This window comes from Jaculus jaculus, chromosome 8, assembly GCF_020740685.1.
Source record: "Jaculus jaculus isolate mJacJac1 chromosome 8, mJacJac1.mat.Y.cur, whole genome shotgun sequence".
NCBI classification, from domain to species: Eukaryota; Metazoa; Chordata; class Mammalia; order Rodentia; family Dipodidae; genus Jaculus; species Jaculus jaculus.
The window spans coordinates 110,422,647-110,492,834 of record NC_059109.1 but is presented as its reverse complement, the minus strand read 5'-3'; the positions used below and the strand labels follow the sequence as shown (position 1 = coordinate 110,492,834).

The 70,188-nt window shown below is 49.8% G+C and overlaps 2 protein-coding genes and 1 long non-coding RNA gene across 5 annotated transcripts; 1 reads left to right on the top strand and 2 right to left on the bottom strand.

Moving 5' to 3' along the window:
* Positions 1-20,843: 20,843 nt before the first annotated feature.
* On the bottom strand, positions 20,844-69,684 carry Hm13 (histocompatibility minor 13). Of its 3 annotated transcripts, none has more exons than XM_004668063.3 (13): positions 69,394-69,684; positions 55,629-55,727; positions 49,621-49,703; positions 44,076-44,164; positions 41,170-41,255; positions 40,950-41,075; positions 39,743-39,800; positions 37,429-37,512; positions 33,395-33,431; positions 29,695-29,797; positions 25,282-25,367; positions 22,117-22,277; positions 20,844-21,288 (listed from the first exon to the last, which is right to left on the bottom strand). In XM_004668063.3, exons 1-12 carry the CDS (start codon positions 69,574-69,576, stop codon positions 22,127-22,129), a joined length of 1,185 nt encoding a protein of 394 aa, XP_004668120.1. In that variant the 5' UTR covers positions 69,577-69,684; the 3' UTR covers positions 20,844-21,288; positions 22,117-22,126. The 3 variants fall into 3 exon arrangements, with proteins under 3 accessions (XP_004668120.1, XP_004668119.1, XP_004668121.1); XM_004668062.3 differs by having other exon boundaries at positions 22,131-22,277; XM_004668064.3 differs by lacking the exon at positions 22,117-22,277.
* On the bottom strand, positions 42,161-42,946 carry LOC101597446 (malignant T-cell-amplified sequence 2-like). Its single transcript, XM_004668061.2, has one exon. The coding sequence runs from the start codon at positions 42,858-42,860 to the stop codon at positions 42,315-42,317; it is 546 nt and encodes a 181-aa protein (XP_004668118.1). The 5' UTR covers positions 42,861-42,946; the 3' UTR covers positions 42,161-42,314.
* On the top strand, positions 43,039-56,633 carry LOC123462859. Its single transcript, XR_006638552.1, has 3 exons — positions 43,039-43,316; positions 44,094-44,262; positions 56,573-56,633. It is a non-coding gene; the product is annotated as an uncharacterized LOC123462859 (long non-coding RNA).
* Positions 69,685-70,188: the final 504 nt, after the last annotated feature.

Here is a 70,188-nt window from a genome sequence, read left to right as displayed (position 1 = left end):
ATCGCCGTGAGTTTGAGGCCACTCTGAGATTACATAGTGAATTCCAGGCCGGGCTAGAGTGAAACCCTATCTCGGAAAAAAATAAATAAAAGTAAGCAGCCTCACAAAAACCCCCATGCTTCCACCCACCACTCCAATCCTTTTAGGTGAACTCAGTCCCTTGACCCTCAACATGTCCATACAATTCTGAAACTTGCAAAGCCCCACAGACACACAGCCACACCTCCCACACCCACGCAGGCCCTGCCAGGGCTGAGGTGTAGGAGAATCTGTTGCTACCAGCCATGCTCTGTGCAGTCTCAGCCTAGGCAAAGCTCAAAACCTCTGCAGCCCCTGCTGGATCCCTGGAGGGAGACCAGGGAGAATGCAAGAGATCTGTGAGTGGGGCCTCAGTGGCTCCCCCATACGCCCACTGGAGATGGACAGGACAGGAGGCTGCTGAGGTCCCATCTTTGAAACAGCTCCCTCTTCTTCCCTGGCCCACAGCCTGGCTCTCCTTTGACTCACCCACCTCCCATACACCTGGCTCCCCCCTCCCACTGCCCCAGGGCCAGGGCTGGAACCAGGGGATCAGCTGAGGTACAGGCTCTCACAGGACCCCACCCAGCTCCATGCCCAGCCTTCTAATCCCAGGGTAACCCCTCCCTGACCCAGCCCTGAGTACCCTGTAACTAAGGGGGTAGTACCTCCAGCTACCTCCTCACCTCAGGCCCCAGCACAGCTGTAATCAGGTACTGTGCATGACTTACCACAAGGTCTTTCCCACATGTTTTATAAAAAGTCTTGTTATTTTGCTGAGGCAAAAGCAGTGATGATGTGCTGTTTGTAAAGGAAGTTAAGACATCCAGGAAGCAGGGCATGATGGTTCATGCCTAAAATCCTAGTAACTTGGGTGCTAGAGGAAGGAAGATTATTTCAAATTTAAGGCCAGTCAGGACTACACAGTGGAAGTTCCAGGCCAGTCTGAGCTACAGTGTGAGACTGTCTCAAAACACAAACAAACAACAAACATGGGCCAACAATGGCATAGGAGAACCATCAAGGAAGAAAGGAACCTTTTTTTTCCCCCCAGGTGCTCAGAGCCTTGTGTTCATTTGGCTCCACCACTTACAAGCTGTGGGTCTGAGTCACTTCGCTTCTTCCAGTCCCAGCGTTATCACTGGTGACTGTGGGGACAGCAGGTGCTCTCCCGCCTCTGGCTCAGAACAGCCCCTGGCCAAAGTCAACCTTCACTTGTTATTACTGTTCAGTGACTATTCCATCTCAATGCTCCATCAAACTTACAGAGCTTTAGGACTGGGGACGTAGCTCGGGTGATAAATTGCTTGTTTATGATGCACCAATCCTTGCCTTTGGCCCCCAGCATTGCTAGAGGAGGATATAGAGGCGCACACACCTGCAATCCTAGTACTTGTGAGATGCAGGCAGGAAGATGGACGTTCAAGGTCATCCTCGGAAGCCTGGCATGGAGGCGCATGCCTTTAATCCCAGCACTCAGGAGGCAGAGGTAGGAGGATCACTGTGAGTTTGAGAGGCCAGTTTGAGACTACATAGTGAATTCCAGGTTAGCCTGAGCTAGAGAGAGACTCTACCTTGAAACCCTACCCTGGTCAAAAAAAATTAATCCTTGGAGATATGAGACTTTGAGGCCAGCTTGGGTTACATGAGACTTTATCTCAAAAAAGGTGTGGGGTGGGGTGGGGTGGGTAGAGGCTGGAGAGATGGATCTGCAGTTCAGGCACTTACCTGCGAAGCCTAGGGACCCTACTTCTGTTCCCTAGTACCCAGTAAAGCCAGATGCACAAGATGGTGCCTGTGTCTAGAGTTTGTTTCCAGTGGCTACGGGCCCATTTTCTCTCTCCCTCCCTCTTTCTTTCACTCTGTAATAAATAAATAAAAGCTATTTTCAAAAAGTTACGGAACTTTAGAGCGTTAGCTGCCATCCATTCACGGGGTGGCTCTCCCCTCAGCTATGCAGGCTCGCTTGCCATTGGCCATCTGACACAGCAAAGAGTTCCTTAGGTTCGTGATTTTTGGGACAGCCCTGTTTATTTGAGTATAACCAAACAGAAACAAACACCTGTGGTTCCTGGATGCTGTATCCACATGCCAGGGACACACATGCTGTCAGTAGCTGGCCACTGCCACCCAGTAAGAACTGAAATGAGAAGACCCTGACTCTCCGTAGAGGAAGCCTTTCCACCAGAACACGTCGTAGCTCCTTTGCCATCTTCACAATTTGTTCAGTGGTCCTCGCCTGGGGAGCTGACAGTTCAGGAGGAGAGACAGACGGTGATGAGGCCATCACCTCCCAAGTTCCGAAGGCTGTCATGGAGAAGCACAAGGGACTATGGCAGGGTGGCCCACAAAAGAATGCCTGTCAACTAAGAGAAGTCAGGGGTCTTCTTGTAGCAGGAGGCCATAGCCCAGTAGAGGCAGATGTTTCTGGGCCCCAACATTTGCAGACCTAGGATGTCTGAAGGAGACAACAGCCAAATCACACTGCACTTGTTTTTACTGTGTGATAATGTAAAATGTTGGTGTTGGACATGGTGGCTCACACCTGTCATTCCAGAACTTGAGAAACTGAGGTTAGAGGATCATGTGAGTTCAAGGCAACACTGGGCTACCAGAGTGAGTTCCAGGTCAGCCTAGGCTAGCGTGAGACCCTGCCTTGGAAAAAAAAAAAAAAAAATTGGTGACGATATGGGAAAAGAAAACTTCTCATCCACAGCTGGTGGGCGTGTAAACTGGTATGATCACTTGGGAACTCCATGTGGCAACACGGAGTAAAAGTGAACATTGAAATACCCTATGACCCAGCCGCGGCTTGCTCTCACTCCCACGGACATACCCAGAGCATCTTGCACACCAGACGCTGCAGATGTGGGCTGGAGCCCGCAGGGCTTGCCCAGCAGCAGCAACTGGAAAACGCTTGCTGTCCGCTCCAGAACAGAAATCATGTGACAATGGCCAACTGTGCAGCATTTCATAGGAATGACCAGAGAGAGAGAGAGAGAGATGGGGGTATTCAGTTAAATAGATGCACCAAACTCTTGCTTAGATAAATGCAGAATGACTTTAATAAAACAACTCACTGGCTGGGCGTGGTGGCACACGTCTTAATCCCAGCACTCAGGAGACAGAGGTAGGAGGACTGCTGTGAGTTCAAGGTAAGGTCTTACTCTAGCCCAGGCTGACCTGGAATTTACTATGTAGTCTCCAGCCCAGGATTTTTTTTTTTTTTTCGAGGTAGGGTTTCACTCTATCTCAGGCTGACCTGGAATTCACTCTATATTCTCAGAGTGGCCTCAAACTCATGGGGATCATCCTACTTCTGCCTACTGAGTGCTGGGATTAAAGGTGTGCGTCACCACGTCCCGCTTTGTTTTGTTTTTTCAAGGTAGGGTCTCACTCTAGCCCACTCTAACCTAGGTGAATTCACTATGTATTCTCAGGGCAGCCTTGAATTAACAGTGCTTCTCTTACCTCTGCCTCCCGAGTTCTGGGATTAAAGGATTTCGCCACCATGCCAGGTTAAGGTTTGTGTTTTTAGAGACAGAGAGAAAGACAGAGAGAGAATTGGTATGCTAGGGCCTCAGCCTTTGCAATTGAACTCCAGACACTTGCACCACCTAATGGGCATGTGAGACCTTGTGCTTGCCCTAGACTTCACAGGCAGGCACCTTAACCACTAACTTAACATGCCATCTCTCCAGCTCTAGTTTTATTTATTTTATTTTATTTTAATTTCTTGTTATTATTATTATTTTCCTTATTTTTCAAGATTTATTGTTATTTTATTTATTTTAGGGCGACAGACAGAGAGAAAGAGGCAGAGAGAGAGAGAGAGAGAGAGAGAGAGAGAGAGAGAGAATGGGCGTGCCAGGGCCTCTAGCCACTGCAAACAAACTCCAGAAGCGTGTGACCCCTTGTGCATCTGGCTAACGTGGGTCCTGGGGAATCAAGCCTCGAACCTGGTCCTGAGGCTTCACAGGCAAGCACTTAACCGCTAAGCCATCTCTCCAGACCTTATTTTGCTTTTTTTGAAGTAGGGTCTCACTCTAGCCGAGGCTGACCTGGAATTCACTAATGTAATCTCAGGGTGGCCTCGAACGCACGATCCTCATACCTCTGCCTCCGGAGTGCTGGAAGTAAAGGTGTGCACCACCACGCACAGTTTATTTTTATTTTTTTGACAACTTCCATGATTGTAAACAATACTCCATGGTAATTCTCTCCTTCCTCCCACTTTCCCCTTTGAAACTCCACTCTCCATCATATCCCCTCCCCCTCTCAATCAGTCTCTCTTTTATTTTGATGTCATGATCTTTGGTTTACTGATTTTTTTGAGGTAAGGTCTGTCTCACCCTAGCAAAAGCTAACCTGAAACTCGCAGCAACGCTTGTACCTCAGCTTCTCAAGTAATTGGATGAAAAGGCAGGAGCTATCTGGCATCTCTGTCATTTCCCCCCCCCCCCCCAGATAGTGTCTCACTCTAGCACAGGCTGACCTAGAAATCACTCTGTAGTCCCAGGCTGGCCTTGAACTCACAGAGATCCTCTTTCCTCTACCTCTCTAGTGCTGGGATTTAAGATGCATACACACACACACACACACACACACACACACACACACACACACACACACACACACACACACAGTAAAGGATAATAGGAGAAGGAGAGTCCAGGGCCTTGGGGACTGTGGTGTTGGGAATTGAGACAGGTGAGGCTGGCGGCTGGCACCCCGGCTTTGTTTGGGGCACGCACTGGCCCGGGCGCCCCGCCCTCGGGGACCCTGGACCGCCACCTCCCGCGGCAGATGGGCGTCCCGGGCTTCCTGCGCTCGCTCGGCCCGTGGGAACCGGCGGGCGGGCGGGGGCGAGGGCGCCGGGAGCCGCCCCGGGGGAGCGGCGCACAGATGGGGCGGGGGCCGGGGGCGGCGGCAGATGGGTGCGAGCCGGGCCTGGGACCGCGGGACAAAAGCGAAGGGCAGATGTTCCTGGCCAGATGTTCGCGGGAGTGAGGGCGGGGGGCCTGGGAAAAGCCCGGGCCAGTTTCCTGCGTCCTCCTCCCGCTGCGGAGGGCCTGGGAAGGGAGGAGCTGGGTCTCGGGGCTGGTGGCTTGCAGGGCTCTACCTGTGGCCACCTGTGGCGTGACATCAAGAGTCCCCACCAGGTCCACGGGCGGGACAGGAATCTTGGCCCTGAGGTTTTGTGCGCCTGCCTCCCGAGCCCTGCCGTGCGCCGCCGGGCTGGGGGCGGGGGCCGGGGGCCGGGACCACACCATCACCATCACCTTAGCAAGGCCTGTGCTTATTAACACTGACCTGGCTCCCAGCCAGCACTTTCCAAACTCTCACACAGCCACCATGTGAAAAAGATGCTCTAACAGCCGCCTCCAGTGACGGACTGTGAATGTGGAGGTCCTGAACAGAAACGACAGGATCAGTGTCACACACAACCTGTAGTGAGCAGAGGTTTTGGAGGAAAATTCTCAAAATCTGCGAATCACTTTTAGGGGAGTGTGTGTGTGTGTGTGTGTGTGTATGTGGGTAGGTATTGTATAAACCTTACTCCAATACCTGTGGAGGAGTTGAGGTACATCTCTGTAGTCCCCTTAGGTTACCTGAAACCCTGTCACAAAAAAAAAAAAAAAAAAAAAAATGCAGCCCAGTAGTGGTGGCTGACTCCCTTAATTTTAATCCCAGCACTCCAGGAGAGTTTGAGGCCACCCTGAGACTACATAATGAATTTCAGGTCAACCTGAGTTAGAGTGAGACCCTACCTCGAAAAACACAAACAAAAATAATAATAATAAATAAATAAAAATAAAGGGCTGGAGAGATGGCTTAACCATTAAAGCATTTGCCTGCAAAGCCAAAGGAACCAGGTTGGAATCTCCAAGACCCACCTAAGCCAGATGCACAAGGGGTCACAAGCATCTGGAGCCCGTTTGCATTGGCTGCAGGCCGTGGCGCGCCTTCTCTCTCTCTCTCTTTCTCTCAAATAAATAATAAATAAAATATTTTTTAAAATAAAAATAAATTGCCAGGGTTAGTGGTTTACGCCTTTAATCCCAGCAATTGGGAGGCAGAATTAGGAGGATCGCCGAGAGTTAGCAGCCACCCTGAGACTACATAGTGAATTCCAGGTCAGCCTGGGCTAGAGCGAGACCTTACCTCGAAAACCCAAAGTAAATAAATAAATAAAATAACAATAAATTATGCAGCCTGGGAGTGGTGTTGCAGGCTTTTAAACCCAGCACCCAGAGGCAGAGATAGGAGTAGCACCATGGAGTCAAGGTCACCCCGAGATTACATAGTGACTTCCAGCCTAGACTAGAGAAAAAAAAAAATCACACACACACACACACACACACACACACAAATTATGCAGCCTTGAAGAGATGGCTCAGCAGTTAAGGCATTTGCCTGCAATGCCTAACAATGGAGCTTGGTTCCCCAGTGCCCATGCAAAGCCAGATGCACAAAGTGGTACATGCATCTGGAGTTCATATTATGCATATGTGGAGGACCTTCCCTGTGCATATACACACATACACCTACGATGTATTATTTTCTCCAGTAATACATACCTTTTTTTTTTTGGTACCTTTTTTTTTCTTCTTTTCTCTTTCTCTCTCTTTTTTTTTTGAGGGAAGGTCTCACTCTAGCCCAGGCTGGCCTAGAAGTCACTATGTTGCCCCAGGCTGGCCTTGAAGTCAGTGATCCTCCTACTCAGTCTCTGGAGCCTAGAATTAAAGGCTTGTGCCACCACACCCTGCAAAGTGATATTTCCATGAAGAACTTGTTTCCCCGATTACTGGCAGTTGGTTGTGCGGGTAGGGAGTTACTGGGATTTGAAATCAGGGCCTTGGCACACCACACGCTGTTTTACCACATCTGAGTCTTATCCCTAGCCTTCATTTAGCTATTGAGAAAATGAGCAAACGACGAGACCCTACCTTGAAAAAAAAAAGAAAAAAGTTACTGGCTGGGCATGGTGGTGCACGCCTTTAATCCCAGCACTCGGGAGGCAGAGGTAGGAGGATGGCCGTGAGTTCGAGGCCACCCTGAGACTACATAGTTAATTCCAGGACAGCCTTGACCAGAGTGAGACCCTACCCTGAAAAAAAAAAAAGTTTATAACACAATGATTTTTCCACTGTATTAGCAATTGTAAAGCCATCACTACAATCAATTTAGAACATTTCCACTACCCTAAACAGAAGCCCTATCTGTATGCTTAAGCACTTACTCCTATTTAACCCAGCCCTAGGCAGCCTATAATTTACTTTCTGTCTCTTACTAGACTGGGTACTTCATGTAAATGGGATGATTCAATATGAACGCTAGTGACTAGCTGTCTCACATAGATAAAGCTTTTTCCTTTTTTTTTAGTTTTTCCAGGTAGGGTCTCACTCTAGCACAGGAGCGGGAATTCACTGTGTAGTCTCAGGATGGCCTCAAACTCCCAGTGATCCTCCTACCTCTGCCTTTAACCACTGTTTCATCTCCCTAGCCCCTGATCTTGTTTCTTTCTGCAATTAGCAAATATCCTTCCTTCCAGAGTCAGATTGTGAATGTTTGCATCTCAATGGGCTAGCCCTCTCTTAGCAGGAGGTGTACCCACACAATTATTTGATAAATCATTTAGTTCATGAGCATTTGTGTGCCTGGAAAGCTACACTCCACATAAGGATGAAGATTTCAAAGTCACTCAGGGATCCAGCAAAGCAGAGAAAGATTGCAGCCAGAGTCTAGCACCTTACATACGTAGAGCTGAATCAGTCTGATGTGTGAACCAGCACTTGAAGGTGTGTGCTTCCTCTTGCTATTTCTTTCATTTGCTTTTCAGTATTTTTAAATATTTACCTATTTATTGTTAGGATGATGATTTTTTAAAATTAATTATTTATTTATTTGAGAGCGACAGACAGAGAGAAAGACAGATAGAGGGAGAGAGAGAGAATGGGCGCACCAGGGCTTCCAGCCTCTGCAAACGAACTCCAGACGCGTGCGCCCCCTAGTGCATCTGGCTAACGTGGGACCTGGGGAACCGAGCCTTGAACCGGGGTCCTTAGGCTTCACTGGCAAGCGCTTAACCGCTAAGCCATCTTTCCAGCCCAAGGATGATGATTTTTGAGGTAGGGTCTCACTCTAGCTCAGGCTGACCTGGAATTCACTATATAGTCTCAGGGTGGCCTTGAACTCATGGCAATCCTCCTAATTCCCGTGCTGGGATTAAAGGTGTGTGCCACCACGCTTGGCTTCTTAGTTTTTGTTTTTGTTTTTGTTTTTTCAAATTTTTATTAACAACTTCCATGATTCCTCCCTCCCCCTACTTTCCCCTTTGAAAATCCTTTGTCCATCATATCCCCTCCCCATCTCAATCAGTCTCTCTTTTATTTTGATGTCATGATCTTTTCCTCCTATTATGATGGTCTTGTGTAGGTAGTATCAGGCACTGTGAGGTCATGGATATCCAGGCCATTTTGTGTCTGGGGGGAGCATGTGGTAAGGAGTCCTACCCTTCCTTTGGCTCTTACATTCTTTTTGTTACCTCTTCCACATTAGACCCTGAGCCTTGGAAGGTGTGATAGAGATATTGCAGTACTGAGCACTCCAGTCACTTCTTTCCAGCACCATGATGCTTTCTGAGTCATCCCAAGGACACTGCCATCTGAAAAGAAGATTCTCTACCAAAAGTGAGAGTAGCATTAATATAAGGGCATGAATATTAAGAGAAGTGCTTACTGGGCAGTTTGATAAGCATAGTATATACATTTAGCCAGACAGCAGCAGACATTACACCCCTAGAGCTCATGACTACCCCTGTTTTAAGTTTTCAGTATCAGGGATGTATTCCCTCCCATGGAGCCGGCCTCCAGTACAATTAGAGGGCAGTTAGTTTCCACTATAACAGATGTGCCACTATTGCACCCGTTTGGCTCATTTAGCCTGGCTGGCCAAATATAATGCTTGCAGTGTCCACTGTTGAGTATCTTCACTGGTGGTATCTCTTTCTCCCATTGGATTGCATGCAGAATGGCTTCTTCCAGCTTTCTGTCAGCTGGTAGTTTGTTTTTTTTTTTTTTAAACATATTTTATTTATTTGAGAGAGAGAGAAAGCGCAAACAAATGGGTGTACCAGAGCCTCTAGCCACTGTGAACAAATTCCAGATGCATGCATTACATTGAGCATCTGCCTTATGTGGGTTTTGGGGAATTGAACTGGGATCCTTTGGCTTTGCAGACGAATGCCTTAACCGCTAAGCCATCTTCTCCAGCCCTTTTTTTTTACTTTAAAAATTTATTTGTAGCTGGGCATGGTGGCGCACACCTTTAATCCCAGCCCTCGGGAGGCAGGGGTAGGAGGATTGCCGTGAGTTCGAGGCCACCCTGGGACTCCATAGCAAATTCCAGGTCAGCCTGGGCTAGAGTGAGACCCTACCTTGAAAAACCAAAAAAGAAAAAAAAAATTATTTGTGAGCTGGAGAGATGGCTTAGCAGTTAAGCGCTTGCCTGTGAAGCCTCAGGACCAGGTTTGAGGCTTGATTCCCCAGGACCCACGTTAGCCAGATGCACAAGGGGGCTCATGCATCTGGAGTTTGTTTGCAGTGACTGGAGGCCCTGGCGCGTCCATTCTCTCGCTCTTTCTCTCTGTCCGTTGCTCTCAAAAAACAAACAAACAAAAAATCCATGGAATCTGCTCTCTGCAAATCTCTCACTTTAACAGAAGTCATGTAGCACAGCCTTCAGGATCAGGACCTGGTCCACCAGTCTTTAAAAAAAAATATTTGTGTGTGTGAGAGAGAGAGTGAGGTAGAGAGAGAGACAGAGATTGAGAATGGGCACGCCAGGGTCTCTGGCTACTGAAAACTAACTCCAGACACATGCACCACCTTGGGATTCTGGCTTTATGTGGGTACTAGAGAATTGAACTTCAATCCTTAGGCTTGCAGGCCAGAAGCCTCTTAACTGCTGAGCTATCTCTCCAGCCCTAATTTATTTATTTAAAAATTTATTTATTTAATTTAATAATAATTATTATTATTATTAATTTTTGCTTTGTTTTTTCAAGGCAGGGTCTCACCCTCTCTCAGGCTGACCTGAAATCCACTATGTTCTCTCAGGGTGGCCTTGAACTCATGGTGATCCTCCTACTTCTGCACTCTAAAAACTCATTTATTTTATTTGAGAGACACAGAGTATAGGCATGCCAGGGCTTCCTGTCATTGCAACCAAAAAAACCCCCCCAGAAAACCAAAAAAAAAAACAACTCCAGATGCATGTACCATTACATGGATGCTGGAGAATTGAATCAAGGGAGTCAAGTTTTGCAAGCAAGTGCCTTTAGCCACTGAGCCATTTCTCCAGCCCTTATTTTACTTTTGGGTTTTCAGGATTAGGTCTGGCTGTAGCCCAGGCTGACTGGAATTTACTATGTAGTCTCAGGGTGGCCTGGAACTCACAGCCATCCTCCTCCCTTGGCTTCCCTGAGTGCTAGGATTAAAGTTGTGTACCACTAGGCCCTCCTAATATATATATATAGTCTCAGGCTAGCCTTGAACTCACAGTCATCCTCCTACCTCTGCCTCCCAAGTGCTGGGACAAAAGGTGTGCATCACTATCACTACACTTTTTTTCTTTTTTCAAAGTAGGGTCTCACTGTAGCCCAGGCTGACCTGACTCTCAGGGTGGCCTCGAACTCACGGCAATCCTCCTACCTCTGCCTCCCAAGTCCTGGTATTAAAGGTGTGCACCACCATGTCTGGCTCCTGTTATATTTTTGGAGCAGGGTCTTACTATATATCCCAGATTGGCCTTGAAATTGCCATCCTCCTGCCTCAGTCTCCTGAACTAATAATACTGGGATTACAGGAGGGTGACCCAATGATGGGTGACATCTGGTCTCTTTTCATTCCTGGCTTCCTTGAGATTTTCACAAGGAAATTATAACAAGGAACTATGTTATAATTATAAAAGTTTCTAATAACGGTGATAATAACCTAGTGTGGTGCCAGGTGCCGTGGCACACGCCTTTGATCCCAACACTTGGGAGGCAGAGGTAGGAGGATCACTATGAGTTCGAGGCCAGCTTGGAGCTACAGAGTGAGTTCCAGGTCAGCCTGGACTAGAGTGAGATTCTATCTCGTAGAACCCAAGCAAAACCTTATGTGGTTAAGTTTTCAGGCCGAGGGTAGCAAACTTGGTATATCCTCCTCTACCAACGTGGGGCACTGCAGTATTTATCTCTGGCTTCCATCTCCTCTTCTGCAGACAGGATTCCAATAGTACCAGGCAGCTAGGATTGTGGTGAGGGACCCATGGCCCTACTGAAGTTTTAATTTTTATTTATTCATTCATTTATTTATTTATTGGTCCTTGGTGCTGGAGCCGCAGCCCCAGTCCTGAAGTTTAGGACTGGACGGCCCTCCATTTGTCCCCCACCCACCCCCGCCCCTTGCCTGCCACCTTCGGGCCACACCACCGCGCTAACTCGCCCAGCATCACCTCCACGGAGGGTACTGAGGGTGTGGAGGATGGTTTCGAGCCGGAGGAGGAGGAAACAGGCTCGGGCTGGCTCCCAGGACCACGGCCCACCCGGGCTGGGGGCAGGGAGCCGCGGCCCCTCTCCTCCGCCCGCTCCCTGGGAAAATCCAACAGGTGGTGGGCCCGCGGCGCGGGGCCCATTGTGTGGCACGGAGGGTCGTGAGTGTCGGGGGGCGGGGGGGGGGGAGGACGGATGCCTTCATTACCATGTGAATCCTGGGAAAGCGCCGGGCTGGAGGTGGGTGGGCGCGAGGGGTGGGAGGGGGGCCCTGGCTGGCTTGGCCAGACCACACAGCGGCTGGGAAGAGGATCCCAGGAACCCTGAGAGAGCCTTTTAAAACGGCCAAGGTAGTGGGATTTCTCCTCCTGCTCCTTATTTTAGTGCATTTCCATCCCGTGAGGCTCAAAAGGGACAGATGGACCAAAACCAAGAACGGTTTTGAAGGAAGAAGGAACCCACCTCACGTCAGTTGCAGCTTTCCCACCGCCTAGCCCTGTGTAGGTCCCTGGGCGACGGCAGGTCCTGCCTTTGACAGTGGCCTGCAGACCTCCACTTCTGTGCTGCAAAGATGACTTTTTAAGTTTTATGTTTTGTTTTGTTTTGTTTTTTTCCAGGTAGGGTCTCCCTATAGCTCAGGATGATCTGGAATTCACTAGGTAGTCTCAGGCTGGCCTTGAACTCACAGTGATCCTCCTACCTCTGCTTCCCAAGTTTCCCAAGTGCTGGGAGGAAAGGCGTGCACACTATCACTACATCTTTTTTTTTTTTTTTTTTGAGAGGGTCTCATGAAGCCTAGGCTGTCCTCAAAGTAGCTATGAAACCAAGGTTCATCATGATCCGGTCTTCCTGTCTTTACCTCCCAAGTGCTAGAATTACAGGCAGGTATGCCCTGCTAGACCCATGGTCATATATAATATTAAAAATAATTAGCTGGGCCAGGCGTGGTGGCACATGCCTTTAATCTTACCATACGGAGGCAGAGGTAGGAGGATCACTGTAAATTCAAGGCCACCCTGAGATTACATATATAGATACATACATAGATTAGAGTGAAACCCTACCTTGAACAACCAAAATAAATAAATAATAGCCAGGCTATTAGTAGTGTCTGTCTGTCTATCTATTTATCTGTCTATCATCTATCTATGTGTGCAGGTGGGCAGCTCATATATATACATACACCCAGGCCAGGGTCTCTAGCCTCAGTACAGGAATATCCATTCAGCTTTACTTGGGTGGCTGGGAAATTGAACCTTTGCAAGCAAGTGCCTTTGACCTCTGTACCATCTCCCCAGGCCTCTTATATAGGGTTTTATTTTGTATATAATTAAAAAAAAACAAAAATAAAGCCAGGCCTGGTGGTGTAAGCCTTTAATCCCAGTACTCCAGAGGCAGAGGTAGGAGGATCCCAGTGAGTTCAAGGCTACCCTGAGACTACATAGTGAATTCCAGGTCAGCCTGAGCTAGAGTGAGACTCTACCTCAAAAACAACATGGGCTGGAGAGATGTTTTTGTGGTGAAGGTGCTTGCTTACAAACCAAAGAACCAGAGGCACAAGTTGGTTCTGTGTCTAGAGTTTGTTTGCAATAGCTAGAGAGAGGCCCCGGCATACCCATTCTCTTTCTGCCTCTGAGGCTGATAGAGAATGGGTGCACCAAGGGCCTCTAGCCACTGGAAAGGAACTCCAGACAAATGTGCCACTGTGTGCATCTGCCTTTTGTGGGTCGTGGGGAATCAAACCTGGGTTCTTAGGCTTTGCAGGCAAGTGTTTTAATTGTTGAGCCATCTCTCCAGATCTGTATAGTAATTTTTTTTTTTTTTTTGAGGTAGGGTTTCACTTTAGCCCAGACTGACCTAGAATTCACTATGTAGTCTCAGGGTGACCTCTAACTCATGGTGATCCTCCTACCTATGCCTACCAAGTGCTGGGATTAAAGGCATGTGCCACCATGCCTGGTTGATTTTATTTATTTTTATTATTTATTTGAGAGACAGAGAAAAAGAGAGAAAGATGCAGGGAGAGAGTGAAAAGGGAGAGAGAGAGAGAGAGAGAGAGAGAGAGAACGAACAGGCGGGCCAGGGTTTCCAGCTGCTACAAATGAACTCCAGACGTGTGTGTCACCTTGTGCATCTGGTTTAAGTGGGTCCTAGGGCAAGTGCCTTAACCACTAAGCTATCTCTCCAGACCTTGCTTTTTTTTGTTGTTTGTTTGTTTGAGGCAGGCTGGACTAGCCCAAACTGGAGTCAAGATGACTCTCCTACTTCAGTCTCCTGAGTGCTGGGATTAAAGGTGTGTGCTACCATATCTGGCTATGAGTTTATTTTTTTTCAAGGTAGGGTGACCTTGCACTCACAGCGACCCTCCTACTTCTGCCTCCTGAGACTAAAGGTGCTTTCCCCACCCCTCCCCCAGGCAGGGTCTGTAGCTCAGGCTGACCTGGAATTCACTATGCAATCTCAAGGTGGCCTCGAACTCACTGCGATCCTCCTACCTCTGCCTTCCGAGTGTGCCATTAAGCCTGGTGGCTTTTAAAATTTACCCACGTATTTGTACAAGCCCAAACAAGCACAGATTCTTATACTACACACACACACACACACACACACACACACACACACACACACAGAGTAATGTTGGATTTTCCAGTCTAGGCCCCTGGGTTTTACTACGCCCCCCTCTCATCAGTGACACACCTGCATTCTCTGAGCTTCTTCTTTCCCTCCCCTGCCCGAGGGTCCTAGCTGGGTCCTGGGACAGCCTTGGGGAGCAAGGGAGGGCAGGAGGTGTGCATGCACCTGGAGGCCTTGAATGGAAGACCAAATGGGGCAAAGGGGGGGGGATGTCGTCTCTTCCACTCCCACCCCAGGGGCTCAGGGTTGGACTCCTCCACAGACTAGGGCCACCGGAAGAAAGGAGAGGGTGGTTAGGACCTTACCTGGAGGCAGAGGCAGGGGTCTGCCTTCACATGCAGATAGCCTGTTTGCTCCACCTGTCCTGCCTTAAAATGACAAAGGTTGGATGCTGTCTGGGTATTAGATGGGATGTCAACAACTGTTGGGAACAGGAAGGCTTTAAAACAATATGCAATGTAGATTGGAAAATACCTAAATCTAGGGGGAAATTGAAAGCATTCTGTTAAGGTATTAACAATAATTTCTAGGTGGCAGGAACGTGCTTTCTTATTTTCCCATTTTAAACATATATTCTACTTTCCTCTGCAAGGCATATTTCCTCCTCATGGTGCTGGGTATCAAAGTCGGGTAGGCACAGCAGCTAAGTCCTGCCATCCGAGTAGCACTGAGAGGTGGAGACAGGAGAATCAGGATTTCAAGGCCAGTCTCCCATATTACTGAGTTTGAAGTCAGTTTGAATTATGAGATGTCTCAAAACAAAACAAAAACACAAAACAATCCCTCCAATATAATTCCTAGGGCTTTGTACATGTCGAAAAAGCCCCAATAAGTGTTGTTTTTTTTTTTTTTTTTTTTTGAGGTAGGGTCTCACTCTAGCCCAGGCTGATCTGGAAGTCATTCTGTAGTCTCAGGGTGGCCTCAAACTCACAGCATTCCTCTTCTTCCTCTGCCTGTGGAGTGCTGGATTAAAGGTGTATGCCACCAGGGCCGGCTCTAATAAAAGTTTTTTTTTTTTTTTTTTTCAAGGTAGGGTTTCACTCTGGTCCAGGCTGACTTGGAATTCACTTTGTAGTCTCAGGGTGGCCTTGAACTCACAGCAATCCTCCTGCCTCTGCCTACCAAGTGCTGGGATTAAAGTGCTAGGCATGGTGTCGCATGCTTTTAATTCCAGCACTTGGGAGAAGTGAGTTTGAAGCCACCCTGAGACTACAGAGTGCATTCCAGGTCAGCCTGGGCTAGACAGTGACACCTTTTAATCCCCCAGCAAGCCTTTTAATCTTATCACTCAGGAGGTTTAGGTAGGAGGATCGCGAGTTTAAGGCCAGCCTGAGACTACAACAGTGAATTCCAGGGCTGGAGGGATGGCTGAGCAGTTAAGGCGTTTCCTGCAAAGCCAAAGAACCCAGGTTTGATTCCCTAGAACCCATGTAAGCCAGATGTACAAGGGAGAGCATGCATCTGGAGTTCGTTTGCAGTGGTTGAAGGCCCTGGCGTGCCCATTTTCTCCCTCTGTCAAATAAATAAATAAAAACAAAATATTAAAAAAATAGTGAATTCCAGGTCAGCCTGGGCTAAATTGGGACCCTACTTTGAAAAACCGAAAAATTAAAAAAAAACATAAGAATGGTAGCTATAATTGGCATTTTTCTTTTCTTATTTTTACTTTTATTTATTTATTTGAGAACGACAAACAGAGAGAAAGAGGGAGTGAGAGAGAGAGAATGGGCATGCCAGGGCTTCCAAACGAACTCCAGATGTATGCGCCCCCCTTGTGCATCTGGCTTATGTGGGTGCTGGAGAGTGGAACCATGAACCTTTGGCTTTGCAGGTTTTAACCGCTAAGCCATAGATCGCTACAGCCTTTTTTTTTTTTGAGGCAGTCTCACTCTAGCCCAAGCTGGCCTAGTACTCAATGATCCTCTCCCCTCAGCTGGGATTAAAGGTGAGGGCATGTGTTGTGCATACTCCAAATGTGTAGCATGCAGGAGGCACATTGTTTAGTATAATCCTTTCCAGATCCATCCATCGCACTCCTGTGGAGCATCAGGCCAGGGCACAACTTCGTGCAAATGTAATAGGATCACCAGCCCTGTGTTCCAAGAACATCCTGGGGTCGTGGACATGGCTCCTTCATCGCAAAGCTGCTGGGGACTTGCTTCTTCCTGGGACCCAGCCAGACCCAGATATCTTGAAGAGGCTTTGGATTTACTTATTTATTTATTGGTTTTTCAAGGTAGGGTCTCACTCTAGCTCAGGCTGACCTGGAATTCACTATGTAGTCTCGGGGTGGCCTCAAACTCACTGGGATGCTCCTACCTCTTCCTCCCGAGTGCTGGGATTAAAGGCCTGCGCCACCATGTCTGGCTCAAGAGATTTAGGATTAATTATTCCTCTGCAGTGTCAGGGATCAAACCCTGGGCCTTGCAGGCCAGGCAGGTGCTATACCCCTGAGCTGCACTTCCAGCCTCCAGTTTTGGACTTTAAGAGAAGTCCTTTCTAGCCAGGCGTGGTGGCGCTCGCCTTTAATCCCAGCACTCGGGAGGCAGAGGTAAGAGGATCGCTGTGAGTTCAAGGCCACCCGGAGACTAGAGACTACAGAGTGAATTCCAGGTCAGTTTGAGCGAGATTTAAAATACTCCTTTCCTAGCTAGCTGAGTGTGTGTGTATGGGAATGGGTGGGGGAGGCAAAGTTCATTGTGAGAGAAGAGGAAAGAAGACACCTCTGAATGAGGAAGAACCCCCCCCCCAAGATAGCACGGGGACGCCTCTCTTTGTTCACCCCATGAAAGCTTTTGGTAGCTGTGGTGGGTCACTGATAGTCCCAGCCCTGTGGAGGCCGAGGATGCAGCTCCTGGACACCTAGTGCGTTGTCAACACTGTGCAAACCCGGGGTGGTGGCAGCACGCGGGAGGCGAGGCGGGAGCAGGCCCGTCAGAAGCTGTCTTGGTATTTTTTTCAGCGGAGTGGCAAGCTGCACTAACTTCAGATTCCCAGAACAGGAATTCTAGTTGGCTGAACAATTCCCGGAGAAGAGGAAATCGGTAAGTGGAGTCAGGACATGTTCCTTGATAAACCCTGCCTCGCTGCCAAGAACAACTGGACGGCCTTAGGACGGGGCGTCTGAGCCATCCTGCCCACCCGTCCCCTGGGCTCTGACTTTTGTCACCCCAGAACAGCATCATCACCGGCCCGGAGCTCCGTGGATCCCCAGGTTCCCATTCGTAACTACAGCGAGGACGCCTGGGGGGCGGGGCCAGTTGGGGCCACGCCCCCTCGCCACGGCCCCCGCTGCGGCTGCGCGGGCGTTCGGCCCATCTGGCGGCCCTCTGCGGGGAGGCGGCCCAGACTCGCCGGAGCCCGGCGCCGGCCGGCCGGGCCGCCCGCGGAGCCCAGGTGTGGCCGCCGTGCGGCGGGGCGGGGCGCGGCGCGGCGCGGCGGGGGCGGCGCTTTCCTTCCCGCTCGCCGGCCCCTCCGGACGCACCGGCAGGATGCTGCTCCTCCCGTCCGCCGCAGGCTGGCCTCCGATGGTCTCGGAGACTCTGGCCAGTTTTGCCTTTTTTTTGGGGGGGGTGGGTGGGTGGGATGTGCTGGAGGTGGGGGGGAATTGTTTCTCTGAGCTAGGACGGATGGATCGTGCATGGGGCTCTGGCTTTACCCATCGGGCAGGATGGTGGGCACTGGAAGCATCTCTCCTGTCCTGTGACTTTAACCCACCTGACCCAAGTTATTTTCAGTCTCCCCCACCAGGATGTCAGCTCCAGCGAATAGGCAGTTGGGCCTCGGGAGGCAGAGGTAGGAGTATCCTTGAGATTACATAGTGAATTCCAGGTCATCCGGAGTTAGAGTGAAACCCTCCTTCAAAAGACAAACAACCCCCCCCCAAAAAAAAAATCCAGGCAATTGAACTGTGTACCTTCCGATTTAGGTGGTGTCTAAAACACTTGTACTACCCCACACCCCCAATGCTGTGAACCATTGACCCCGAAATCTGATTTTATGTCCCAAAGCGTCGTGCTGAACATCATAGGCACGGAAGAAAGGCACCAAGACTCCAATGTCTCCCAGGCACTTCGTGGCCTTTCTGCCCGTTCCTTATTTGTTAAAATCTTGATAGGTGCCTTATGGGATTGTGATGATTCTTTTTGTTTTTGGCTTAAGACTTGGTCTCTGGCTCGGACCATGGTGCAGTGGTTAAAAGCACTTGCTTGCAAAGCCTACCGTCCTGGGTGTAATTCCCCAGTACCTGCGGCCAGATGCACAAACTGGTGCATGTGTCTGCAGTTTGTTTGCGGTGGCAAGAGACCCTGGTGTGCCCATTTTAGAAAATATATTAAAAACCAGGCATGGTGGCCCACGCCTTTCCCAGCACTAGGGAGGCTGAGGTAGGAGGTTTGTTCCGAGTTCAAGGCCAGCTTTAGACCCTACCTGGAGAAACCACCAAGAAACAAACAAACAAACAAACTATCTATCTCCCTATGTTGCCCAGGCTGCAGGCTGGTCTTGAAACAGATGTTGCCAAAACAAGGAACACCTTCAATTGATGCCTCTGTTTCAGCCTCTGGAGTCACAGACCAGATACCAGCACGGTTCCATTTTCTCTTTTGTTTTTTTTGAGGTAGTGTTTCGCTGTAGCCCGGGCTGACCTGGAATTCACTATGCAGTCTCAGGCCGACCTTTAACTCATGGCGATATTCCCACCTCTGCCTCCTGAGTGCTGGTATTTTTATTTTTTGTTTTTGAGGTAGGGTCTTGCTCTAGCCCAGGCTGACCTGGAATTCACTATATAGTCTCAGGGTGGCCTCAAACTGAGGGCAATCCTCCCACCTCTGCCTCCCAATGGCTGGGATTAAAGGTGTGTGCCACCAGGCCCGGCTGCTTTCTTTTTTGAGGCGGGGTCTCACCCTCTAATCTTGGCTGGTCTAGGTTTTACCATGTAGACCAGGCAAACCTCAGATTTGCTGTGATCCTCCTGCCTCTTCCTCTCAAGCGCCTGGATAACAGGCATAGGCCACCACAGTAGGTGATAAACTTTTTTTTTTTTTTTTTTTTTGAGGTCGGGTCTCACTCTAGCTCAAGGCTGACCTGGAATTCACTATGTAGCCCAGGGTGGCCTTGAACCTCACAGCGATCCTCCTACCTCTGCCTGAGACCAGCACAATACTAGTAACACGCTAAACTTCAGGGTGTGCTGGCCTCCTTGGAGCCCTCTCATATCTGTTGCAAATAGGGGAGACCAAGGCATAAAGTACACACACAAAAAAAATCAGGAGTAAAAAAAACAAACAAACAAAAACAAAAAACCCTCTGGAGTTTTAGAACAGCTTCCCAAGAATCCTCCTTCACCCAGGGTGAGGCTGGCACCAGGCCCACCTTATCCCAATCCACCCACCCCAGCTCTCAGCATGCAGGCCCAATGCGTGCCCGGCCCGGTGCCATTTTTCCATGGGACTCAGGCGGTGGCGGTTCACATCTGGAGTCTAGACTCCGAGGCTCTGCCGGCCGGGCCTACCGCCCAGGCTGGGCCCCGCTGCCCGCTGTTTGCTCAGCTGAAGCTGGTTAATTGGAACTGGAGTGGCCTCTGCGGCTGGCCGGCCAGGCGGGCCCTGGTCGGCGCTGCGAGGTCTGTGGAACATCTGGCCGGGGCCAGGATGGTCATTAGGTGGCAGGCGCCCGGCGCCACTGCTACCTCAGCCTCTGCCGGGGGCCGGCTGTGACTCAATGAAGCCTTTGTGGGTCCTGGGCCTCAGAGCCAACCACGCTGTGTGCCTGCCCCATCTGCCGCCCTCAGAGGAGCTTTGTTCCAGGACCACATGGCCTCCCCCTGGAGGGGGCCTGAGTCTGCAGAGATCTGAGAAGCCCCTGAAAGGGACCCCCCTGGCTGGAGATGTCTCTGAGGTTGCCTCTCTCTCCCTTTGCATAGAATCCTGGCCCAGAGGAGAAGCTGGGTTGATTTAGGGGCCCAGCATACAGGCCACAGTGACTTGGTCCTGAGTCCGGAGTGCAGCAGTGTGGTGCTTGGAACGGACTCGCGTTTTGTGAGATTACATCCATGTCTGTGGACAGTGCGGTAAACTAACAATGGCAGCACAGCCTAGCCCTGTAAGCATGAAGTGGAACCCTCCCATATTGCTGATAGCACCCGGGCAGGACACAATCCCCATGCTTATCTTTTGGCTAACTCCAAACTGTTTTCAACCTCTGAACCCAAAGCTTGGTCAAAGGACAGTCCCGGCCTGGGAGGGTGGCTCTCAGACCAGTGACCACCCTCTCATTTGTTTCCCCACCCACTCAGGTGAATGAGGGTAGCTCCGGACCTGGCACCCCAAATTTCTGAATCTGGATGGCCTTTGAGACACTGGGCTCAATTCTTCCCCTCCCCCACGCTGAGGGGCTGGCGCTGATGCTGCATGGCCCGCAGTAGTCATTTTGGAAGAATCCCGGGAACAGGCAGAATGGGACACAGTGAACACCATGCACCCAGCCCCCTCCCTGTCCCCAGGTACACAGGTACTGGGAGGAAGGTGGTGGGGAAGACCCCACAGGGGAGGAGGGCCATGGACACCCTCTGCTGGCCTGGAACTAGGGTGAGGACCCTGAATGGTGCTTGCCTTCAAGTTTCTGGGCGTCACAGGATGCTGCACAATGTGGGTGCAGTTACTCAGAACCCACCAGGAGCACAGCAGCCTGGCTGGCCTTGGGGAGCATTTTAATGGGAGACAGTACACAATACAAAAAACTAGAAGCCACCCCCAATTCCCACTTGGTTCCTTGGGGGTGTGAGGAAGCTGAAGGTTTCAATGCCTGCAGGGTATGAGGAGAAGAGGAAGGCCAGAGAGGGGGAGATGGAAATAGATGGAAATAGGCACCAGAAGCCCCCCCCACCCCATCCTGGGGCAGCCTTTGGCGCCTGCAGGTGTTCTCTGTCCGTGTTGCCTGGCAGCCCCACCCTGCCAGTATGGTGTGGCCCGCTGAGGGTCAGGGGGCAGCAGCTTCACTTCTCCTTCTTCTCCAGCCTCTTCGATGTTGACGCCTCTCTTGCCTCCTCTTTGGACTCGCTCACAGCTGCTGGGTCCTTAGGACTCGACTCCTCATAACTGACCAGGAAACATGAAAGTGCATTTAGGACGGGGAGGGTGCTGTCTTTGTTGCCCCCCACCCCCGCAATGCCAGGGAAGCCCCTGGGCACACAGGGTGACTCCTGCATTTCCTACCCAGCATCTCCCACCACCTGGCCCCAGAATGCAGTGACCCCTCCCAGCTAGGGCTTCCTCATTGCCCTGTTATGTAGAGGCTGCAAGGGCAGCAGCAACGGGAGAGGCTGGGCCTAGGCTTTTGTGGATCAACTTTAAGGTTCTTGAACTCTGTTGGAGAGGGGGGAAAAAGTCACCAAGACCAAACGATGGGAGGCAGGCTGTCTTCCAGGGCACATGGCAGGAGTCACATAGCTCATCCTTGGGTGGAGAACTGTTTTATTGGCCAGTAACACAGTGCCATTCTTCAGGACTGACATTCAGGCTTAGCTCTTACCAGGGGCTTTGCTTACTGAGCACCTGTGCTACGTCAAGCACAATACTTGTTTCACCAGTTCAAGCCAGATAGGCAGAAGGGTACCCACTTACAGACGAAGAAAGGTTCACAGGAGAAATTACGTTGTTTAGGGTTACATATGGAAGCAAGCAGTCACAGCACCTACTCTAGTCTAACGGCCACTCATGGTCCCCTCTTGGTGAGAGCCCCCATTGCCACTGAGCATCCCAAGTTTCTAGGCTGCTTGCTCCCATTGGGTGGGCAGTGTGTGCTACTGGCCGTGAGGAGCTGCCTCCTGCTGCCAGCCCCAGCCACACTGCCTGCCCTTACACCGGAGCTGAACCATCTGCCCTACCTTGGGCTTAGGATAGTATGGGGAATGGACAGATGGGCACCTGCTGGGCATTACATAGCGCTGGGATTCTGCGGGCGCCGGCGACGAGGGCCAGCCAGCTTCTGCTGCATGGAGTTGGCCAGGCTGGCTGGGGAGCCCGAGACTGTGGGGAAGTGGGTGAGCCTCGGCGTATGAGGCAAGATTTCCGCCGAGGACTCGTAGCTGTGTGAGACAGACAGAAGACAGAAAGAGAAGATGGAGCGGGGAAGACCGAGGAAGGACAGGCACTTTCTTCCCAAGGAGCAGAGAGCACGGCCATCTTGATGGTACCTGGTTCACACTAACAGACTTTTGTAAAAATGCATCGCTGCAAAGGTATACCAGAGCTGTGCAAGAGGGAGTGTGCCAGATTCCAGTGCACTACTATGGGAACATGAGCCCTGGGTCCAACCCCCAGTGACCTAAAACATTCCAAGAAGAAAAAGCACTGAGATGCAGAAATGTGTCCCCCCCAATACCTGTGGGAATTATTTTTCTTTTCCTTTAAAAATTTTTATCATTGCTGGGCGTGGTGGTGCACACCTTTAATCCCAGCACTTGGGAGGCAGAGGTAGGAGGATCTCTGTGAGTTTGAGGCCACCCTGAGACTCTATAGTGAATTCCAGGTCAGCCTGGGATAGAGTGAGACCCGACCTCAAAAAATCGAAAAAAAAAAAAAATTATTGGGCTGGAGACATGGTTTAGCAGTTAAGGCACTTGCCTGCAAAGCCAAAGGACCTCAGTTCAATTCCCCAGGATCCATGTAAGCCAGATGCACAAGGAGCACAAGCATCTGGAGTTCATTTGCAGTGGCTGGAGGCCCTGGTGTGCCCATTCTCTCTCTCAAATAATAATGAAAATAAAGTAAAAAAAAAAAAACTAGTTTAAAAATTTTGATTATGTATTTGCAAACAGAGAGAGTGAGGGAGGGAGAATGGCACACACACTAGGACCTTTTGTCAGTGCAAATGAGCTCCAGACATATGTGCCACTTTGCATCTGGCATTATGTGAGTACTAGGGAATTGAACCTGGGCTGCCAAGCTTTGCAAGCCAGTGCCTTTAACTGCTGCGCCATCAAACCAGCCCCCTTTTCTTTCTTATTTTTATAATTTTTTTGTTTATTTTTATTTATTTGAGAGTGACAGACAGAGAAAGAGGCAGATAGAGAAAGAATGGGTGCACTAGGGCCTCCAGCCACTGCAAACAAACTCCAGATGCGTGTGCCCCCTTGTGCATTTGGCTAATGTGGGTCCTGGGGAATTGAACCTAGGGTCCTTTGGCTTCACAGGCAAATGCCTTAACTGCTGAGCCCTTTCTCCAGCCCCCTTTTCTTCCTCCCTTTTCTCCCTCCTCCCCCGAAATTCACTCTGTATTCTCAGGGTGGCCTTAAACTCATGGCGATCCTCCTACCTCTGCCTCCTGAGTCCTGGGCTGTTCTGTCTTTATTTCCTTGAGTCAGATCTGTCACTGAATATGAGACCAGCTGTTTCCTTGTTCTGGTTAGAATGGCTGGCCATGAAGCCCCAGTGACCTTACTCTCCTGTCACTCAGTGCTGGGATTACGGGAGTGCACAGTCCTGTCTGGCTTTTAACTTGGTGCTGGGGATTGAATTCAGGCCTTCATGCTTGTGTAATAAGTGCTCTTAACCCCTGAGCCATCTCCCCAACTCTCTTTTCTTGCAAGGGGAGGGGATGGAAAGAGAGTGAGTGAATGGGCACACCAGGAACTCTTGTCACTGCAAACAAACTTTAGATGCATGTACCACTGTGCATCTGGCACTACGTGGGTACTGGGGAATCAAACCAAGGTCATCAAGCCCCCCTTTCAAGGTAGATTTTCACTCTAGCTCAGGCTGACCTGGATCTCATTCTGTAGCTCCAGGCTGGCCACAAATTCAGTGATCGTCCTACTTCAGCTTACTTAGAGTGCTGGGTTAAAGGTGTGAGCCAGCAAGACTAGCTTGGTGTTTGAGTCCAGAATTTTGTGCATGCCAGGCAAGTATACTACCAAATGAGCTACATTCCCAGCCCTCACCTGAGGAATTCTGCATCAGCTCAGTATGTAGTATATTCAATAATCAATGAATGAATTTAAAAAGAACTGTCAGGTAAAAAAGAACAAAACAAAGCAAAGGGGCAAGTCAAGAACTGGGGAGGACAGAGAAAGGAGAGACCACCTGCTTTGCTACCTTCCTCAAGGACTTCCTGGGTGGGCAGTCTGTACCGTAGACACAGGTGAGGGGATTCCTACCTTGGTTGGGCGCTCAGAGCTCTACCCCCTACCCCGCTGAGAATTCTCAGCAGGGGGCTGGTCGGGGAGCTTACCCTAAGGCTGCGTGTGCAGAGGGAGAGGAGAGGTGCTGACCTTGGGAAATGGCCGCCATGCCAACTCCCATTAATCTCACTTCATTTGCCTGAGACCCAGGGCTTTGCCAGGGCAGAGCAGGCAGGCCGGGAGCTGGGGATTCCAGGCAGGACAGGGAAGGTAGTGCGGGCACGGGGGAGGGGTGAGTCACAGGCTGCCCTGCGGCAACCAGGTGCACAGGAGGCCCTGGCAGGCGCTCGAGGGACAACTTGGAGGCTAGGCAGGTGCAGCTGGGTGGAAGGCCTCTGAGTGGGCAGCTTTAATCATAGCTGGCAGCTATTTCTAGGTCCCTGGCAGGTGGGGTAGGTAATGCCAGGAAGCAGACACCTGTTGGAGTCACGCAGGCCTTGGGGGAGGGGTGGGGCAGATGTGGCGGTGGCAGTGGCCATGGGGAAGGGGAGTGTGAGAGAGAAAGCAGTGCATTGTTGGTGGCCACTGGACAGGGACCTTCTCACTGAAGGTCCAGTCCAGTCCCATTACTCACATGGGAAAACTGGTTCTGGGGGAGGAGACAGACATGCTTCAAGTCATTTGATGGCAGAGCCAGGCGGGGAGCCCAGGTCCCTGAACAATGGGGCAGCTTGGAGAGAACCCCCAGCAGCTGTTCCCTCAAGCCCAGTGGGCAAGTGGTGTGGGGTTGGCAAGAATGTCTATAGCTAGCCCTTTCCTGGCTGTCGCTGCCAGGCATGCAGGTGCTGGCCGAGAGTACAAGAGGCAGAACAGGTGGTGGGAACAACATTCCCCTGGAGTGGAGTCCAAATGGCCCTGGGCAAGCTGACCGCAGGTGTACTGGGGGCGGCGTCCGCCCCATCCTGCTCACCTGAACATCTCCGCCACTTCTCCTTTGGCCAGCGCCACCAGAACAGGAAAACCAATGCATGCAGGGACCAGGTACAGGAGGGCTGGCTGAAAGAGAAGAGAGGCCTGTGAGGCAGGGCACCCACTCAGGGCCACCCATACTCGGCACCCCTCTCTCCTGGGTTTGACCAAGGACGGCTCAGGAGATGGGGCTGTAGTGACCATGACAGTGATGACAGCTGCTACCCATGTGGCACTTGCTGCAGCCAGTGTTAAGGGCAAGTGAGTTTCACACCCAGGTGCTTCCCCTTCACCCTAGTTTATGCAGAGTCTCCTGGGAGAAAAGGATGACTGATTCTGGGGTGTGAGGAAGCTCTGTTGTGGGCATGGCTCTGGCCCACTTGCATTTATTTATGAAAGAGAGGGAGAGAAAGGGCACAGCAGAATTGAACCTGGGTTTTGTCAGACTTTGCAAACAAATGCCGTTAGCTTCTGTGCCATCTCCCTGGCCCCACCCCCTTTTCCTGTGAGCTCAGTCTGGAGGGAGGAGATAGCCTAGGCCTCAGGTGTAAGTGTTAAAGCAGAGAATGGAGGCCCAGCATGCCCCACACTGAAGTCATATCCTTTGCCGATAGTGACCATCACTGACATGCCAGTCTCTGATGTGATGACCCCCACTACCTCCTCAAACCTTACCTTACTCTGGCCACAGCCCCAGGACCTTTCTTTGCATGTGCAATTTCTGCTGCCTGGAATGCTTGCTCTTCTCACCTTACTTCTCCTGTCTAGGCTTGCATGGCCTCAGGTCTGCCTGTGAGTGCTCTCAGAGGTCCTTCTAGTTCTCTCAGCATTCCCTGGCAATGTAAGGGGCTGTCCTGTGTGGATGGGCTGACTCTAAAATCTCCTGCCAGGCGGTGGACAGAGGAGGCCCATGGTGCCTTGTTCACCCTGCATGCCTGGCATTCAGCAGAGGGCCGGGGCGGTGACTGGGGTGAGGATGAGAGACAGCATCCTGGGTACAAAGCCAGTCTATGGCCAGAGAACAAAGGAATTTTTTCTCTGCATCCCTGACACTGATATTCTTTTTTTTTTTTGGAGGTAGGGTCTCACGCTAGTCCAGGCTGTCCTCTCACACTCACAGCAATCCTCCTGTCTCAGCCTCCCAAGTGCTGTCTTTCATCTTCTTCTTTTTAAAATATCATTTGTTTTTCCTCTTCTTACAAACCCTTGCGTCTTTTTTGTTTTTACTTCTCTCTCTCTTATGAGGGAGTTGACAGCCATATCCTGGGCTTCTTGAGAGGCAGCAAGTTTGTGATTATCACACAGATGGATACAAGCCTGCAAGCTTTTTTTTTTTTTTTTTTGAGGTAGGGTCTCCTTGTAGCTTAGACTGACCTGGAATTCACTATAAGTTTTAGGGTGGCCTTGAACTCTACCTCTGCCTCTTGAGTGCTGGGATTAAAGGTGTGTGCCACCACACCGCCAAGAAGCTTTTATGAGACAGGGTCTCATGTAGCCCAAGCTGGCCTCAATTTCTGATCCTCTAAGCTTTACCTCCAAAGTGCCGGGATTACAGGTATATGCCATCATGCCTAGCAAGCATGCATTTATTTTTCTTTCTCTTCTCTCAAGGAACCAGGAAGTCTGTAAAGAAGGCAGTGCTAAGGAGGTGAGATGCTCAGCTCAGGGCAGTGAGCTGGGGCAAGGCTCCTGGCTTTGTTGAGAGACTGGCTAACACTCCTGCTTGCCTGCCTCTCTGTACAATAAAGACGCTACATTGCTGACAGCCTTCCTGTGGGGCTGCTAGCTTCCTGGCTCAGGGCATGTATGTGTGCCACCTTGCCTGTGCCCATGTCTTCTTGGGGAAGGGGACCCCATTCAAGGTTGTGTTCTGGATCCCTTTCATAAGGGTTTTCAGGGAGATGACCATTTGGATGACTGGGAAATAGCCCCAGCCTGGGTCCAGCTTGGCTTGCTGGTTACCAAGGGAAACCGGTCTTCCAGGGCTCCTTTCTTCACATGGTGGAGGACAGATTTTCCGGTTTTTCTCTCGGGTGTGCGCAAGACCTCCCAGTGGGTTTCTCCTGTCTTCAGCTGGGAAGGCAAAACTGCCACCTGGTGGCTGCCAGGGGAATGACTCTGGTCTTAGACTGACAGGGCTGGGAATTAAAGCCTCACTCTAAACTAGTGTTTCAACCAGTCTACCTGGCTCCTGACCTTCGCCCCCTCACTAAATGCATGCCAACTGCAGCTGGCACAGCCTGAGGTTGTTCAGAACTGAATGATTCTCTGCCTACAGGGTGTGGGACCCCGCGCATTTGGTGAAGGGTTAACACAAGCATGGTGATCAACAATCAGATCTTGTGATGAATTCAAATGCAGATCCTGTGTGTGTGTATGTGGGGGGTTCCTGGGAACAGGGATGAATGGAGGAGAGAACACCTATACAGTGGTTTCTCTTGTCCTTGGGAGACAGTATGACCCAAGACCCCTAAAGTATGTCTACCTGCAATTAACATCACACCCCCTCAATGAGACGACAATGAAGTGCTGGGCAAGAGATCATGTGGGATGGTAAGCGAGCCCATCTACTTAGAACGACATGACATTTCAAACTTATGTCCTGCTCCTAGAATTTTCAGTTCAGTAGTCAGGTCTCACTCTAGGTCAGGCTGACCTGGAACCCGCTCTGCAGTCCCAGGCTGACCTCAAACTCACAGTGACCCTCCTACCTGTCTGCAGAGTGCTGGATCAGAGGTGTGCACCACCACACCCAGCTTCAATTTGGTGTTTTTGGGCTCCGGGTATCTGAAACCACAGGATGCATAACTGCTGGGGCTGGGCCACTACAGATAGTGCTAACTGGCTGGGCGTGGCGGAGCCCTTACATTAACTCAGTGCATCCTCAAATCACTCTGAGGTGGCTGTTCTCTCCCTGTTCTGCTCTTGTAATGAATAAGGAAAACCAAGCACTCCTGCGTCAGCCTAGCCAGAGCTCAGAGAGGGGGGGAATCTTTGGACTCTATTGGGGCTTCCTCAGCATCCGTTGCACACTGCTTTTCCTGTGGCAGGGCCTGGGTTTCACAGCGACCAGCTTGCTGAGCACAGCTTCCTCGTTTGCTCATCAGGACCCTCAGGTGCACAGCTTGCCACATGGGGTGTGCTAGTCAGAGAGGGCACTTTGTCCACTCTTGCTCCTCTCCAGCCTTTCCCTGTCCAGGTCACTGAGCTCCCGGTCTCCGTGCTGCGCCGCTCACTGCAGCTCAGTAACTGGCGCCCTCTTGCTGGGAGGAGGAGGCAGAGCCTTGGCCTTCTTGGGGTGGAGGTTGCATAACATCCTTCATCACTCATTGTGGGCCGACACTCAACAACTACCCAATCCTGTTCTTTCTTTGCCCTTACTAGCTAGCCTGAGAAGCCAACTCCTGTCTCCTGGAGCCACAGTGGCCATGTCTGGCCCATGGGCAAAAATCAGGCGAGAAACAGGTGCAATAGTGGCACGTCTGTCATTGTGGAAACCAACAGCACTCTAATTGGACTGGAGGCCCACTCCATGGGAGGGAATACATCCCTGATACTGAAAACTTAAAACAGGGGTAGTCATGAGCCCTAGGGGTGTAATGTCTGCTGCTGTCTGACTAAATGTATATACTATGCTTATCAAACTGCTCAGTAAGCACTTCTCTTAATGTTCACACCCTTATATTAATGCTATTCTCACTTTTGGTTGAGAATCTTGTCTTTTCAGATGGCAGTGACCTTGGGATGACTCAGAAGGCATCATGGTGCTGGAAAGAATTGACCAGAGTTCTCAGTACTGTAATATCTCTATCACACCTTCCAAGGCTCAGGGTCCACTGTGGAAGAGGTGGTGGAAAAAATGTAAGAACCAAAGGAAGGGTAGGACTCCTTACAACGTGCTTCCCCCAGACACAAAATGGCCTGCATATCCATGGCCTCACAGTGTCTGACACTGCCTACACAAGACCATCATAATAGGAGGAAAAGATCATGACATCAGAATAAAAGAGAGACTGATTGAGATGGGGAGGGGATATGATGGAGAATGGAATTTCAAAGGGGAAAGTGGGGGGGAGGGAGGGTATTACCATGGGATATTTTTTATAATCATGGAAGTTGTTAATAAAAATTTGAAAAAACAATCAGGCGAGAGTGTTCTCTAGGCAAGTGCCCACTTTCCTAATGAAGACAACAGCACAACTGGCACACACTTTTGTCTCTCTTGACTCTAACGTGTTGCCTGGAGTTGGGGAAGCCATGTAGCCACCGCAAATGAAAGGCCAGAGAGCTGAGAGGTGCGCGCTCTGCTAACCCCGGAGGAGCCCTCCCCTGCGCTGCTGTGTACGTGGGAGCCCTCGGAACCTGCTGCTCCTTGCAGGGAGTCCTTCTGCACACGGAGGACAGGGCTGCTCACCTGCGCATGCTTGAAGATGTGCATGACGAGGATGGTGATGCCCAGGCCGAAGATGTAGGCAGTGAAGCTGGCGTAGAAGTAGGTGTGGGTGTTCCTCTTCAGGCTTTGCAAGGAGGGAGGAAGGGCAGACAGTTAGAGCAGCAACTTCCCTCAGGGGCCTTGCAGTGGGGCATATGGGGGGCAGGGCACTGGGCTGGGAGTCCGGGAGGGTCGTGCCCTGTACTTCCTCAGCTAGGTCTTTTTAGATAAGTTCCTTTCCTTCTATCAGCCCCACAGTTTACACATCTGCAGAATGGGAAAACCACGAGTCTTCCTTGGTAGTTGTAAGTAGCAAAGATTGCAATCTGTAACTGGATTTAAGATTTTTAGACAGCATAAGATCATTTTTGGCAGGGGTGTGCACATCCATAAGTGTGTGTGTGGAGGCCAGATGTCAACACCAAGTGTCTCCCTCAGTGGCTCTTCCACCTTGCTGAGACAGGGTCTCCCAGAACCTGGTGCTCACTGACCTAGCTAGACTGAGTAGCTGATGAACCCCATGCCTCTGCCTTCTCCAGTGCTGTGCTGGGGTTAGAGGCGCACGCCACCATGCCCAGCATTTATGTGGGTCTCATGCTTGTGTGTCAAGTACTTTACCCACTGAGCCATCTCCCTGACCCCCAAATTATTTTTTGAAAGCAAAGAAACTAACAAAAAGCAGGGTTCTAGGTCATCCCCTGAGGATGTGATGCAGACGGAGCTGCAAAGGTGAGTGGCTGGTTTAAGGACAGAGGGTGCGAGAGTTCAGGAAGCTGCTTATGCGCATGGCAGGGGCGCTGGTGGTAAGGACGAAATGCCAGTGGCTTCCTGGAGGTGATTTATATAGAGAAAGGCAGAATATCTAAGTCAGAGCTGGGAGTGGTGGATCAAGCCTGCAACACCAGCACTCAGGAGGCTGATGCCATGAGTATGAGGCCAGCGTGGGCTAGAGACCTTAGCTAAAAAACAAACAACAGAAATCACGAATTCATGTTGGGTCTTGGGAGATGGCTCAGTGGGTAAGAATACTTGCTGCAAATGCAGAGGCTTTAGTTCAAGTCCCCAGGACCCATGCAAACAGCTGGGAGTGGCTAAGCATGTCTCCAAACCCAGTCCTGTGGGGAGCAGAGACCATAAAATTGCCAGGGCTCTGAAGACAGCAGGTTCATGTTGGGGAGGGGGGAGGGAAGAGGGAGAGAGGCTGTCTCAAGGAAATACACGGCTGAGCTATACATATAGGAAGAGCACCTCTGGCTTCCATGTGCCTGTGAGCATTGTCTGTATATACACACACATACGTCACACGTATTGCACACAAAAATGGAAAATGAACATGTAAGCTGGCAGTGCCATTACCCAACTTCCTTTTCTATAGCTGGCTGCACACCCTGCTGCTCCAGTGCCTGGAGCTGTGCCTGCTAAGTACCACACACTTGGTTGACATTTGTGGAGTGAATACTTCTTTCGTGGCCGGGGACTGAACGTATGGCCTTGCTTGCACAAGTTAGTTAAGTGCTCGACCACTAAGCTACATGCCTAGACCTCCTGTTTTGTTGTTTTGAGGTAGGGTCTCACTCTAGCTCAGGCTGACCTGGAATTCACTATGAAGTCTCAGGTTGGCCTCAAACTCAAGGCGATCCTCCTACCTCTGCCTCCTGAGTGCTGGGATTAAAGGCGTGTACCACCATGCCTGGCTCTCTAGACCTCTTTTTAAAAAATTATTTATTTGAGAGAGGGAGGGAGGAATGGAGGGAGGGGCAGATAGAGAGAATAAGCGTGCCAGGGCCAACTCCAGACACATGTGCCACCTTGTGCATCTGCTTACGTGGGTTCTGGGGAATTGAACCTGGGTCCTTAGGCTTCACAGGCAAGTGCCTTAACTGCTAAACCATCTCTCCAGATTTCCTAGACTTCTTTTTTACTTGAGTCTTATTTAACTGTCTAGGCAGGCCTTGAACTTATAATCCTCATCTCAGCCTAGTCCAAGCTGGACTCACACGTGTGTGCCCCTGGCTGGTAAGCACTTCTGACCTCCCTTTTCCTTGCCCAGGCTGCTTCCGATAGTTTAGGTACAAGTACATGGACAGCTGAGTACAAGTGATTCCTTTTGGGAACATAGCATGATTCTAGAACCACTCTGACGGGCTTGCTTACCCTGTAAACCCAGTTGAAGAAGGACTTGTGCTGGCAGCTGGTTCTGTGGCTGCAGCAGATAAATCAGGGGACAATTGAAGTTTTTTCTCTATACTATGTCCAGACCACCAAGAAAGCCAGCTGGTCCAGGGCCCGAGGCTGTCAGTAAGCCCTGTGTCCATGAGACACAAACTGGCCCTTTGGGGGGTTGCAGTTGTCTCAGTGACACAGCAATTGTCTATTATGTGTGAGGCCCTGAGTTAGGTTCTCAGCACTCACACCCCAAGCTTCTCTCTCCCACCAGTTATCTGTGAATGGGGAGAAGTTGTTTCATGGGGTTGGGGTGATGGCTCAGTGGTTGAAGACACATTCCCAGCACCTATGTAAAGTCAGGTGAAAAGCGGTGCACATGGGACATGGGTCCAGGAGGAAGACCCTGTCTCATACAAGGTGGGAAGTGAAGTCGTCCTCTGACCTCCACAAGTGTCATGGCATATGTGTACCCACACCCACACAAAAAAAGTTATTTCATATGAAAACTAGGTTTCACTCCCCTCCCCTCCTCCCTCCCCCTTGCTTTCTTTTACTATCTTTCCAATTGCTGGGTGTGAAGAGGTTAAGAAAAGTCCACCAACTACATCAGAATCGAGCGTGCTCAGTGAAGCCTGGGAAAGGATGACGACACAGTGGTGAAGCAATTGTGGGCACTGCTTGCAGGTGGCAGCCCAGTGACTCAGTTGCTTTGACCCCATGTGAGGTGGTGCCCTTCTCACCTTTGTGTGGCTTGTCTTTTTGAAGGGGAGTCTGGGGCCTGTGCACGCTAGGCAAGCACTCTCGCTCTGAGCGACAGTTCCAGCCTGTGTGACTCCCACGACAGACTGAAAGTCTGAGTGGGGAGAGGGCAGGAACACAGAGCAGCTGGGACACAGTGACCTGAGAGCAGAATGATAGATGATGACAGCTGCATCTGGCTTAAAGCTGCTAAGGTCAGCCTGTACTCAGCACTCTCCCAAAGTTGGCACTTGAGTCTTGAGGTTCCCCCCCCCCCCACCTTAGGTAGGTCTCACTCTAGCCAAGCTGACCTAGAATCCATTATGTCGTCTCAGGGTGGCCTTGAACCCTTGGTGATTCTCCTACCTCTGCTTCCTGTGTACTGGGATTAAAGGCGTGTTTCACCATGTCCAGCTTGAGTGGAGGGCTTGCTAGCCATTACGTTAGAGATAGAAAAACCCAAGGAAGGCAGAGGCAGGAGGATCGCTGTGGTTCGAGGCCACCCTGAGACTACATAGTTAATTCCAGGTCAGCCTGACCTACAGCAAGACCCTTCCTCGAAAAACTAATAAATAAATAAATATAGGGTGGGGAGAAGAAAGACCCAAAACAAAAACTGAAAAAACCATTTTGGCCAAGGGCAGTTGGAGCCTTAGAGCATCAGAACATAGATGAAATGGGAGTTTCTGTGGCTGCCATGTGTGTGTGTGGGGGTGTGGAGCTGGAGAATGCTGAAATGCTGAGAGACCCACACCGCGCGTGACCCTCCCTTGCTTACCTGATGTCAAAACGTAGCAGCAAGGCAATGAAGATCCCTGTGGGGAGAGAGCCGAGGTTAGAGGGGGCAAGAAGAACATGCCTGTGAAATGATGCCAGACTGGAGCTCCCAGTCAGGCGGTCATTACTGGGGCTGAGGGGTGCCAGCAGAAATCTCCGTCCCCTACCTAGAACAATGCGCTTTGTTATGTCCTACCAGTAGTCACAGTTGACTAGGCACTGTGGGCAAGGCGGAGGGGGGGTTGTGAAACCACAGCTCTTACAACTCAGCCAAGGTGGGGAGAATGGCAAAACCAAAATCTTGACAGTCCTAACTGGGCACTTCCTGGGTCATGGAAGGTGTACTGGGGGGTGGGATCAGGCTTGGGGGTGCAAAGGAGATGAAAGGGGGCTCCTTGGAAGAGACACTGGGCACAGAGAGGGAGCAGCACACACACAGGTTTTGAGCCAGTGCTCTGGTGCATGTGGTTGTGAAGGGGGGGCCGGGAGGGCTGCAGTCTGCAGCAGGAGGAGGCACAGGGATGGAGTTCTAGGCAGGGCAGCAACCTAAATAGGTTTTGAAGACCCTTGGCATCTGCCTGCTTGGAGCGGTAGAGCAGGAGCAAGAAGCAGAGCTCTCCATGAGGGCTTAGGAGACAAGAGTTGTTTTTGCCTACCAGCTACATTCCTATCTATGCTTCAAGTCCAGATGCCCCAGAATCCTTCTTGACAGTTTTCCCAGGACATAGCCAGTCAACCCAGCTTCTGCACGTGACACACACACCTCTCTTTCTCTCTCTCTTTTTTTTCCCCCGAAGTCAAGTCTCACTCTAGCCCAGGCTGACCTGGAATTCACTATGTAGTAACAGGGTGACCTCGATCCTCCTACCTCTACCTTCCAAGTGCTGGGATTAAAGGTGTGCACCACCATGCCTGGCTTCACACACCTTTTTTTTTTTTTTGGGCTGTTTGAGGTAGGGTTTCACTCTAGTCCAGGCTGACCTGGGATTCACTATGTAGTCTCAGGGTGGCCTTGAACTCATGGTGATCCTCCTACCTCTGCCTCCCAAGTGCTGGGATTAAAGGCGTGCACCACCATGCTGGGCTCCTCACTTATCTTTTGTATCTGTCTTCCTCATTGGTCTATGAATAGGGTCATAGGGCGCCGGCAAAGTCCAAGTTAGCGGTAGACAGCCTCTCAGAAACCTGCACAGGCTGGAGAACTGTTGTAGATGTCCACCAGGAGGGGGCACATTCTATACAGACCAGAAGCACTAGCTAGCAGCACAATTTAGAGGTATCTCTGTAGCACTGGGTGTGGAATCAAGGCCTTCTTCATGTAAGGAGGTCTACCACTGAGTTGCACTCCCAGTCTTATATGACTGATTTTAAAGAGGGAAATGAGTTTTCAAAGATATTTTGTCTGGAGTTGGGTGGAGAGCAGCCTCGTCTTCAAAACGGGAACGCTCAGCGCCCCCTCGTGGCTCATGCTTACAACAGGTCTCCAAGCAAGGCAGAGGCTGGGATCTGCCAGAGAGCTTTTACCCAACAGCTCACCTGGTCTCAAGGAAAGTGCTCCACAAGGCTGGGTGACTACATGCATCAGAAAGGATTAATATGCAGAGACATGGCTTACACGCCCAAAGCCAGAACCCATGTTCCACAGAGACTGGGAGAAGTATCATTCCCAGAGCCAAATGCTTTAGGGAACTGCATTCTTTTATTTATTTAATGACACACACACACACACACACAGAGAGAGAGAGAGAGGGGGGAATATGAATGGGCACACAAGGGCCTCCAGACACTGCAAAAGAACTCCAGATGCATGCACCCCTTGTACATCTGGCTAACGTCCTGGGGAATCGAACCTGAATTCTCTGGCTTTGCAGGCAAATGCTTTAACTGCTAAGCCATTCCTCCAGTCCTCTTATGTTTTTTTTGAAACAAGGTCTTACACGTAGCCTAGGTTGCCTGAGTATTTGTGGTAATCCTCCTCCTCCGGCCTCTAGATCTGGGATTACAGGCTAATTTGCAAGTTTCTAACCCCCTAACTATATATAAACTTTGTCTTTTAAAAAAATGTTTTATTTTATTTTTTTTAAGGTAGGGTCTCATTCTAGTCCAGGCTGACATGGAATACACTATGTAGTCTCAGGGTGGCCTCAACCTCACAGCAATCCTCCTTCCTCTGCCTATGATTAACGACATGTGCCACCATGCCTGGCTCCTAAGTTTGAGACTAGGAGACAAACATGTTCTGTGGATATTCATGGCACTGTCATGGGCCCAGGTCTGTGGATACACGCTTGTCTCAGAGCTCTCTACCCATTCTCCCCTCTCTCTTACCACCTGGCCAGTCTAAATCTGGGACTTTGGGACTGCCTCTGGGTAAGTTAGTTTCAATTACCTTGGGCTAGGAGGGAAGGCCACCTTCCCCTAGCTCTTACTTTTGCTCACAGGCTCAAGGCCCCTCCTTCACAGGGGAGTTTCTCTCCTCTCTTTAAGATCCTTTCCTAGCCTGGTAGCCTCTCCTGCTTCATGCATGAACCTTCCCTTTTTCCCTTCCTACACTGTATCCTTTCTCTTTTTATTACCCCCCCCCCCAAGAAAAAGTGCATTTTTGTCTTCCATTTTTTTTTTTTTTGAGGTAGGGTAGGGTCTCACTCTAGCACAGGCTGACCTGGAATTCACTATGTAGTCTCAGGGTGGCCTTGAATTTATGGCAATCCTCCTACCACTGCCTTCCGAGTGCTGGGATTAAAGGAATGTGCCACCACACCGGGCTAGGAGGTTTTTTTTTTTTTTTAATTTATTTATTTGCAAGCAAAGAGAGAGCGAGATAGAAAGAAGGGGGGGGGGGGCTGGAATGGGTACGCTAGGAGCTCTAGCCACTGCAAAAGTATTCCACACATGTGCCCCTTGTGTATCTGATTTATGTGAGTCCTGGGGAATCGAACCTGGGTCCTTCGGCTTCACAGACAAGCGCCTTAACCATTAAGCCATCTCTCCAGCCCTGGGTTTTTTGTTTTTTTTTTTTGAGGCAGGGTCTCACTCACTGTAGCCCAGGCTGACATGGAATTTATTTTGTAGTCTCAGGTGGCCTCCAGCTCACAGTGATGATCCTCTTACCTTTGCCTCCTGAGTGCTGGGATTAAAGGCGTGTGCCACCAAGCCTGCCTGGTCCTCCTTTTTTTTTTTTTTTTTTGAGGTAGGGTCTCATTCTAGTCCAGGCTGACCTGGAATTCACTATGGAGTCTCAGGGTGGCCTTGAACTCACCACGATCCTCCTACCTCTGCCTCCCGAGTGCTGGGATTAAAGGCGTGTGCCACCATGCCCGGCTTGGTCCTCTATTTTGAACCTTGAAACCTAACACACACTGCACCCAAGCTTCAACCTTTTCAGCTGTTCTAAGCAGCAGCAGGCTTGGCCATGAGCCTCCTGCCTGGAACACAGGCTGCTGGCGCCCTGAGGTGAGGTGAGATGAAGCATTTGAAGCTCAGAGCAAATGCGCACACCTGAGACTATGGTTGACATCCATGTACCATGTCCACAGGCATGCTGACTAGCACCCAGAGACAGTTACAAAGGCCAGTTTGTGCACAGCAAGTGTGTGCATATATCTCTCAGTCTAGAGTGCACACTTAGGAACCCACATGTGCACACGTGGCGTGCTCTCTCTGGAGGCCTCTTGGTATAAAGGAGGGGGGGTTGAGGGGACTATGCAGTTCTAGGGCTTTTGTAGTCCCAGTGGGTACACTGGGGGCAGGTGTGTGTGTGAGTGGTGTCAGGGTCTCTGGACTTTGCCCCACGGTCTCAGCCTGTCTCCTACCTTTACTTTGGTTGTTCTTGCTGCGTCAGCTCTGAGGACAGTCTTGCTCATCACCATCGGCCCACACCCCAATTGGTCTCCACAAACCCTGGGCTGAGGGGACCCCTCCATGAGATCCTGGGCTCCCCTTTCCCAGTAGGTAAGGCTGTCTGCTTCCCAGTAACATCCCAACACAGAAAGCACCTTCTCCATCCCTCCCAGCATGCTCTTCCCACACAGTCACCTGGAATGACGATATCACCAAGGCCCAGCATGGCAAAGTTGTCGGCTTCGAGACCCTTCTCCAGCAGATCCTGGGGAAACACCACTGCAGGGGAAACAGAGGAGGAAGGATCAGGGGGAGCCCAGCCATGTAGCATGGCACACACACATCTGTGTTTCTGAAGATGGGCGCAGGCTGATGTGTAGTATCTCTACCTGTACCCACAGCTGGTTAGGGCAGGGAGGAACAGGGCCATCTAGCCAAAGGTCTCATTCATCATTCATTCTTACCTTTATTTATTTATTTTTCCAAATATTTTGAGAGAGAAACAGAGAATGGGCACACCAAGGTCCTCTACCCACTGAAAACAAAGTCCAGATGAACGTGCCACCTTGTGAATCTGGCTTAGGTGGGTACTGGGGAATTGAGAGTAGGTCCTTAGGCTTCACAGGCAAGCACCTTCACTGTTAAGCCATCTCCCCAGCCCTTACTTATTTTTAGCAGACTCTCATTCTAGCCTAAACAAACTCCAGATGCATGTGCCACTTTGTTCATCTGGCTTTATATATGGGTAACTGGGGAACTGAACCTGGGCTGGCAGGTCTTACAAGCAAATGCCTTTTAACTGCTGAGCTATCTCCCCAGCTCCCCCCACTTCTTTTCCAAGGTAGGGTCTCACTCTAGCCCAGGCTGACCTGGAATTCATTATGTAGTCTCAGGGTGGCCTTGAACTCACAGCGATCCTCCTACCTCTGCCTCCCCAGTACTGGGATTGAAGACGTGTGCCACCATACTTGACATGCATATGTGTGTGTGTGTGTGTGTGTGTGTGTGTGTATGTATAATTTGCAAGCAGAGGTAGAGAGAATGGGCACACCAGGACCTCTAGCCACTATAAATGAACTCTAGATACATGTACCACTTTGTGCATCTAGCTTTATGTGGGTACTGGAGAATCAAACCTGAGTCATTAGGCTCTGCAGGCATGCACCTCAACACCTGAGCCATCTCTCCAGCCCCTCAGTTGTTTTATTAATATTTGGGTCTCCATCCACCTGGCTGGAGGTGGTGCTACTGTGGGCAGATTCTGGGATCCAGCCCTAAGGTGTGTTTGGGACAAATCTGATTTCTAGCCTAAAGGTATGTGGAGCAGTCTGAGTTCTGGTGGGGTCCCTACTGCTGGTTTGTGCTTGCTGCTTTTTTTTTTTTTTTTTTTTCCCCGAGGTAGGGTTTCACTCTGGCCCAGGCTGACCTGGAATTCACTCTGCATTCTCAGGGTAGCCTTGAACTCACAGCAATCCTCCTACCTCTGCCACCATGCCTGGCTTATGTGCTTGCTGCTTTTTGGTGTGTGCGCTGGTGCTGGTGTTTTGCTTGCTGCAGTTTTTCTCTCTGCTTGGATGTAATGGAAACAGCTTATTCTGCCCTCTGATAAACTTCCCCCTGGATCTGTAAGCCTGGAATAACTCCCTTCCTACCATAAATTGTGCCTGGTTGGTTGGGAAGCTTAGCCTAGCAATGTGAAATGAGCTATAACACTAGTTATTCTTCTTTCTTTAACTTTATTTATTTGGGGGAGAGAGAGAGAGAAAGAATGGGTGCACCAGGGTCTTCAGCCACTGTAAGTGAACACCAGATGCATGTGCCACCTCGTACATCTAACTTACGTGGGTCCTAGGGAACTGAACCTGTGTCTTTTGGCTTAGCAGGCAAAGGGCTTAATGGCTAAGCCATTTCTCCATCCCTGTAACACTAGTTCTTGAATTTTCTTTAAAATTATGCACGTGTATGTGTGCGTGGATGCGCCAGGGTCTCTTACTGCTGTAACTCAATGCTGATCTTGGTCTTGCACATGCTAGACAAGCATTCTACTACTGAGCTGTATTACACCCTCCAGCCCACGTAGTTGGGCTTTCTAAGACTCAAGAAGCAATGATGAAGATGAAAGAACAAAACCAAGGCACTGTGAGGTAGTGGGCGGGGAGCACCAGATCCTCGGGTGTCAGGGGGTCCCAGAGAAGGTGCTTCAGTTCTCAGTGTTCTCCCCTCCACACAGGCTGCTCAGGTACCTCCCCGTACTGTTTCTTTCTATTCTTGCCCATTTCATACCACACAGACTCATGACCAAGGGGTCCAAGACCAGGTTCAGTGCAGAGCTCAAGAACACAGCCAGGTTTATCCATGAAGTGAAGGAAACCAGGTAGAAGAGACCCATGGGAACCTGAAGGAAGGAGTGTGGGGAGGGGAGATAAGGGAGCCATCCTGACCTAAACAGGGATCATGAGCCAGCTGGGATGGGCAGGAGGGTGCTCCACTATGGGAGATGGTCACTTACGCTTGATTGGTGCCTCAAAAGACTTGGCCACTGTCACCATCACGTTGGTGCCAAAAACCTGGAAGGAGAAGATAAAATTCTGGAGGGAGGTGAAAATGGAAGGCCACCCCTGGGCTTTTTGGTCTGAGGCATGTGGTAGTAGGGAGGGAGAGTTCAGAGCAGACCCAAGGGGTCTTCAACCCATCAAGGAAGAAGGCCAGTCCAAACAGGATGTTGGCAACCCAGCTAGGGTGAGGTGGCCACTGATGTCATTCTGGGCAAGAGAGAAATTCTCAAGATGCCTAGAAAGGACCTCTGCTGGCCCAAGTCAGCAACCTGTTGTTTAGTTTTGCTCTTCCCAAGAGATAAGGCTGCTGGGTCCAGCTCACGCAGGGGAAGAGGCAGTCTGGGCCAGGGAAGGTGTGCTCTAGTTGGGCCGACCTTGACCTCTCAGCAGTGCCTGAGTGAGCACAGCTGGCCTCTGTCCTCCCTGCTTGGCCATCCATCAGCACGCACCACCCATCTGAAGGTCCCTGGGCCTCAACACACTTGTTGCAGAGACTTGGGATTAAGTAAGACCCTGTGAGGGCTAGCACGAGGTGGGCGAAGACACCAGCTATGCAATGGGCTCCCATCACAAGGTAGAATCTGCTCTCTGGCTGGCTCCCAGAGGGACCTGGAAAAAATAACCTACTGCAGTGTTCAGACTTCTTTTTCCCTTTTTTTGGTTTTCCGAGGTAGGCTCTCTTTCTAGTCTGGGTTGATCTGGAATTCACTATGTAGTCTGAGGGTGGCCCAGAATTCACAGTGATCCTCCTACCTCTGCCTCCTGAAAGCTGGGATTAAAGGTATGCATCATAATGCTCGGTGGTGTTTAGACTTCTTTAAAAAAATTTTTTTTGGTTCATATTTATTTATTTATTTATTTATTTGAGAGCAACAGACAGAGAAAGGCAGATAGATAGACTGTGGGCGTGCCAGGGCCTCCAGCCACTGCAAACAAACTCTAGATGTGTGCGCCCTCTTGTGCATCTGGCTAATGTGGGTCCTGGGGAATTAAGCCTCAAACCGGGGTGCTTACGCTTCACAGGCAAGCGCTTAACTGCTAAACCATCTCTCCAGCCCAGGTGTTTAGACTTCTATTAGGTGACTGGCACTTGGACCAGTGAGGCAGAGAAGCAGGAAGAAGGGGGATGGGCTCAGAGCTAGCCATCCTTGCCTGACTCACCCAAAAGATGTCGTAGATGAAGAGTCCGCCCAGCAAGATGCAGCCAGTGCTGACGTTGTTCAGGTGCAGGAGCTCCACCCCGTTAAGGGAGAAGGCCAGGCCAAACAGATTGTTGGCAATCCAGTGCTGGGGAAAGGTGAGAGTGAGACCAGCTCACTGTACCCCATCCTACCCTGTCACCACCACCACCTTCCCTTCTGTTCAGGTCCTGGCCACTTACCTTCCTCAGCAGGTACCAGACACCAACGACGCTGCTTAGGCCCAGGCACACCAGGTCCTTAGTATCAAACTCATAGTTGATGATCTCTGGGCAGAGAGGCCAGGTAAGTCCACTCCCCAGGGCGGGGCTTCCCCTCCCACCTGTCAGCCCCTGGACTGAGGAGGGCATGGCTATGGGCATTGTCAGAGGCCCCTAGGCCCAGGGGCTCAGCCTTGGCTGCCCCACATGGGCTAGGGAATTGGGATGAAGAGAGCTCAGGGGAGCTACTTCCGCCCTCCATAAGTTTCTAGAGAGAACAGGGGCCCAGAGAAAGTACAGGATGAGTGGGAGGTCCTCCTTGGGGTTGGAAGCATAGCTTCTGTCCTCTGTGGCTGCGTGACCCTGGGGAAGGCAGTGCCCCCTCTAAGTTTTGTCCCTCACTTGTAAAAATGTCTACAGCACCTTGTTCATAGAGCTGCTGGGGGGAGTAAGTGAGGCTGTTCCTAAAGTGCCCTCAGCACACTGCCTGGAACATAGAGGCACCACGCTCAAGTGATGGCAACTCCTGCTGAGTTCAGATCTTTAGTAAAGTTCCAGTTCATTCTGGAGTGTGTGTGTGTGGCTGTTTACAGACTTAGTTCACTACAGGAGGAAGGTGAGAGATGCAGGCCTGGAGAAATGGGAAGAGGGAGTGTCTAAGGTTGTTCTTGTGGGAAGCCCCTTGCTAGACACCCTGGTATCACTCAATTCTCAATGCTTCTAAACTTCTTAGGTGGTGGGGGCTGCCCTGGGCCACAGAGAACAGCTACTGTCAGATTCCACAGTGTAGCAGATTTCTGTTCTTTCTTTTTCTTTTGTTTTTAGTTTGAGATAGGGTCACACACTAGCCTAGGCTGACCTGGAATTCACTATGTAGTCTCAGGGTGGCCTCGAACTCATGGTGATCCTCCTACCTCTGCCTCCCGAGTGCTGGGATTAAAGGCATGCGCCACCACGCCCGGCATGTTCGCTCTCTCTCTTTTTATTTATTTATTTATTTAATTTATTTTATTTTTAAGGTTATCTGTTGGCTTTTTGCGAATAGCCGCAGAGGCGCTGTCTTCGCGATGTCACATACAGACACACGTACAGCGCAGCGTCTGCATTTAGTACGTCCCTTCCAAGGCTCACTTGTAGGTCTTCATGTGCCACAGCCCGTCGTTTAGATAGTGGATATTTTCGATGCCGATCCCCTTGTTGACTCTCTCAATGTCTCCGGCTGCCATCTTCATGACGCCCACGCACAGGGCGTGCTCTTTTCCCTCGGCCATGACGGCCACGATGGTGTCCACGGCGGCGGGGCACAGCTTGGCCCCGGGGGACGTCAGGCCCGGGCACATGACGTTGGCGCCGCTGAGCACGAACTTGATGGCCCCCTTGTCGACGCGCTGGTGCGGCAGGATGAAGGGGTACTTGTGCAGCAGGCGCAGCGTGGGGTAGAAGGGGCCCTTGCGCTGCCGGAAGAAGAGCAGCTCCCCGCTCGCCGTGAGGATCTCCGTGTGCTCGTGGCACCGCACCATCTTCACCGCCTCTCTCTTGGGCATGATCTGATGCAGCCACGGCTCGAGCCCCGGAAACTGCTCCGTCAGCTGGCTCTTAATACCCTTAATGACGGACGTTTTCAGCTGGATGCAGTTGGACACGCTCTCCTTCTCGTCAAATTTCTTGAACATGGTCCTGGAGAAGGTGTGCCCGCAGGGACGCGCACACTCCGCGATCTGAACCGGCGCGGCCGCCACAGATGGCACGGACCGCGGGCGCGGCCGTTGTCGCTCACCGGAAGGGGGTCCGCCAGCTGCGCTCTACGGCTGCGCAGATCGGCTACTTCCGTTCGCCCGCCGACCTCCCACCCCAGCGCGGACGTCCACCCGCTCTTCTCCCAGCTTCTCGCCCCAGACAGGGCGGGGCTTGTGCAGGAAGAACTGTCGCAGCATCCCTATTTCCGGAGAAGGCTGGAGGGACTCGCGTTCGCCGAGGCTGCGCTTGGGTGTGATGGCCGCCGCGCTGGACCCCGAAGGACCACCTTGAGTATGACTAGGGACAGATGGGCCCGGGACCCTGGATGTTCTATCTTAACGCAGCCGGGCACGGTGACGCACGCCGTTAATCCCAGCACTCGGGAGGCAGAGGTAAGAGGATCGTCATGAGTATGAGGCCACCCTGAGACTACATAGTGAATTCCAGGTCGGCCTGGACGAGAGCGAGACCCTACCTTGAAAAACTAAAAAAATAAATAAAAAAGAAGAAGATTTAAAGGAATCCAGTAATTTATTTGTCATAGATATTTTAGAGATGCAGAAAGGCAGAATGCGTTGGGTACCAGAGGGGAATATGGTGCAGCCCACAAGCTTAGAACTTCCATTAGGTCATGCCGGCAGTATCTTGCCATCGTATTTGAATCCATGATAACTAATGCATATATTCATAGTTTATCATACTTGAAAGAAAAAAAAAAAGCTGTGGAACTCCTTTTTCAAATCTTAGGTGGGATAGTAATCACACTAAAGCCATGATAAAATATTGTCACTGACAGCCAGCCTATGACTGAGTGCTTATGAGCCAGGCACTGTGCTGAACGCTTTTCACTCCACATTTACTCCACCTCCTAACAGCTTTGTCTATGATGAAGGTGCTGGGTTATTATTTCTGTGTTACAGATGGGGGAAACAACTAAACAAAACCCCAACCAAACACTCACTGCTCACAGGAGGTAATGCATTCAACCCATGTCTAGGAAGTGGCAAAGCTGCGCTAGGAACCTGGGCCATTGACCTGAGAGTTCACCTCCTTTATTACTTGCTTTGCAGACAGAACCCAGTATTGGAGAGACAAGAGAAGTGGAAGGGAAGACGGACGGACACACCATGGGGCAAGTTGGTAGCACTGACCTTCCTTGTTTTCTCCAGAGCCCTGTGTGAAGAGCAGCTGATAATGTCGGTTTGGGAAGTTGGCTGGAAAAAACTTACTCATGAAGGGGCTGGAAGGAAAGACAAAGCGGTTGACAACCGGCAGTGACAGCTGTGACGATCTCCCCCAACACCCATCTACTGCTGCTGTCTGTCCCGTTGCACTGTGGTAAGTGTTACTGTTCCCACTCTAGACATGGAAACAGGCCGTTAGATGACGTGACCAGTGTCACACAGGAGTTAATATCTGTGCTGAGATTCAGGCCTAGATCTGTGGACTTCTGGTGATCTCCCTGTTGCTTCTGCCAGCAGCAGAGATGTGCAAAGCAGAGGCAGACTGGAGAGTCAAGAATCCCCAAATCTGGCTCACTGTCTTGTTTCCCGACCTGTCAGATCTAATGACCCCACAGTTAAGCCCATGCTACTCTGATGTGTCATCCTGCTGTCCAGCAGAGACCTGGGATTTGATGAGGATACCCTGAATGCACCAGTCAGCTGAATTTCAGCACTGAGAGTAGGATCACCCTTACTTTCATGCCTACCAGGAGCTATCTGTTGTTCAGGACCAGCTTGGTCTTCATTCTCTCTGATTACCCAGTATATTGCACTCCTGCCCAGGCAGGGCACAAGGATACCTTTACTTATTTATTTTTGTTTTTTTGAGGTAGAGTCTCGCTCTAGGCCAGGCTGACCTGGAATTCACTATGTAGTCTCAGGGTGGCCTCCAAGTCACAGTGATCCTCCTACCTCTGCCTCCTGAGTGCTGGGATCAAAGGTGTACGCCACCACACCCAGCGAGATACATTTTTGAATCATGTTCAGAGCAAACCAAGGCCTAGTCTTGGGGGTGGCAGTACTGTGGAGTGGCTACCAGTCCTAGCAGTTCAGCCCCATAGCCTGCTTTGCCACACACCAGCCATTTATCCTGGGAGAGCCATTTTAGTGGCAGTGTCTCCCTGAGTTTCTGTCTCCTTGCCTATATGTAAGGGTAATGCTACTACTTGTCTCAAAGGGTTGTATGAAGATGAGAGGACAGGTGAGATGATCAGGTCTGTGCTGGGCTTGTAGCAGGGAGAACTGTGGCCTTCTGTCATGGTGTAGTTGAGAGCCTAATCTTAAAAGTGTGTGGTGATACTGACTCAGACTGGTAATAACTAATAAGGTTCCCATCCAGGACCGGTATTCCCAACGAAGAGGTAAACCAAGCCTGCCTGAACTGGAGACATTCAGGTCACTTCCAATAAGATAGGGACAAAGATTTATTTTTAGGACCCTGGTGGCTTAGAGAAGGATAAGGACTTCAGAAGTATCTCTGGGCTTCAGGTTCCCCACAAGTCACACAATAGATCCCTTGCAGCCTGCAGAGCAGTGCTGTGAGTAATGAGAGGCCCTGTGGCTAGAGATGTGATAGGCACAGGGCTGGAATCCAGAGTGGCTCCACAGTAGGGCTCTAAGGAGGTGGGAGGCAGTAGCTAGGACGACAGGCTGTTGGCTTAGCTGGGGCTAACACACAGTGCACGTGTGGGTAGGAGCAGAGGCAGGAGGCAGCCCACGGAGCTGAGGCCTTTACCCCTGCCTGGCCTCTTCCTTTGGAGCTTGGTGCTCTGTTCAACTAGCAGTGTGGAAGTTAAAAAAAAAAATGTGAAGACACACTTCCTACATTCAAGTCCTGTCTCACTAACCAGAGATGTGATCTTGGGGAAGTTGTTTATTCTGTGCAACTGTTTCTTTATCCCTAACACTACAATATCTTTCTCAGGATCCTTTTCATTTTTTGGAGACAGGGACTTACTTTGTAACCCAGACTTACCTGGCATCTGCTATGTAGACTAGGCTGGCTTTGAACTTCCAGTGATCCTCCTGCCTGTCTCCCTATTGCTGGCTTTACAGGAATGAGCCACCGTGCTAGGCACCCTCAACCCTCATGGGATAAGTTAGAGGGTTAAGTTAGCACTTGCTACCCTGTGATTTTAACTGTGTCCTTCAAGGGTCTAGATTGGTTGTCTTTCCCAGTCCTGGGGATCGAACTCAGGGCCTCATGCGTGCTAGGCCAGTGCTCTACCACTAAGCTGTAGCCCCAGAGCTTTATTATTTTGAGACAAATTCTAAGTTGCCCAGGCTGGCCTCCAACTTGTGATCCTTCTGCCTCAGCCTTCTCAGTAGCTGGGATTACAGGCATACACCAGAACATCCAGCAGACTGACGTGTTTCTCTCAGAAAAGGGGCTGTTGTGCAACACGAAGGGGGAGTCACGTGCTGGTGTGAAGTCTATAGCCATCCCATCATCGTCATCCAGTCTCTGCCAGACACAGTGTAAATGTTTGCTGGATGACTCTGAATCTACTTTTATAGTGGAGAGATTCTTTCTGGCCCTTGATGGCTCACATGAGACCTTAAAGGTCTCTGCTCCCTGGTAAGAAAATCCTGGAGCCTTTCTCAGTGAAACTGATGTGTCCTTGTCTTGGGGTGGCTGATTTGAGCCTTCTCTCCTGAGGGTCAGCTGGATAGGACAGGAGGAGATCAGTCAGGGGTGATAAAAATAGGCCGAGGCACCCTCGGCAAGGGAATGTGTGGGCTCTGGCCAGGCTGCAGGCTTGGTGGCTGTATTGCTGTGAGCACTGCCTGTGCACACGGCGAGCTGTGGTTGGTTCTAAGAGGCTTTACATAGGCAGTGGGACATTGCTGTCCAAAGGCTGAGTCTAGGTTTGTGGATACAAGCAGTTCATAGAAATTCTTTCCTCATCAAAGTATTTTAAGGCAACAATTCAGCAGACTGAGTCAGTTTAACTTTTAGATTAACACTCTCAATTGCAAATTATACTCTCCACTTTGTAGTCAAATTATTTTCAGTAGATACAGTTTTTTTACCATGTTAAATTTGTTTATTTTTAGAATTAAAAAATATTTTATTTATTTGAGAGGCAGGGAGGGAGGGAAGGAGGAAAAGATAATGGGCATTCTAGGACCTCTAGCCACTGCAGACAAACTCCATAGGTACGTTGTGCATCTGGCTTACATGGGTCCTGGGGAATTGAACCTGGGTCCTTTGGCTTTGCAGGCAAGCGCCTTTACTGCTAAGCCATCCCTCCAGCCCTTATATTTTGTTTTTGAGGTAGGGTCTCACTCTTTCCCAGGCTGACCTGGAATTCACTATGTAGGCTCAGGGTGGCCTTGAACTCATGGCAGTCCACCTACCTCTGCCTCCGAGTGCTGGGATTAAAGGTGTGTGCCACCATGCATGGCTCTATTTTACTTTTTTTGAGGTAGGTCTCACTCTAGCCCAGGCTGACCTGGAGTTCAGTATGTAGTCCCAGGATAGCCTTGAACTCATAGTGAACCTCCTATTTCTGCTTCCCGAGTACTGGGATTAAAGGTGTGCACCACCCTGCCCAACTGCTCTAGGTTTTAAGAAAGTGATTCATAGCTGGGGATGTGGCTCAGTGGTAGAGAGCTTGCCTGGCATGTGTGAGGCCCTGGGTTCAATCTCTAGCACCAGAACAACAACAAAAAAATAGGGCTGGGGATGTAGATGTAGCCCCATGGTAAAGTGCTTGCCTAGCATACACACTGTCCTGGGCTTGTCACCCAATAAAAACAAATCAAAATGAAAACAAAACTTATTATTCTTGTTAGTTTCTAGCTAAGAGAAATTAACAAAAATTTTTTTTTTCAAGGTAGGGTCTCACCCTAGCCCAGGCTGACCTGGAATACACCATGTAGCTGCAGAGGCAATCCTTTTACCTCTGCGCCTCCCCCTCTCCCAAGTGCTGGGATTAAAGGCAATGTGCCACTACGCCTGGCCAGTTTTGTCTTATTTTTTTTAAGATACTGTATCATGTAGCCCCAGCTGGCTTTGAAATTAGCTATGTGATAAAGGATGATCTTGAGCCCTTACTCTTTCTGTCATTTTTCCAAGTGCTAGCATTACAGGCATGCACCAACATACCAGCCTTTGTATGCAGTTAACTATTTATAAGTTATTTATTTATTTATTTATTGTGGTACTAGGAATTGAACCCAGGGCCTTAACCTTGCTAGGCAAGTACTATACCACTAAGCTATTCCCCCAGCCCAGTATAAAAATAATGGGTGAGTGAGAAGACAATTATTTTGAGGTTATCTATAACTTTCGGACAATATCTCTCAGTTATTGTTCTAAATGTAAAAAAGTCTTTGGTGTCAAAATGACAGATATAAATTCCGTGTAGAGACAGTTGAATGATGGAGATACCATCTCGTCGCAGCTGCAGTGAGTCAAGCCCCAAGCACATGACCTGTTACTTTTGAAACGTAGTAAAGCTCTGTGGTAAAGCTGAGATGGGGAGAGCAGAGGAGGGTGTCTCAAGCCTCTTGCAAATACTGGGGTGGGATAAGCCAGACTTGCGGGAAGGGTCATCAGCATAGGAAAGAAGACCCAGAGTCCCCAAGTGACTGCTCCCCACCTCTGTCTCAGGTTCTCTTGAGTACAGAGGCCTGTCCTACAAGCAGGGGTGGTTGGGCCTGCCACTGTCTATCTAGGTTCGCTAAGCCTTCATGCTTCAGATTGGAGAGCTGGACAATTATTTTACGGTGGCTAGAATAAGCTTTTGTGGGCAAAGAGTTGCTAAAATGAGGACAATGCTGAATTCAGTCCAAGGACCAAAGCAGAAGTCCCAGCTATGGAAATGCTAGGCTAGCCCTGAGCCCAGTGTGCTCAAGGCACACTGAGACAGCAGCTCACTGGATGCTTCCTGCAAGTAAGTGTCAAGAGATCCTGTAGTCTCTGCTATAGGAGGAAAAACTGATGCCCAGAGAGCTCGAGTGGCTTCTTCAAGTTAGGAAGCCTTGGTCCCAGAGCTGCCTTTTAATACCATGCTCTGTCATTGTCTTGCCAGTGTGTCTAGGGAAAATAAGGCCACTCTCTCCTAGGCACTTATTGCCTTGGGGACAGATCCTATTTTCCTCTGGCTCTTACTGCTGTGGGAATAGCCTGACAGTGACCTCTTGATATGCAGGGACTGTTCGGCTCCTAGACTGGCTCCTCTCTGTCCTGTGTTTCTTTCTAGACTTCCTCCCTGTCAGAGCTCAGTTTAAGTGGGGTAGCTTTCCTTGGGTGACCTTCCTGGAGCACTTGACACCGAGTCTAGGTATCTCCAGGGACCACTACAAGGGCAGCAGAAACAGGGCGGCATTACTTTCCGACACCTTTTCATCCGGGTACTCCTACTTTCCTTTGGTCCTTAGGCAGGGTCTCACACCGCAGCCCAGGTTGGCCGGGAACCTGCCTCAGCCTGCTGAGTGCCCAGGAGCCACCATGACTGGCTGCCCAACTGCATGTCCTTCTCAGTCCCTAAGGAGACTGGGACCCATAGCAGTTAAGTTTTTGTCCTAGGCCATGTATAGTGTGACACAAAGGAAAAATTCCCTTGGATTTGATAGCCAGCATTCAAACCTGGCTCTGAATGACACCAGAGGTCATGGTTCCATCCATGACCCTGTACTGGCTCCCAAAAAAGTGGCTTCAAATGCTGCAGAGATGCCTTCTGACCTGATGGTGTGGGACAGGGCCAGGATTCCCAGCACGAAGAAATACATGGACAGCAAGAGGTTGATGTACTCCTGGGAGAATATCTGAGGCAGAAATAAAAAGAAATGGGAAGTCAGTTATTAAAAAAAATTTTTATTTATTTGAGAGCAACAGGGAGAGAAAGAGGCAGGGGGGACGGGACAAGAGAGAATTAAATGAACTCCAGACGCGTGCGCCCCCTTGTGCATGTGGCTAATGTGGGTCCTGGGGAATTGAGCCTCAAACTAGGGTCCTTAGGCTTCACAGGCAAGTGCTTAACTGCTAAGCCATCTCTCCAGCCTGGGAAGTCAGTTTTGCCAGAAGCCATGAGGAAACCAGAGCCCCTTCTTCTTTTCTGGAGGTTGGCCTCACCCCCTGGAGTTAGGGAATCATTGGAAAGAATCTCAGAAACACTAGAGGCCTTCTATTTTCTACAGCTGAGGGTAGAAAAGGGCAAACCTCCAGAAGTATCTTTGAAGGAGCCTGGAGGCTTGCACACAGGGCTCCATTGTCTGGAGACAGGCAGTTACTACGACACGTACCCAGGGCCTCACATGGCAGTCTTTGGGGTATGTAGGGAGTCTCAAGTTGAAACTTAAGGGAGCTGTCAGAACCTGAGATCCTGCTTTTCCATGTTTCCTTTTTCCCTCTCCAAACTTTGGGGAGCCCCTTCAGAGTGACCATCAAAGCCCCAAGCATGCTAGATAGAAGATACTTGGGTGCCCAGCTCTATCTCCCCTTAGCTGTTCTGTAGATACCTCCTAGGCCTCTGCTGGTGGCAGGCAGTCAAGAAAACAGGCCTTGACAACTTATTCCTGGTCTTACTAGGGCTGGTTGAAACAGAAATACTGTCACAACGCTCCCAAGCGAGTTATCACATATTAGCTCCGGGCCTTGGGAAGCCTGTGTCATGTCACCCATATCTGCTGCAGCCTTGGCTGCACTTGTCTCTGTGACAGTCCTGACTGGGAGGCAGTATGACGAGCTCTTTCTCGTGGTAGGGGCTGGGATGCTGGGCACTCAAGTAGGGCTGTGAAGAGTCTGTTTAGCCGGGCGTGGTGGCGCACGCCTTTAATCCCAGCACTCGGGAGGCTGAGGTAGGAGGATTGCCGTGAGTTTGAGGCCAGCCTGAGACTACAAAGTGAATTCCAGGCCAGTGTGGGCTAAAGTGAGATGAAACCCATGCCCCCGAAAAAAAGTCTGTTTAAATACCAGTCGGATCAGGTCACTCTCCTGCTTAAAGCCATGCGGTGACTTCCCCGTGCCCTGGTGACAGGCTGTCTGCCCTGCTCACATACCGCCTGTCCTTCACAGGCGGCAGCTGTGCTCCCACTCACAGGAAGCCTGGAGGGTGCTCTCGGCTGAGATGGTCTCCCTTCTCCCCTCACCTAGGTCACCCTGACCTTTCCTTCCTCAGCTCTCAGTCCTGCACTTTCCTCAGGTAACTGACTGACCCTTGCTTAGCAATTCAGCAGCATTTACTGCTTGTCCACCACGGGCAGGGCATTGTGCCAAACACGATATGCAGCAATGCATGTGGCAAGTCCTTATCTTCAGAGTTCTCATGCCCATGGGGGAGAAGAACCTCAAAAGAAATGACAAGTGGCAGCGTGCTCTCAGGTGGTGTGAGGAAAGCAAGGCAGGACCCAGGAAGGAGAGACGCTGTCTAGACTGGTGGCTAGAGAAAGCCTCCGGAAGGGAGGACAGTGGAGTAGAACACTATACAGAGTGAGGCTGTGAGCTGTGGAGACAGCCATCCACAAAGAGCAAAGGCAGGCCGGCACTGTGGAAGGTGCAGGGGATGGTCAGGACAGAGGGTCAAAGTGGCACTGGAAGTCAAGAGCAAGCCAGGTCCTGCAGGGTCATGGCAAACGAGATTCACCAAGTGTGAGTGGAGGGTTGAGGGCAGGGCTGTGGCATGATGCCGTGGCCTGGGAGGACCCTTCTGCTGCTGTGTGGAAGGATCCTGGAGGGCAGGAGGGAAGCAGAGTGCTCAGGGGGGAGGGGCCCCGTGTGAAGGAGGTGGGGGAGGGGCTGTTGTCTGACGTGCACTTCGGCAGGAAGGGTTCATGCTGGGCTTGTTTTTGTTTTTTGCTTTTTTGGGGTAGGGTCTCACTCTAGTCCAGGCTGACCTGGAATTCACTATATGGTTTCAGGGTGGCCTTGAACTCATGGTCATCCTCCTTGACCTTGACCTCCTAAGTGCTGGGATTAAAGGCATGTACCTGGCTTCTGGGCTGCTTTTCTGTGCTTTCCTTCAGAGCCACATCTTCATCTGTGTGCCCAGTATCTGTCTCTATTACTAAGCAAAATGTTCGGGCTTATCTTTCTAGTGACGCAGCTCAAAGCTGAAGGTAGCAGGGACACAATAATCCAGAATGACTGAAGGGACAGTAAATAAGAGCCAGATAATATGAGTGCTTTGTGGTGGAGTGCCTCTCCAGGGCTTCACAGGGGGACGCTACTTCTCTGTTCACGGAACAACTAACTGGTGACCCCCATGGGGTCATTAATAACTGGGTAGAAAGTCCCCCAGAAAGGTATATGACATGAAAAGTATTTTGAGAGGTGATAAGGGAGACTTGCGGACAAGTCCCTTTTCTGCAGCCAGAGTGGGATGGATTTCTCTAGTATGGTTGAATGTCGCTACATCAGCCAGGGGTATGCAGGAGGGAAATTGTGGCAGAAACCTGCCTTATTGCCCTGGTGCACCTGGTTGCGTGGGCATGCTTACAGCCTGTCTATGGGGATGACGAGGCTGCAGGAGCTTTAAAAATGCAGTTACAAATATTGGCACCGCACAGGAGAGGAGGAAAGGGACTGAGAGAATGTCACTGGGGTAGGCTTTTCCTGTTCAGCAAACCCGCAACCAGCTGGTTAGGCTTGGTGGCCGTGCTGAATCATAGCTGCCTTTCAGAAATCTCAATGTGGGCACTCTCGAGGTATGGGAAGAGCCGTGCTTTCAGCACAAGTCCGGCTGCCCAGAGAGAAGGAGGAACTGAGCAGTGGGAAGGTTCACACCCTCTGCTATCAGAAATTCCTGCCTGGGGCACCTGGCCTAAGGAAAGAAGCCTACATACTAGAAGTATGAGAGAGTTTTGAGGCAAAGGGCTGGGTGTGAATCCTATACTTGGCACAAGAGAGACGTGAGATACTGCCAGAAGCCAATTCAGAAGCAGTGGGCTTGTAGGGCACAGAGCCTCATGTCAGGGTCGGGAAGAGGAACCCAGGGAGACGCCACGTGGTTCTACGTAGAGCAGCTCACTGTCCATGCAGATAGACCAGCACACCAGCCCCACGAGAGCAGGGCCTCTGGGGGAGAGGGAAATGGAGGTGGACATTAGGGTTGAAGAGAAGACAGGGCTGTGAGAATGGTGGGCCATATGAACCAAGGCCTCTGATAAGGTCAACTTTCATCTGAGGTGCAGGGAAAAAAAGAAAGAAAAAACCAGCAAGTACCCAATGTCATTTCAAGTATCCTTTGTTCTTTCTTTTTCTATGTGTTTGTGCAGATGCACGTGTCCCATGTGAGTGTGCAGGGTCCAGAGGAGAACGTCTGGTGTCTCCTCTAGTGCTCATTTGTGTGTGTGTGTGTGTGTGTGTATGTGTCTCTCTCTGAACCCACAGCCATTTTTGACCAGACTGGCTGACCAGTGAGCCATTTTCCAGTCTTCAGTCGCCACAGGCCTGGGGTTTCAGGTGTGCATTACTCCACCCTGCTGGGTGCTGGTGAACTGAACTCAGGGTGGGTCAGGCTCTCGTATTTGCACGACATCTGCTGAGCCATCTCCTCAGTGTGGGTTCTTAGTTTTAATTTATTTGAGAGAGAGTGGGTGTGGCAGGGCCTCTAGCCACTGCAAATGAACTCCAGACACATGAGCCACCATGTACATCTAGCTTATGTGCGTTCTGGGGAGTTGAATCTAGATCCTTGGGCTTTGCAGGCAAGGCTCTTAACCACTGAAGCATCTCTCCAGCCCTCTTTTTTTGATGGAGGGTCTCACTCTAGCCCAGGCTGGCCTGGAATTCAATATGTAATCTCAGAGTGGTCTCAAACTCATGGCAATCCACCTACCTCTGCCTCTCAAGTGCTGGGATTAAAGGCGTGTGCCACCATGCCCAGCTTCCAGCCACTTTTTTCTTTTTTAAAATATTTTATTGTGGTGCATCTGCTTGTGAGGATATTCTGAAACCAAAAAGGAGCATTTATATGTGTACATGTGTGTTTATGTCTGTGCTGCACACATGGAGGCCCGGAACCTTGGGTGTGACTCTTCAGGAGCACTGTCACCTTTTTTGAGACCGGGCCTCTCACTGGCTTGGAGCTTGTTAACTGGGTTAGAGGGCTGGCCAGAGAGCGCCAGGGTCCTTCTGTCTCCTCCTCCCCGTCCTGAGATTACGAGCATGTGTTACTACTCCTTTTTTGGGGGGGAGGGCAGTTTTGAGGTAGGGTCTTACTGTAGCCCAGGCTGATCTGGAATTTACTATGTAGTCTCAGGGTAGCTTCAAACTCACAGTGATCCTCCTACTTTTGCCTCCTGAGCGCTGGAAGTAAAGGTGTGCACCATCACTCCACTCCCAGCTCTCCACCTTAGTTTTGTACATGAGTTCTGGGGGATAAACTCAGGTCCTCATGCTTGCAAGGCAAGTGCTTTACCAGTTGAGCTATCTCAGCCCCATTGACAAGTATTTGTGATCCAACAATGAAAGGATGATGCACTAGGAAGCAGGCATTAAAACCTGTGCTTTTACATCAGAGACTTATAAAAACTCCAAGTTTCAGGGCTAACCAATGGTGTTGAGTATAGGGGGAATCCAGCATACTTGTAACTATTACTGGGAAAGTAAAATGGTTCGATCTTTTTGTAGGATAATTTGACAGTATCTGGAGCTGATGTAGTTCAGTGGTATACAGTGTGTGCTTAACATGCATAAGGCCTTGCTACCAACACTACCACCACCAAAAAAAAGAACTTGACACTGTGTGTCCAATTATAAATCAAGACTGTGACATGTTGCAGACATATGTGTGGGAAAATGTACATGCATCAACATATTTTATGCCAAAATATGTGTACAAACACACCTAAATGCCATCAGGGTACACTGTAAAACAGAATCATGAGCAGCTATTAAAAAAAGAGTTTTTGAGCCAGGCGTGGTGGCGCACGCCTTTAATCCCAGCACCGGGAAGGCAGAGGTAGGAGGATTGCCATGAGTTTGAGAGACCTTACCTTGAAAAACCAAAAAGAGGTTTAGGGGGCTGGAGAGATGACTCAGCAGTTAAGGCACTTGCCTACAAAGCCTAGGGACCCAGGTTCGATTCCCTAGTACCCATATAAAGCCAGATGCACGATGTTATCAACATGAAGTGGAGACACAGCTTCAGACTGCATACACCGTGTAGCCACAGCGATGGGGAGACCATGCACAGGGAGCGATGTGGAAGGCTCACTGCCAAAGGGAAGCTGTGACTATCTCTGGGATTGGAATTTTGGATGACTTCTGTTTCCCCTTTTTTTACTTTCCTGCTTTTTTTCCCCAGGTTTTCACCATTGAGCAGTATAACTTTTAGTGGGGAAAAAACCTTGATAAATTTTTAAATTTTTTCTTCTATTTTTTTATTTGAGAGCGACAGACAGAGAAAGAGGCAGATAGAGAGGGTCCTCAGGCTTCACAGGCAAGTGCTTAACCACTTAGCCATCTCTCCAGCCCGATAAATTTTTAAAAAGGTGATTAATATGTCTGCAACATAAACTATACCCCAGCTCCACACAAATATGCAATGAAACCAAACTGGTGCCATGAACAGAACACAAAGCTACGTGGGTAGAGAAATCTGGTGGGAAAGGGCCCCAAACCTTGCCAGCAGCTGCCTCTGGGTTAAAACATTCATTTCACCCTGCTCTTTCTTTTCTATAAGTGAACATGCAGTGCATAAAATAAAACAAAATCAAGTTATTTAAACTAAAAGCACTAAAAAGACTTACTTTGAAAAAAAGGTAGAGCCCCAGCAGAGTGCAGCTAGCGATGATGGGGAAGCGGGCAGCATCTCGGCTGGTGATGGTCTCAGGCATGTCTGAGGCGCTCTAGAGAGAAGACAGATGTGGCTGAGCCAGGCTGTAGCCAGCCGGCATGGTTGATGGGAACGCAGGGCTTCAACATGTTCTGTGTCCCTCGGTGCTGGTCCAGCTCCAGGTTCCCACATTTCCTGTCCTGGAGGCTGTCCACCTCACCTTGGGGAGAGATGCTCTCATGCCACCATGTTTAGCACAGAGGAGAACCAGGGTATGTTTGGCATAGCTGGGGAGAAGAGCTATTGCACAGCCTGTGATAACCTCAAGAAAAAAAGCCTGGAAACCAGATACGCTAGCGTGATCTCAGACCTCACAAAGAAAACTGCTACACACACCACACCAACCACATACGTACATACTTTGTGTGTGTTTCTGGGTGCAGGTGCCCATATGCTATATGTGTGTGTGGTCAGAGGACAAGTTTTGGGTGGGTCTTTACTTTCCACCCTCATCTTTGAGAATTAGTGTCACTCTCCTGTTCTCACTGTTGTTGACTGCTGTGCTAGCCACAGCTTCTGAGTGTCCAGTAAATTCTGTCTCCATTATCAATGTGCTGGGATTACAGAAGCCACATGGCTCCTGGTGTTTTACACAGGGTCTGGGGATGGAACTTGGTACTCTCTCAGGCTTGAGCAGCAAGTACTTTATCCACTGAGTCATCTCCCCAGCTCCAATTTTAAAAATTTTATTTGTATGTGTATGTATGGGTGTGCCGGGTCTCTTGCTGCTGCAAACGAATACCCATCAGGCTTTACATGGGTGGCTGGAGTGCAGATGGTGAGCTTTGCATGCAAACACCTTTAACCACTGAGTCACATCCCCAGTCCTCATTCTTCCTTCATTTTATTTTTTGCAAGGAGAAAGAGAGAGAAAGAAAAAGGTATTGGAGGAATGGGTGTGCCAGGGCCTCCTGCCACTGCATATGGATGTACCATTTTAGTGCATCTGGCTTTATGTGGATATTGGAAAATTGAACCCAGGATATGAAGCTTTACAAGTAAGTGCCCTTAACCATTAACCACTGAGCCATTTCCCTAGCCCCTCAGTTTTCCTTTTTTTTTTTTTTTTTTTTTTTTGGTTTTTCAAGGTAGAGTCTCACTCTAGCCCAGGCTGACCTGACTCTGTAGTCTCAGGGTGGCCTTGAACTCATGGCGATCCTATCTCTACCTCCCAATGCTGGGATTAAAGGCATGAGCCAACACGCCTGGCTCCTTTTCCTTGCTTTTGAAGGTCTCAGTGTAGCTCAGGCTGACCTGGAACTCACTCTGTAGTCGTGGGCTGGCCTCAAACTCACAGTGATCCTCCTACCTCTGCCTCCCAAGTGCTAGGATCAAAGGTGTGTACTCATTTTTTCTTTTTTGAGGAGGGGTCTGGTTATATAGCCCAGACTGGCCTGGAACCTGTGATCCTCCTGCCTCAGCCTGTGTGTTAGAATCACAGGTATGTGCCACCTGCTTGGCTACCTGTTTTCTTAGGGGTCAGCTAAGAGGGAAATATGATGGTCTTTTTATCTAAGCAGGTAATATATACTATGGAGTTGAGATAAACAAACCTGATAAAGGGAAAACACTACAAGGAAAAGTGAAACTTAAGAAATTTAAGAAATGAAGCCAGGTGCACAAGGTGGCACATGCCTCTGGAGTTTGTTTATAGTGGCTAGAGGCCCTGCCGTGCCCATTCTCTGTTTCTCTGCCTCTTTCTCTTTCAAATAAATAAAAAAAAAAAAGAAGTGTGCTTAGGATTGGGGTGCAGCTCAGTGGCAGAGCGCCTACCTATCATGTACAAGAGCCTGGATTCCATCCTCAGCATTGCTAAAGATAAAACGACGACGACAGAAAAGAACAGGCATGTGAGAGGGAGACTTGAAGAAAAAAAGCACAATTAAATTTATAATGGTGATGCTCTAGTTGGCAAAAATATGACATGGGCTGGATGTGGTGGCCCACGTCTTTAATCCCAGCACTCAGGAGGCAGAGGTAGGAGAATAGTGGAGAGTTCGAGGCCCTCCTGAGAGTACATAGTGAATTCCAGGTGAGCCCGAGCTAGAGAGACCCTACTTTGCAAAAAGAAAAAGTGACATGGGTAAGGAGCTCATAAAGAATAAACATGCCCAAAGAACAAATACAACATAACCAAAGTATTGTAAAAGTGAAAAAGAATTGCAAATGGAGTAATAGTAAAATGTAGGGACCAAATCAGTTCATAGAATTTAGGCCAAAAGCCTTTCTAGGGCTGGGGAGATGGCTCAGTGGTTGAAAGTGCTTGTTGTGTGAGCCTGAAGACTGAATGGGGACCCTCAGAACTCACGGAGAAGCTAGGCATGGAATCACAGGCATCTGTCATCCCAGGGGTGTATGGCAAGATGGGAGGTGGGAGCCAGGAGAAACCTGGGAGCTTGCAGGTCAGCCAGCCTGCTGTACAGAGCAGTGAACAAGAGACCTGCTTCCAACAAGGTGGAAGGTGAGGACCAACATCCCAGCAGTGTCCTCTGATCTCATATGTGCTGTGGTTAAGTGCATGCCCGCCCACAAACCCCACAAAGACGTCCTAATAAGACTTTGTTAGTGGGACTGTAGTCCATCTTGTACTCAAAAGCTTACATATTCTTTCTCTGTTGGGCAAAAATCTCACTGTCTTCAAGGGCCCAGCAAATAAGTATCCATGCACTGAAGCCCTTCCAGATTTCTCCACTGGGATAAGGCTACTCCTTAAAGTTTTCTTCCCACTCTGAACTCATGAACTGCCTGGTTCAACCTCCTAAATGGCTGTGCACCTCTGCACTGGCTCCTCCATTTCATATCACAGCTGCCTGCTTGACCTACCAATGCCACATTAGCTCCTGCCAAAGAGAAATTCTCTCCATAGCAGCTGAAGGCTCATCGCAGTGTTGAGATTTCATATCCTCACCTCAGCACTCCTGGAGGAAGCACCACATTCAGCCATGGGGGTCTCACCACATTGTCATAGTTTGGCTCACACTTGGTTGGTTTTTTCCTTTTTCTAGTGACGGGCACATGCAGCCCAGGATGTGTTTGAACATTCTGATCCTCCTGCCTCTACTTCCCCAGTGCTGGTATTACAGGCTTGTGCCACCATGCATGGCTTCACTCTTAAAAACAAAGCATGCTAAGAGGGCAGCTATCTGCAAAGGTTCTGGATCTGAGCGGCTCTCATGCCTCAAGGAGTAAGGCTGCAAAAGGACGAGAAGAGAGTGCAGCCAGTCTCTAGCAAAGGGCAGCGTGGAGGACAAATGTGCGGGCTCTGACCTGAGTACAAGCCTGGGCAGCCTTGAGCAACATGGCAGGAAGCATCAAATCATAATGTCACATGTTCAAGAACACAAAACGGGAACTACACATGGCTTTTTGTTGAAGTAGGATCTTATTCTAGCCCAGGCTAACCTGGGACTCGCTCTGTAGCCAGGCTGTCCTCAAACTCATGGTGATCCTCTTACCTCAGCCTCCTGAATGCCAGGATTAAAGGTGTGTGCCACCACACCCAGCTTCATTGACTTTTATCATGGGGGAAAAAAAGTATTCTCTTTTTCCGTTTTTGCAGTGCTAGGGACCAACCACAAGGCATCACACATGCTGGGCAGGCATCTGCTTGAGCTATATTCCCAGTCTATCACTCAATATGAGAAGCCCAAATTTAAGTACATCAAAATTCCATTTCTCATCTACTAGAATGGTAAGAATCCACACTCGGTCACACAGCCAGTCAGTGAGCTGTGGGGATAGCGAAAGGTCAATTGGTATTCCTGTAGAAATAATTAGGCAATATATGTCAACACCCAAGTGTACACACCCTTTAACCAAGTAATTCCAATTCCAGGAATTTTTCCTACAGATATAACTTATACAAAAGCAAAAGAAGCATATAAATTATATTCACAAAATACATTCACTGCTCTGCGTAACTGAGACAAGTCATTGTGAGTCTCAGTTTACTCCTGTCAAACAAGGTTACAACCTCTAGCTTCACTTACCTCAAAAAACAAACAGAAAAGCGGGGCCAGGTATGGTGGCACACACCTTTAATCCCAGCGCTTGGAAGGCAGTTAGGAGGATTGGCATGAACTAGAGGCCAGCCTGAAACTACATAGTGAATTCCAGGTCAGCCTGGGCTACAGCAAGACCCTAACTCAATAAACCAAAAAAAAAAAAAAAAAAAAAAAAAAAGAGGGGGGTAGAGAGATGGCTTAGCAGATAAGGCACTTGCCTGAGAAGCCTAAGGACCTAGGTTTGACTTCCCAAAACCCACATAAACCACATGCACTAGGTGGTGCCTTTGGAGTTAGTTTGTAGTGGCTGGAGGCCCTGGTGCGCCCATTTTCTCTCTTTTCTCTTTCTAAATAAATAAGTTTAAAAAAAAAAAGGTGGTGGGGGAAGAGGGTGAAATGAAACAAGATATGGGATATGAAAGAGCCTGGCAAACCGCATCTGTGACCCTGTGAGGGGTTGTGACTATGGGGAGAGGGGAACAAGAAGGCTCTTAACTAACTCCTCCATGCAGGGCGGAAGGACAGACACCCCTCTGGAGCCTGAGAATCATTCTCCCTCCATTTGGCCAGGAGGTGGAGCGGGGGTTGGGGACAGTGAGCAGTTCTGACATGAACAGGCCATTTCCTTCCCTCTTCTCTGCTGCCTTATAGTTTACGCTTTGGCAACAGTGTGTGGTGAGACATGGGCAAGAACCTTGCCCTCCTGTGCTCCTCCACACTGCTCCGTACGGCTCCTTGTAGCAGCAGTGTGGGGACAAGACAAACGGGTTTCTGCCTCAACAAGGTCCCAGGCAAGTGGGCTAAAAACCTCCATGGCTAAGCAGGCTGGTACAAGGCAGTGTGACGTGGGGCAGAGCAGACATGCACAGTGATGCGATGCATGGCCCGAAGCCAGATGGTTGAGAGAGTTCTGAGGCCAGTCTCCCCAGAGCCACGGGTTCCTTGACTGCAAACTGAAGATTTGTTTCCGTGCCTTGAGGAATCGCTGCAGCTGTATATGTATGTGCACCATGACCATGTACAAGGGAATCACGAGGAAGCAGACAAGAGATCCTCTTTCTGGGGGAAATAAGAGCAAAACAGGTGGCTAAAGACCATTTAAAGCCTAGAAAGCCAGACACAGGGTCTGCTAGATAGTGGGAGCTGATAAAGGCCCACTGAGTGGCGGCCTCGGCTCTGCACAGAAGTGAAACACTCCCAGGCAGAGAAGAGAGCATGTCAGAAGCACACTCAGGATTCTGTGGTTTCTCTGTAAACCAGAGCTGTGGGTCATTTCCACAAACTCCTTTCCAATAAGCCAAGAGGCTTCATATTGTCCAGTGACAGACCAAGGTTGGACAGATGCTCCACCAGACCGAGGCCTCCGGTCTCCTCTGTAGGTGACTGTTAGGACTGCAATGTTGAGTCAGTGTTGCCATCTGACTTAGTGATAAGGAAACACCTACTGAGCACTTACTAGGTGCCAAGTAGTATTCCAGGAGCTGCGCATGACTTTATCCTCAGAGATGCCCCACAGATGAGCAACTGAGGCTCAGAGGTAAGGTCACTTGTTTAATGTAACACAGATGGCAAGTGCCACAGCCAGGAGTCAAACTGAGGCAGCCTGGTGGTGGAGCTCTTGGCTGTATTTCCTAGCTGACATCCATCTTTTTCTATCTGGAGATTTCTATTGGAAAGTTGTGAGGGATGATGCTCAGGAGGCCTGTGACCTTCCTGAGGCACAGAATAGCTAACCTTTGTAAAAATACTAAACTTGTTAGGACTTTCCAACCAGTTTGATTTGGATTTAAAAATTTTTTTTTTTTTTGCTTGTGTGCAAAGTGTATGCACCCAAATGATGCCCATCTGCTCATGTGAGGTGACCAGAGTGGAATGTCAGGTGTCTTGCTCCATTGCTCTTCTGCCTGTTTTTTTTTTTTTTAATTTAAATTTTTAAAATTTACATTTTGAGAGAAAGAGAAGAGAAAGAATGAGAATGGGTGCATGAGGGTTTCCTGCCTCTGCAAACTCACTCCAGATGCATGTGCCACCTTGTGTATCTGGCTTTATGTGGTTAATGGGGAACTGAACTTGGGTCCTTTGGCTTTGCAGTTAAGTGCCTTAATTGCTAAGCCATCTCGCCAGCCCTCTTCCTAAGTAAATTAAAAAAAAAAAAATGGGAAAAAAGATGACACAAACAACAGAAATAAATTTAGCTTCCAGTAATATTCTGGGTGTTCAGTTGTCAGGGTAGAGGCAAAAGGAGCATGGACAGACTGGCCATGCCCTAGACACAACCTTCCTGGGCCATTCTGTTACTATCACCCCAGATGAAGACAACAACTCACTCTCCTTGCTACCATTTTGCTTCCTGACCATTTCCTGAACTCACTTCCTCCCCATCCTTGGCTCCCACAGCTGCCTTTACCACAACTGCCCTAGCTTTTTTTTTTTTTTTTTTAAATAACCTGTCTCTAGCTGAGCACTCTCTAGAGCCTATACTTGTTTATGGCACAGGCTTGCTTAGACCCTCCTGGAGTGGACTATTGTGAGCTATTAAACAAACAAGGATCCTGCTGGTAGCAGAGTAAACTGATACAATCTCTATGGTGGGTCATTTTGTAAAATCTAAGTAAAAATGCAGAGAACTTTTGACTCAGTAAGTCACTATCAAGAAATTTGCCCTGCAGGGCTGGGGAGACGGCATAGCAGTTAAAGGCACTTGCTTGCAAACCTGCTGACCTAAGTTCGAGCCTCTTCAGAGTCCATGTGAAGCCAGACACAAAGTGGAACCTACCTCTGTAAAATCCCAATGTGCCTGTGGCAGTGGGAAGTGCAGCAGCAGCTGCAGTGAGGGACGTGTCGCAAAAGGCGGCGGAAGGAGGGGAGAAACTCCCAAGGCTGTCCTCCGAGCTCCACACGTGTACTGTGGCACGTACACATGCACACACAAATAATAAAAATAAAAATTTAAAGAACAGTTTGCCCTACCAGTATATAAACAAATGTAAAGTAATAAATGTGTAAGGATAGTGATTTCAGCGTAGTCTGTAACAGCTACAGACTGAAACAACTAGACAGCTGTGGAGGCCTCTAAATTAGTGACTAAAATGCAGTGTGTGCATCAGAATGCCCACTCCGGGTAATTCCTCCCCCCCCCTTAAATATTTCATTTATTCATTTATTTAAGGGGTGGGGGGAGGAGAAAGAGAAAGAGAGGGAGAATGGGTGCACCAGGGCCTTAAGCCACTGCAAACAAACTCCAGACACATGTACCACATTATGCATCTGGCTTACGTGGATACTGGGGAATTGAACCTGAGTCCTTAGGCTTCACAGGCAAGTGCCTTAACCACTGCATCATCTTTTCAGCCTGCGCTCCTGGTAATTCTTGGTTAAGGCACACTGCTGGGCACCTTGAGTTCCTGATTTGGAATCTGCATCTCTCCCAGGCTCCCAGGTTGATGCTGATGTTGCTTGTTCAGGGACTCTGAGAATCAAGGCCCAGGAAGATGGCTCAGTGGTTGAAGGTGCTTGCTTGAGAATCAGCATGCTGAGCCAATGGTGGGGTACAATGGGTCACCATACTGCTCTTAAACAATGTCAGCAGGCATGATAGTTCATACCTGTAAGCCCAGCACCCAGGAGGCTGAGGCAGGATTATTGTGAATTTAAGGCCATCCTGGGCTACAGTGAGTACCACACTAGCCATAGCCACATGGGCTATCTCAAAAATCTAACCCCAGCATCTCTCCCTACTAACACATTCGGGTACTAATACAATTATGTATGTATGTATGCATGTATGTATGTGTGTGTGTGTGTATACACATACACACAAACATATAATATTTGAGAGAGAAGGGGGAAGGGGCAGATGAGAAAGAGAGACTGGCACACCAAGGCCTTTAGCCACTGCAAACAAATACAAGATGCATGCTCCACCTTAAAAAAAGTGACATAAAAAAGTGACTTGCCAGGCCTGGTAGCACATGCCTTTAATCCCAGCACTTGGCAGGCAGAAGTAGGAGGATCACCATGAATTCGAGGCCACCCTGAGACTACATAGTGAATGCCAGATCAGTCTGGGCTAGAGTGAGACCCTACCTCTGGGGGGGGGGGGGGGGGAACCGAAAAAACAAGGAAAAAAAAAGTGACTAATTCAATGTGTACTTGCCCCCTCTCCTTTTTCTTCCAAGGTAGGGTCTCTAGCTCAGGCTGACCTGGAATTCACAGGGTGGCCTTGAACTCATGGTGATCCTCCTACCTCTGCCTCCCAAGTGCTGCGATTAAAGGTGTGCACCACCAAGGCCAGCTCATTTCTTTTTAATGCAAGAGAAGAGAGGGAGGGAGGAAGGGAGGGAGGGAGGGAGGGAGGGAGGGAGGGAGGGGATATGAGAATTGGCGCACCAGGGTCTCCAGCTATTGCAATCAAATTCCAGATGCGTGCGCCTCTTTGTGCACATGTGCAACATTGTGCACTTGCATCACTGTGCATCTGGCTTATGTGGGACTTGGAAAGTCAAACATGAGTCCTTAGGTTTTGCTGGCAAGTGCCTTAACTGCTAAACTGTCTCTCCAGCTCCCCAACACATGCATGTTTGGATACACACAGAAAAAGTTCCAGAAGGTGGGTTGGGGATATAGCTTGTTAGTAGAGTATGTGCTTAGCATGTGTGAGGCCCTGGGTTATATCTTTAGCACCATAAAAAAGGAAAAAGTTCTGGAAGGTTCCACACCAAGCAGCTGGGGTTTATTTCTTTTTGTTTTTTCTTTTTATTTACTTATTTGAGAGTGACAGGGAGAAAGAGGCAGACAGAGAGAATGGGTGCACCAGGTCCTCCAGCCACTGCAAATAAACTCCAGACACATGTACCCCCTGTGCATCTGGCTAATGTGGGTTTTGGGGAATTGAGCCTTGAACTGGGATCCTTAGGCTTCATAGGCAAGCATTTAACTGCTAAGTCATCTCTCTAGCCCTCTTTTTCTAATTTTTTTGTTTATTTTTAATTATTTATTTGAGAGCAACACAGAGAGAGAGAGAAAGAGGCAGAGAGGGAGAGGGGAGGGGAGGGAGGGAGGGAGGGAGGGAGAGAATGGGCACACCAGGTCCTTAGGCTTCACAGGCAAGCGCTTAACCGCTAAGCCATGTCTCTAGCCCTTTTGTTTTTTTGAGGTAGTCCAGGTTGACCTGAAATTCATTATGTTGTCTCAGGGTGGCCTTGAGCTCCAGAGTGCTAGATTTAAAAAGGCGTGCGCTACCACACCTGGCTTTGGGGTTTGTGTGGGGAGATTCTTTCTTATTTATTTATATTTTTGAGAGAGAAAGATGGAGAAAGAGAGATGGAGAGGGAGAATATGTGCCCGCCAGGGCCTTCAGCCGCTGCAGATGACTCCAGATGCTTGTGCCCCCTTGTGTGCATGTGCAACATTGTGCACTTGCATCACTGTGCATCTGCCTTACGTGAGCCCCGGAGATCTGAACATTAGTTCTTAGGCTTCGCAAGCAAGTGCCTTACCACTAAATCATCTCTAGCCCTAGGGGGTTATTTCTAAGGAGCCGTTCTGAGCAGGCTTTTCGTTTATACTTGGCATTTCTGTGTGTAGCATTTCTTTCCACTCGAAGATTAACTGCACTGTTTTCAGGATTCTTCAGAAAGGCTATGGGCTCTCTGAGCATCTTGTCAGGACACTCAACTCCCTCCCCTGGGCTCCTGTCACACTCCTTACTGGCTGATTTCCTCTTCAGCCTGGTGAACTCTCACTCATGCGTGCAAAGACACCTGCTGCTTCCTGGAGGAGGCACAATAGAATTCACTCTTGCTGGCTGGTTACACATCTGTATCCTGTCCCAGCATTCCTGTGTCAGGGCCAGAAATAGCAGATGCCTAGTCCTGATGGCAGAGGGGTTCCTGTCTGCCACAGTCCAAGGGCTACTGAGCCAACCCAGCATGCAGTTACTGCTTAGGTGAGCTTTGCTCCCTCCTGGGGATGCTGGGTGGGAAGCATCTCTTCTTGGCTACTTCCCAACATCCCTGCACATTCCACCTTCTCCCCAGGATTTCACAATGTGCCCTGTCTGACATGACCCTAGGGGAATTGTCCTCACAGGGCCTCCTTTGGGCTCTTATGCTAACTTTTCTCTCTTACCAAATGAGCAGGGTAAATGGGGGGTGGGTGTCATTTGGCTTGCCATTTCTTCAGGCCAAAATGCTAATTGTGTGAGTCTTTAGAGAAATCTCTCCCAAGGAAGGCACCCTGGTTTAGGAACAGGATACCTGGTTCAGCCCTTGAGTGGTAGAACTGTTTTCAGAAGTAAATCTTTGAGCCTCAGTTTCTTGTTCTAAACAGAGGTAATGAAACTGATCCTGCCTGCCAGTCAGATGCTGTACAAGTTTCATAAGCTTTATACCAGAGCATCCAAGTGCTGGAAGACACTGAGGAGTGGTCAGGTGCTGACGTAGTTTCATAGACTACCAAGGAGGCTGCCCTGTGGGAGGTGCCTGAGACAGTAACTCCTGCTGTGTAAGGCTTCTTTTACCAACACTCTGCTTGAGCCACACTAGGTCTGCTAGTTCCTCAAGTGCCTCCTGCCTTCTGGCCTTGGTACCTGCTTACAATGCCCTCTTCTGGTTGGAATTCTACATCTCCATCCAGACACAAGGCCTCCCTCCCTCCTTCCAGATGCTTGGCCCTCTTCTACAGCTCCTCACTACGCTGTCTGCATTTCAATCACAGGTTGCTCTGGGTGCATCTGTACTCCTGAACTTGATGACAGACAGGACTCTGATCTACTCATCACTATGACATCTTCCATTCTAGCCAACAGCTTTAAGTTCAGGCAACCCTGGTGCCTGGAAAATGTTTTCTGAAGAGATGAGTGGTCTCTGTGTAGGAGGTGCTAAGGAGAATTACTCAGTCTGGGAGTTTCCCAGCCTCACACCATGCTGACCTTCACCTCCTTTGTCCTGCCACCAAGTGTCTGCCTTGGAAGTCTGGTAGCAAGCTAAGGGCACCTGAAATCTGCTTAGAAGAGAGAGGGAAAAAAAAAAGGCAAAATAAAGCAAAACAGAAAAAAACAACAAGAATAAAGGTCACATTAGGCCTTTCAGCTAAGTGCTGCCTGGTTGTTCTCCTTGCATCTGGGCAGAGACCTTGTGGTACATTCTCTGTTCTTGGGCAGAAAGGTGGCAGCCCTCAGCCACTATGCAAGTTGGGTGATGTTTTGAGAACCTGAATTGAAAGTTTCAAACGTGGCATCTGCTTTGTGGACCTACCCTCTCTGTGTGTATGGCAACTTCTGCTTGGGTCCATTTTCAGGTGGGGTGGGAAGGAGCAGAGGGGAGCTGCACACTGTGAGACGTAAGGAGGGTGCCAGAAAGTGAGAAGCCACTGGTTCAACAGACAACAGAGGGCTTAATGCAGGGAAGAAGTGGGAGGTAGGACAGAGGGAGGCAGGTGGAAGGTGCTGAGATCCCTTAGGTAGCCAATGGGAAAGCCAAGGACAGTGGCAGGTCCAGTCTCACAGGCCAAGAGTGGCTGTTACTCAACAGACCTAATCTGTCAGAGAAACTGTCTCATGGAAGGACGTTCTGAGGTGGATTCAGGGACTGGATTGGTAACAGCGTCTGGGCTTTGGCTAGGATAGGTCCAAAGCTGGGTAGTGGTAATTAAGGAGAGGGAACCAACAAAAGGGGCTAAACCTGTGTAAGAAGTGTAGCTATCAGGGCTGGAAAGATGGCTAAGGTGTTGATGCACTTACCTGTAAAGCTGACAAACCCAAGTTCAACTCCCCAGAACCCACATAAGCCAGATGCACAAGGAGGCCCATGTATCTGGAATTCATTTGCAGTAGCTAGAGGCCCTGGCATGCCCATTCTCTCTCTCATAAATAAAACTATATAAAGTATTAAACAAATAAAGTGTTTAAGCATCAGCTGGGTGTGGTAGCACACTTTTAAAATTGTTTTTATTTATTTACTTACTTATTAGAGACAGAGGGGGAGAGAGAATGGGGGCACCAGGGCCTCCAGTCAGTGCAAAGGAACTCCAGATGCATGCGCTACTATGTGCATCTGGCTAAGGTAGGATATAGAGAGTTGAACCTGGGTCCTTAGGATTCACAGGCAAACGCCTTAACTGCTAAGCCATCTCTCCAGCCCAAGAAGCTTTACTTTTTTTTTTGTTTTTCGAGGTAGAGTCTTACTGTAGCCCAGGCTGACCTGAAACTCACTGTGGAGTCTCAGGGTGACCTCGAACTCACAGCAATCCTCCCACCTCTGCCTCCCTAGTGCTGGGATTAAAGGCGTGTGTCACCATGCCCAGCTTGGTGGCACACACTTTTAATCCCAGTACCTAGGAGGCAGTGGTAGAAGGATCACCAGAAGTTTGAGGCCACCCTGAGACTACACAGTAAATTCTAGGCCAGCCTTGTCTACAGTGAGACCCTACCTCCAAAACAAAAAAAAATTACAGGCATCAAGATGCCACCTCCCGAGGACCTGGCTGGAAGGAACTGGTTCCAGAAAATGAACAAAAGATGGGAGGCTCCAAGCTGGAGAGATGGCTTAGTGTATAAGCGCTTGCCTGTGAAGCCTAAGGACCCTGGTTCGAGGCTGGATTCTCCAGGACCCATGATAACCAGATGCCCAAGGGGGTGCAGGTGTCTGGAGTTCGTTCGCAGTGGCTGGAGGCCCTGGCACACCCGTTCTCTCTCTCTCTGCCTCTTTCTCTCTCTGTTGCTCTCAAATAAATAAATAAATAAATAAAAATTAAAAAATTAAAAAAAAAAAGATGGGAGGCTCAGATGGGACTATATCCCTTTTGTTTGCTGATTTGGGACAGGACATTGCTTGTTATGTAGCTCAGGCTGCCCTGGAACCTTATTTTTGGTTTTTCGAGGTAGGGTCTCACTCTGGTCCAGTCTGACCTGGAATTAACTCTGTCATCTCAGGGTGGCCTTGAACTCATGGTGATCCTCCTACCTCTGCCTCCCAAGTGCTGGGATTAAAGGCTTGTGCCACCACGCCCGGCTTGGCCTAGAACCTTTGATTCTCCTGCCTCAGCTTCCCGAGTGCTGGTATTACAGGTGTGTGTCACCACTCGGCCTCTGAGTTATGTGTTTAAGGCAGGCAGTGGCCTGTTCTGGGAGTTCTAGGTGTTCACACACAGTACCATGATTCCAGAATCAGGGCCTAGGGATGGGCCTGGATGCCACAATTAGCCCTGAGTGGGGCCGCAGCTGTCAGGAATACATTGGAGTTGATCCATATCAAGGGATGAAATGGCTGTCCCAGGTGGGGTGGGCGGCTGAGCGACTGCTGGAAGATGGGGCGGGAGCTCCGCTGGAAGATGGGGCGGGAGCTCAGCGGCTGAGGCATCAATGCCCTAGTCTTGCTGTCTGAGGATGGAGACTGTTCCTAGCTGCGACATGATGCATACAGGGATGTGTCATAGTCCGTGTGTGGGTAGAGATCACTCCCTATCAGAGGAAAGCGTCAGTCACCAGTTATGGAGGTACCCGGATCACGGACCACCAAAAGGCCAACCCTAGAATATGGACGCAGATGGACAGATCGGTGTCTTAACACTGGGATGGGTCTTGTGACCCGGGAAGGGAAGGCTCTGCTGGGAAAGGTCCGCGCCTGTCGTGCCCTGCTTTGGGGTGGAAAGCGCCTGATTTCACCGCTGACCTACCTTGCCGCGGGCGCAGCGCACCGAGCGCACGGCGCCGAAGAAGATGGGCAGCAGCGCCATGAGCAGGAGGCTGCCGTAGGCCAGCGCGATGCCCTCGGGGGTGGAAGGCGGCCGCGTGGTGCCGTTGGGTGGGATGGCTGCCTCGGTGCTGCCGTTGGGCGGGTCGCTGACGGACAAATCCATGGCGAGGCTGCGCTCGGGCTCCGACTCTGGCTCCGGCCACTGCGGCAGGAAGGCGGATGGGAGGCCAGGCGCTGCGGAGAAAGCCACGTTCCCCTAAAGAAACAGGAAGTGACGTGCGCCCTCCGCTGTTCCGCGCCGCGTACCGCGCTCGCGGCTCCCCCGCCCGAGCGCCCCCTAGCGGCGATGGCCAGCGGGCTGTCGGTTGCTAAGCAACTATGCGGACAAGGAACGCTGGACCGCTTGACTGTGGCTGGTATCCATCCGAGAGACACCTGAGGACCTAGTCGGTTATTTTCAATTCTAGGCCGTCCTATTGTCCACAAACCCCATCCTTCAACCGAGAATTTTTGACGCACGTATCCATCCGCTACTCAATTATTTGCTCCTAAGTATCTATTAGATGTCCTGCTATATAGATGCCAAGCACTCTCCTGGGGCCTGGCGACAGTGACGTGAACAATACAAGCAAAAATCCATCTCTGCTCTCACGAAACTCCCAATTTGGTGTGGGGAATTTGGGATGGGAGCGCGGAAAGACAGTAAAATGAACAAAATGAATTATGTCTAAAATATAACGCCTTGCCTGGAGAGATGGTTAGCAGTTAAGGCGCT

Excerpts from the sequence above, each read along its gene's own strand:
- LOC101597446 (XM_004668061.2), bottom strand. The coding sequence starts at position 42,860 with ATGTTCAAGAAATTTGACGAGAAGGAGAGCGTGTCCAACTGCATCCAG.
- Hm13 (XM_004668062.3), bottom strand. The coding sequence starts at position 69,576 with ATGGATTTGTCCGTCAGCGACCCGCCCAACGGCAGCACCGAGGCAGCC. Across the intron at positions 55,728-69,393 it reads TGCGCTGCGCCCGCGGCAAG|AGCGCCTCAGACATGCCTGA; the intron begins GTAGGTCAGCGG and ends TCTTCTCTCTAG. Across the intron at positions 44,165-49,620 it reads GCCCTGTCCCACACCATCAG|CCCCTTCATGAGTAAGTTTT; the intron begins GTCAGAAGGCAT and ends CTTTCCTTCCAG.